Source organism: Akebia trifoliata, chromosome 14 (genome assembly GCF_017979445.1).
Source record: "Akebia trifoliata isolate Shusen 1 chromosome 14, ASM1797944v1, whole genome shotgun sequence".
Taxonomy (NCBI): domain Eukaryota; kingdom Viridiplantae; phylum Streptophyta; class Magnoliopsida; order Ranunculales; family Lardizabalaceae; genus Akebia; species Akebia trifoliata.
In genome coordinates, this window is record NC_141388.1 from 33,000,897 (window position 1) to 33,064,029 (window position 63,133).

General features: G+C 34.7%; 5 protein-coding genes, 1 long non-coding RNA gene and 1 pseudogene across 9 annotated transcripts; 6 read left to right on the top strand and 1 right to left on the bottom strand.

Annotated features, from left to right (window-relative positions):
* Nucleotides 1-4,401: 4,401 nt before the first annotated feature.
* Nucleotides 4,402-7,590, top strand: LOC147386837 (disease resistance protein At4g27190-like). Its single transcript, XM_086424324.1, has 2 exons — nt 4,402-5,781; nt 5,881-7,590. The coding sequence occupies exons 1-2, from the start codon at nt 4,659-4,661 to the stop codon at nt 7,581-7,583; spliced, it is 2,826 nt and encodes a 941-aa protein (XP_086280450.1). The 5' UTR covers nt 4,402-4,658; the 3' UTR covers nt 7,584-7,590.
* Nucleotides 7,591-10,898: 3,308 nt separating this feature from the next.
* On the top strand, nt 10,899-19,928 carry LOC147386838 (uncharacterized). Its single transcript, XR_015171925.1, has 4 exons — nt 10,899-11,121; nt 18,868-18,960; nt 19,143-19,333; nt 19,423-19,928. It is a non-coding gene; the product is annotated as an uncharacterized LOC147386838 (long non-coding RNA).
* Nucleotides 19,929-23,661: 3,733 nt separating this feature from the next.
* LOC147386839 (uncharacterized) lies at nt 23,662-34,448 on the top strand (annotated as a pseudogene). The gene is made up of 5 exons (XR_015172336.1): nt 23,662-24,013; nt 32,978-33,098; nt 33,203-33,289; nt 33,779-33,901; nt 34,084-34,448. The product of XR_015172336.1 is annotated as an uncharacterized LOC147386839 (transcript).
* Nucleotides 34,449-43,968: 9,520 nt separating this feature from the next.
* On the top strand, nt 43,969-48,417 carry LOC147386840 (putative disease resistance protein At4g27220). 2 transcript variants are annotated; one of them, XM_086423575.1, is made up of 3 exons: nt 43,969-45,253; nt 45,353-47,268; nt 48,202-48,417. In XM_086423575.1, exons 1-3 carry the CDS (start codon nt 44,125-44,127, stop codon nt 48,211-48,213), a joined length of 3,057 nt encoding a protein of 1,018 aa, XP_086279701.1. In that variant the 5' UTR covers nt 43,969-44,124; the 3' UTR covers nt 48,214-48,417. The 2 variants fall into 2 exon arrangements, with proteins under 2 accessions (XP_086279701.1, XP_086279700.1); XM_086423574.1 differs by having other exon boundaries at nt 43,971-47,268.
* Nucleotides 48,418-50,699: 2,282 nt separating this feature from the next.
* Nucleotides 50,700-53,302, top strand: LOC147386841 (putative disease resistance protein At1g61190). 2 transcript variants are annotated; one of them, XM_086423401.1, is made up of 2 exons: nt 50,700-51,886; nt 52,025-53,302. In XM_086423401.1, the coding sequence occupies exon 1, from the start codon at nt 50,931-50,933 to the stop codon at nt 51,726-51,728; it is 798 nt and encodes a 265-aa protein (XP_086279527.1). In that variant the 5' UTR covers nt 50,700-50,930; the 3' UTR covers nt 51,729-51,886; nt 52,025-53,302. The 2 variants fall into 2 exon arrangements, with proteins under 2 accessions (XP_086279527.1, XP_086279528.1); XM_086423402.1 differs by having other exon boundaries at nt 52,887-53,302.
* LOC147386842 (putative disease resistance protein At4g27220) lies at nt 51,889-52,512 on the top strand. The gene has a single exon (XM_086424630.1). The coding sequence runs from the start codon at nt 51,889-51,891 to the stop codon at nt 52,510-52,512; it is 624 nt and encodes a 207-aa protein (XP_086280756.1).
* A 167-nt stretch (nt 53,303-53,469) lies between the features above and the next one.
* Nucleotides 53,470-60,730, bottom strand: POLD2 (DNA polymerase delta small subunit). Its single transcript, XM_086423400.1, has 14 exons — nt 60,583-60,730; nt 60,376-60,505; nt 59,715-59,821; nt 59,489-59,615; nt 58,505-58,612; nt 56,866-56,981; nt 56,689-56,772; nt 56,035-56,103; nt 55,864-55,935; nt 55,685-55,776; nt 55,479-55,606; nt 54,585-54,686; nt 54,439-54,506; nt 53,470-53,837 (listed from the first exon to the last, which is right to left on the bottom strand). Exons 1-14 carry the CDS (start codon nt 60,637-60,639, stop codon nt 53,778-53,780), a joined length of 1,320 nt encoding a protein of 439 aa, XP_086279526.1. The 5' UTR covers nt 60,640-60,730; the 3' UTR covers nt 53,470-53,777.
* Between the last annotated feature and the right edge of the window lie 2,403 nt (nt 60,731-63,133).

Here is a 63,133-nt window from a genome sequence, read left to right on the forward strand (position 1 = left end):
TATTGTAGTTTGACAACTTATTAGTGTATTTTGGTGTCTGTTTTTATCATTTTCTGCTATATGTACAAGAAATTCCACAACATTACATTAAAGCCAAAATTCATCCCCCCAACTTGGTTGGGGTTTGCTCTATATCAGAATTGTCTACGGAGTAAAATTAATCTAGTTAAGTTTGCAAGTAGGATATTTGATTTGGAAAGTGCGGAGGTTAGAGCCTCCTATTAATTTAGAATGCTGTAAGGCATTCAAATATGTTTTATGATTTCAAAAGAGGGGTTGGTTTCAATGTAGGTAAAAGGAAACAAAATTCAGTTCTGATGGATTGTGGGTGTGGTGAAAACCTTACATCTTGGGATTTTGATTTTAGGAAGTATTTCAATGATTTGGCGTTATATCTTAAGAGGGACCAAGTTATTTAATTTCAAGTTTGGTGTCTATTTCATTTATTTCCTAAAAATGAAAGTATTTCGTAGTAATATTTTGGTAAGTGTTGAAAAGAACATTTTATAGAAATGATGGAAATATTATCAAAATGATGGAAGAATTGAGAAACTTTTCATTGAAATGGTAGAAACTGATAAAATAAATATGAAAGCACATTCTGAAGTCATCAAACTACAATAAACAATAACTTGGAGTGGGCTAATGAAAATTAGTAGCATTCCTCTACATGCTGGCAAGGATATCTAAGAGCGATGAAGAAAAACAACAATATTCTAAATGAAAATAAAAACAATAATGTCACATTAATTCAATACACCATCATATTAATAGGAAACAACTGATTCAATCACAAGCACGATCATAATTGTCGGGCATGCGTTATAGGTACCTATTTAAATGAATAGACTATTAAGTACTAAAATTTCTTACACTATTAAATTCCCTCTTTCTAGTGGTCAAAATGTTTTTAAATTTCAGTATAAATCCATCAATCTAGGGGTAGTTTTTCATATTTTAAAATTTGAGATTATTTAGGAAATTTCCAATTTGAACCTAATAAATGTTATTTTCTAATCTTGGAAAAGTATTTTAGGGTATGTTTGATTGCACATGGAAAATAGGATGGAAAATCAATTTTCATAGAAAATGACATTTTTCTAGTGTTTGATTACACATGGAAATGGAAATTCATTTTCCACCCCATTCAAAAAGTCCACTAAATCGATCTCCTCACCGTGGAGATCATCCTCACCAAAAATCAGCTCATTCAAAAACTTCTAACTCATGTTTTGAAAAATGTTTTGCCAAAAAGTTAGCCATTGAACGGGACCCTATATATATATATTTAATATTAATTATTTTTTGTTATATAAACTATCTAAACTCTTGTTCTTAACTCTTTATCTGTTCGTCTTCTTTTGCTTTTTCTTTCTCCTGTTCTTTTTAATTTTTAATATAATGGCCAACAAATTGCTTTTTATTTATTTATTATTATTATAAGAAAATGGTATGATTTTTTATGTGCATCATATCATTGGTCATCAAATCACTTTGTTGAAGAATATTTTTCTTTCACAATCTCACAAACCACAAACCTCCAAAACTCAACGTCTTTATTTTAGGAATAAATGATGAAAATTTGATTTTATTCAAATTTTGATTTATTAATTAAAGCTCTGAACTTTGAAGGGTATTTGGGAGAGAAAAAAAAATTCAAAGTTCACAGTAAATCATCAAGGAAATGCGATGCTGACTTTAGGTCAATGGATAAACCTATGATTTCTCTGGTGCTTTTACTAAATTACTCTTTCAATAATTTTTATAATATATATATATGGATTAGGATCCGTATACACATAAAGCTACTCATAAAGCTACAACGTGTTTTGTCTTATATGGGAAAAATGTTTGGAATAGGCTGATTTTTTGTGAGGATGATCTCTTTGGTGAGGAGATCATCCTTGCCGAAAATCAGCCCATTATGAAACTTCTAGCCCCATGTTTACACGATGAAAAATTATAAACCGTCTAATTTTTGTAAATCACTTTTGATGGGGTTAGAAGTTTTGGAATGGAATGATTTTTTGCAAGGATGATCCCCTCACCATAGAGATCATCCTCACAAAAAATCAGCCCATTCCGAACCTTTTTAATCATATAAGACAAACACATTGTAGCTTTATGTGTCTACGGAACCTCACCCTATATATATATATATGGGGGCGGTTCAAGGGACGTTTAAGAAAACTGCTAAGAAACTGATGGATGTAAGTCGTTCGATTTGGTAAAAAAAACGGTTTGGATCGCTTAAGACATCAATTCCAATATTTATATAATTCCAAACACCTCCCTCATTTTTTTAATTTTAAAAAAAAATGAAATAAACTCTCTCTCTCTCTCTCTCTCTCTCTCTCTCTCTCTCTCTCGTCACTGTCTCATATCTCTCTCTCTCTCATCAGTGTCTCTTCTCTCTCTCAATCTGAAATCAAATGAAACCCTCTCTCTCTCTCTCTCTCTCTCTCTCTCTACCTATTGTAGATCGATCTGCAAATAAGATATTAGGTTGGGCTTAATGTCAAGAACAACTCCAATGAAATGGATTCATGGGTTTCTTAATTCCAACCCTTCTTGTGATTTGTATGATAGAAGTTTTAATTCTTAAAATACATGTATGGTACTTGCAACGTGAAATCAGTTAACTTCATAACCCTTTGTAATTCAAATCAAATTGCAAACTGTGGCCCTCTAATTTAAAATTTGGGTCCTTTTTTTTTTTTTTTTTTTTTTTTTCTATTTTAGCTCCATCTTTGAACTCACTTAATATTGGGTTGGGTCTGATACAATGTTAATGACCCAGAACCGACATTCCACAGCTTTAATGGCAGCACATGAAACATGATAGTTTCATTTAAAATTTTGAGGTATGATGGGCTGTAAAGATTTTAAGCTTTTTTGATTGAATTGAAACCACAAGAACTTCAAGACTCTTTAATGGGTCTTTTTGGCTTCATAGCCTTTTAAGTTGGGGAAAAAAAAAAGAGGATACGAGAGAGAAATACCCATTTATCAATGATGGATGGGTTGCTGAAAATTCAGATGATGCTCTTCTCTACACATGTTCAGCCCAGTCAATCCATCATAATCTTAGCCCATATCGTCTGTTGGATCAAATTGGACGATTTAGATGTAAAGAGGGTTAAGGGGGTCAACATATTTTCAGTTCTCCCATCTTTAATGGCAGCTTTAACAGAGAGAGAGAGAGAGAGAGGGTTTCGTTTGATTTCAGATTGAGAGAGAGAAGAGACAGTGACGAGAGAGAGAGAGAGAGAGAGAGAGATTTTATTTCATTTTTTTTAAATTAAAAAAATGAGAGAGGTGTTTGGAATTATATAAATATTGGAATTGACGTCTTAAGCGATCCAAACCGTTGTTTTTACCAAATCGAACGACTTACATCCATCGGTTTCTCAGCAGCTTTCTTAAACGTCCCTTGAACCACCCCCTATATATATATATGGGAGTGGTTCGACAGCCCTAAAGTTTGCCAAGTTTGGTGCCAAACATTTTTCAAAATATGGGTTAGAAGTTTTGGAATGAGCTGATTTTTTGTGAGGATGATCTCTATGATGACGAGATCATCCTCACCAAAAATCAGCCTATTCCAAAACTTCTAACCCCATCGAAAGTGATTTACAAAAATTAGACGGTCCACGATTCTTCAACTTGTAAACTAGGGTTAGAAGTTTCAAAATGAGCTGATTTTTTGTGATGATGATCTCTTCACCGTAGAGATCATCCTCACAAAAAATCAGCATATTCCAAAACTTCTAACCCCATCAAAAGTGATTTAAAAAAAATGTTTGGCACCCAACTTGGCAAACTTTAGGGCTGCCGAACCGCTCCCTATATATATATTTAATATTAATTATTTTCTGTTATATAAACCATGCAAAGATTTAAATTCTTATAAGAGTCGTGCTGGGTGACACAACTTGACACAATAGTGTGGAGGTGCACATAACCGTATATGCTTTTCTGTGAGATACAAGTAAAAAGCATTTACGATTATTTGCACGCCGCCACGCCATTTGTGTCACCCTTGTGTCCCTGTTTGTGTCACTCCAGCAATGTTCTTAAAATTCAATTTATTTTAGATGAATAAAAGAATACAAAAATTAGTCAATCGACCGAGTTACAAAACCATGCTTGAATTGCTTGGCAATTAATCATTTATGTTATATAATCAATTTGACAGTGAACATCAAGGCATCTTTCATCTTCTTTCTTAAGAAGTTAGTATGGAGTTTACTTGAAAAGATGGATTTGTTGGAGCAATTTTGGATATTATTTTATAGAAAAGGAAGCCAGTTAATTTTTTTTTGGGGAAGGCCAATTGATTCTCTTGTTCTTAACTCTTTATCACTTAGTCTTCTTTTGCTTTTTCTTTCTCCTGTTCTTTTAATGTTCAAAATCATGGCCAACAAATTGCTTTTGTTGTTTTTTATAACCAAAAGGTATGATTTTTTTTTATGTTAAGTGCATCATTTCACTGGTCATCAAATCACTTTGTTGAAGAATATTTTTCTTTCACAATCCCACAAACCACACATTCTCTTGCAACTAAAACGTAAGTGTTTGGTTTAGCTGTGATGCTCTTGGTTGAGATATACTAGGCTGTGAGGTTCATTGCTGAAACAAAAAGTACTACAACTACAATGGAGGCCTTGGCTACTCCCATCACAGAAGCTGCTAAATTCTCAATTCCTCGTCTTGGGCATCAGATCAGTTATCTTCTTCACTGCAAAGGAAATCTTCGAAACCTTGTAAACAAAGAGAATGATTTGGTAACGATGACAAGCGGCGTTGATGGATTGGTCAAAACAGCTCGAGATAGAGGAGATTTGATCAAACCAGTAGTTGTTGCATGGCTAGCAAAGGTAGATACTGTTCGAGATGAGGTGATGCGATTGAATGCTGTGGCCGAAACGATCAATAGCTATTTCAAAGGGTGGTGTTGCACTCGCTACCATTTGGGAAAAGAAGCAAAAGAAAAGATTGGCATTGTAGAGACTCTCCTGAATGAAGGTAATGGCTTCAATAGCTCCAATACTGTATCAGATCCTGCACCTATTCCTAGCATAGAAGCCTTGCCCACTGGAGATTTTCAGGAGTTCGAATCCAGAGATTCTGCTACGAAGGAAATCATTGAGGCATTGGAGGATGATAAGATCATCGTGATTGGGGTGTATGGAATGGGCGGGGTAGGCAAAACTACCTTAATAAAAGAAGTAGGGAAGGGAGTCAAAGGAAATCAACTTTTCGATGAGGTTATAATGGTAGTTGTTTCCCAAAAACCAGGCTTGAAAAATATTCAAGACGACATCGCAGAGAACTTGGGGATGAAACTTGAAGAGCACACTGAAACTTTAAGAGCAGAACGCTTGTCTATGAGATTGAAGAACAAGAAGCGTGTCCTCGTAATCCTCGATGATTTATGGGAGAGGCTGGATTTAGCTGTTGTGGGAATCCCTTTGGGAGTTGATCACAAAGGTTGCAAAGTTGTATTCACGACGAGAAGCCGAGAAGTTTGTGGTAAAATGGAAGCCCAAAAGAAGATTGAAATTAAAGTACTGTGGGAACAAGATTCATGGAATTTGTTTCGACAAAAGGCAGGTGAAGTTGTGGATTCTCCTTCTTTGCAAACATTGGCTAGGGAGGTTGCTAATGAATGTGGAGGTTTGCCCTTAGCTCTTGCTACAATTGGCAGGGCATTGCGAGATAAGGACCAATACGTGTGGCAGGATGCAGCTCGACAACTAAAAAAGTCTATCTATGAAGGTATGTCTCCGGTCCTTGCCTCGATAAAGTTGAGTTATGATTACCTAGGAAATGAAGAAATCAAAAGATGCTTCTTATTCTGTTGCTTTTTCCCTGAAGACTATAATATTAAAGAGGAGGAATTGATGTGGTATGTGATGGGAGAAGAGATGATTAGACATGTTGACACTTTAGAGGAAGCGAGGGGTAGATTGCACACACTGATAGACAAGCTTTTAAGTGCATGTTTGTTGTTAGAAGGTGACAAGGCTGGATGTATAAAGATGCATGACATTGTTCGTGATGCAGCCTTGTCAATTGCATCTGAAGAAAGCAATGGTTTTATAGTAGAAGCTGGCTTGAGATTAACACGGTGGCCAGAAAATATAACTTTAGGGACATGCAAGCGAATATCACTAATGAGTAATAAAATCAGTAAGCTCCCTAGTCAACCTGAGTGCCCTCGAGTCTTGACCTTATCATTGTCTTTGAATAATTCTTTGAATGAATTACCTGATGGCTTTTTCGAGAGGATGACCTCCCTTGTGTCTCTAAATCTAGAACGTACTGCTATTTCCTCAATACCATCATCACTCTCACTCCTTGTGAACCTTCGAACGCTTCAACTAGATTTCACCTTAGTAAGTGATATATCAATAGTTGGAAATTTGAAGAAGTTGGAAATGCTTTCTCTAATTGGTACTCCCATAAAAATGTTGCCGAAAGAGTTGATTGGATTGACCAGTCTAAAGTTGTTAAACTTGTCAAAGTCCAGGTATCTTGAAACTATCGCAAAGAACGTGTTGTCGAGTTTTTCTCGCTTAGAGGAACTTTATATGCTGGAGCAAGAGAGCTTTCAAGGGTGGGAGACTGAAGGAATGGGAGATGGAAGTAAGGCTACATTAGCTGAGTTGACATCCTTAAACTTGACTAATTTATACTTAGAAGTTGGTGATGTCAAATATTTTCCCAATGAGATTTCCAAATGTTGGGAAAACCTAACAAAGTGTTGTATAAATGTGGGTGGAAGTCATTGGGTGTCTCCATACCCGAAGGCTATGAAACTCCTCGTTTATTTAACATTAGATCGACTTCCAAATTTGCTCAAGATGCTATTGGGAAAAATGGATCATCTTTATCTGGATAGCTGGCACCATTTCAAAATTTGTGTGAATCTTGATGCAGCAGGATTTGTCAACTTGAAATATCTTCAAGTAGACAATTGTCGTGGAATGGAATGTCTTGTAAGTGTGATGGAAAAGGAAAATATGGTAGAAGAGATCCACCAGACTACTACTATTACTTCTTCTTCACCTACCAGGCAGACGAACTCTTATGATGTTTCTAATCCAGCTTTTCGACCACCTCCTCTGTTTTTCACGAACCTAACACATCTAATAATCACCTCTTGTCCTAAGTTGAAGTACCTCTTCCCAATGAAAGTGGTTCTAGGTCTCCTGCAACTACAAGAACTTGAAGTTCGTGGTGCCTACGAGATGGAGAAAATAATTGTAGATGATGACGATAGTGCACAAACAGGAGGGGAATGTAATATGATTCTCCCTAAATTAAAGACACTGAAATTATCCAGGCTATCACAATTGAAAACTATATATCAACAGAATGTAGTTTTTAATTGGCCTTCATTGGAGTATCTATCGGTGAAGTGGTGTGATAATTTGATGAAGCTCCCTTTAGGTCATCAGAGTGCTCTCAGGCTAAGGAAGGTTGATATTAACTATATTTCTCCTGATGAATGGCTTGATCGTCTTGAATGGGAAGACCAACGTGTCAAGTTGCGCCTACGGCACCTTCTCCGGTAAATTTCGATCTCAACCCTTTTTAATTTGTTTGGTCTATGGCTCTTTTTAAGTTTCAATTTAAATTAACTTAATCTTTGGTAGCTCATATTTCATACACAATAAAACAACACTTGTGTTGTAGAATTCGAGGTGCAACTTGACCAGTTCAATTCTAAGAATTGAACGAAACTACAGCTTTGGGTGGCCTTGTTCATTTTAGAATAAGTTGCGGTTTGATTCTAGGTTAAGAAAATGGAGAATTGATCAATTCAATTCAATTCAACTCTTGGTTCAAGACTTGTATAGAACCGAACCAAACTAAAAATTGAATCCGTAATGACATATTATTTTAGAGGAGTAAGGATATAGATTAATGATTTTTATTTTTATGGATAAATTAATGACTTATTTTTTTTATGAATAGATTAATGACTTATTATTTGAAATTTCATGTTCATTAATATTTTTTCATTAAAAATATGTTTTGTCCAAGTAGTTATAGGCTATTGGTAACTCATAGAACCAAACCTACATTATATTTTCATTAAAAATATGTTCTATAAAAAATTCAGTTATACTCTGGTTCTTATTTAGTGGAACTGACCTACGTTGATATGATTTTGATTTGGCACCAAACAGAACCAAGTTACACCCCTAAGTAAAATTACAGTCTTATCAATAGTCATGATAGTGAGACAAATTGTGTGTGAAACTCAATGATTTGATTTCTAAATTTGAAAATGTTTAATTGTTCACCACAATTTCTTTTTAATATAAAAACTTCCCAGAGTAATTGGTATACAATTTTGCATTAAGAAACATTGTTTTACTACAAAAAAGTTTCTAAATTTGTTTGTAAAAGAGACACTAGTGAGTAGTCATAAATATTTCGTTTTAGTTTATTTATATCTCGTGGATCTAAGGACGTGTTTGATTGTAGAGAAAATATTAGTGGGCAAATCATTTGTCAGGCAAATGATTTGTCGAGCAAATCATTTTCTACTGTTTGGGCACAACGTGAAAAATTATTTTTGTAGCTTGAATTCCATAATAAAAAACTAAAAAAAATATTATTTTAATTTGACTTTTGTTATAATTATGCAAAAATAATAATAATAATAATGATAAAATCATTTTTTTTGGAAAGATTTGAATTATTGCACTCTAATTTCTTAAATTATTAGAGAACTACTATTGGCACCCCGAATTTTATTAGAAAGCTACTATTGGCACCTTATATTTTAATTATTCCACTCCAATTTCTTAAATTATTTACCACACCCTAATTAAAGATTAAAATGCATTCTTCAAACATTACAAAGGTTTAGCTCAAATTATAATCTCAACATTAGAACACTCCTTCAAATAATTTTAGTATTTGTTTACAATTATGATTAGGCTTATGTAAAATCCTAAACAAAAAAAATAGATCAAATCTAGCAAATAATGAGATAGTTTCTTTGGGCAACCCAACTTTTAATTATTATTTTCCTTTTTTATTTGGTGTGTAATCAATAAAATTTGGGGTGCCAATAGCAGCTCTCTAACTTTATTTATAAAACAAATATTGATATAATTTAAAATTAATTATTCAATCAGAAATTTACAAAAATAAAATAATATTGATTTAGATAAATTTAATTTTTTTGATAAAAATAATTAATTTTTAACAATTTAAATAAATAAAATTATGATTTTGTTTGATTTCATTTTTTGTATGCTTTTCTATTTTGTTTAACTTTATTCATAAAATAAATTTCTTTTTTTTTATTTGTCGTATGCTAGCAAATCGTTTTCAAGGAGGTCAGTTTGTGTGGACGAACTTCTATACGGATCGGCGGGCTTAAAATTACTGGGCTTTGTCAGCCCAAAAAAGTATTTTAAATTATATTGAAACTTAATTGGTTGAGTTGGGTTTCGAGGTTACTTGGCCCAACACTCAAGGAACACTCACCAAGTCAACTCATCAATTCACTTGAGTCAACTTGAAATTGTCTGAGTCAGCGAAAAAATGCATCAAGTTGAATTTGGTCGTCTTTCTTCCCTTTTGATCTTTTGGTTTGAATCAGAGATGGCAACCATTAGTGGTTGCATTATTTCTTGCAATATGGGTTTGGAATTTCTGTGTTTTCAACTTTGTTTCCTTAACCTGAGTTTTGAAATTTGAGTATTTCACTCTGTTTTCCTTAAACTAGATTTTAAATTTCTAGGATTTTCTGATTTTCTTAATATGGGCTCTTGTGGATTCTTCTTTTTGTTGATATTTAGATATTGTAAGGGTTTATCGTTATTGTGATTATTAGTATTTTGCAAATCTGTTCATATCTAATCAAACGCTACTAGATCAATTGACAAGAAACAAATATCTTTTCTCGGAGGAAATGAAACATTTGATTCTTGCAACAAGAGCAGGATTTATTTATTTAATTTGAAATGCTTATTTTAGACTCTAATGCATGTTTTCACTTTTAGCAAGCCCAAAAGAGTGCTGATTTTTTTTAATTTAACATGACAAACTAACTCAAAATAAACATGTGCAGTTGTGTATGCTGAGGGAAAAAAATCAAATGGTGAGGAGATCATCCTTACAAAAACGGTGAGGAGATCATCCTTACAAAAAATCAAACGGTGCCACGTCAATGAGTTTTTGAGTTATTTTATCAAACTAACACAAAAGAGTGCTGCTTTTTTTTTTTTTTTTTACTTACTTAAAAGTAGACTTGTGTTTGATCTCTACAGTGAGGAGATCATCCTTACAAAAAATCAGTCTTCCAACTCCATTAAAAGTGATCTAGAAAAAATAAATAGATGGTCCATAGTTCATTAACTTGTAAATTGGGATTAGAAATTTTGGAATAAACTGATATTTTGTTAGGATGATGTATATATTATATAGGGAGGCGTTCTGTGGCTTACAGTTTACCCTACACTTTAACAAACTGTTTCAAACCGTTGGATAAAACGAGGATGAACGGACGGGATTGAATCTCGCAGAGATCTGTGTTTAAGTTAAAAGAAAATCTTATTTTACACCGCCATCCTTCAACTTACGACTAATTAATACTACCTCCCTAACAAACAAGAGACAGAGTTCTGTTCGAACTCTCTCTCTATCATGGTTTTTAAACTCGGTATCGCGTCTCGTCTCGTTCAGCTCCGATACCGAGTCATCTCGGACGAGTTTTCCGATACGTTTGAGACGTCTCACGAGATAACTCGAAAATTTGTACATGAGTTGTAAAACTCGGTCAAAAAAATCACTTTGTGAGTTGGTCTCGTTCAGCTCTGATACCGAGTTAACTCGGGCGATACGTCTCGGTCTCGGACGAGTATCGTCGAAACCCTCACGGCCGTCTCTCTCGCTCTCTCCTTTTCTTTCGCTCTCGCTCTTGCTCTCGCTGCAACTACCTCCCTCTCGACCCTCTCTCTCTAATCGCAGAAACTCTCTCCCTATTCTTTCTCGCTCTCGCTGCAACGACCTCTCTAAAGACTTTCAACTCGGATCTCTTCTCTCTTCGTGACTTTTCTTTGTGAGATCCTAAGGAAAGCTCAACGGCAGGTAAACACTCTTCTCTCTCTCGCGATGGATTTTGATTTCTTGATGTGGTTCCAATGTAATCTTACCCAAATGAAAATACAGATTTTTCAAATTAATGTCAATTTTTCATGAGGTTAAGAATTTCATATGGTTTAAATTTTTAAGGATGATATCCAAGGTATGAACAATTATTCACTATACAATTGGATTGTCTAATATTAGATCTATATTGACCACGAATGAAGACACTAGATGTTGGGCATGGATCTGGAACATTTTATTCTTCTTTGTGCTCTTGTTGCGACTGTTTCTCGGCCTCCATCGTGTGGGATTCAAAAGTTCCTTCTAAAATTGTCTGTTTTTCTTGACCCATTGCAAATGAGAGTAAGATTAGGGGACAATCTTGTGTACTTGGTGTGTAGAAACTTTAATTAATACTTTCAAATCCTCACTAGAACAACAATGGTAACAATAGTAGCAAGGGCTTATACCCATAGGTTAGTTGGACCCTAGTTATCAGTGTTGAATAGTTGAAGCGGTAGATACCCGAGAATGAACAAAAAGAAAGTTTGACCGAGGCTTGTGTTGAACACAATGTCCTTAAGACAATTTTGTTCCCGCAACTTGGTGCACACGGATCAATGAACAATTGTCTCCCAGGATACAACGATCACACGTGTAGAGGCAGCACTACAATCTACACGTCTAGCGAACCGAACGCTACTGTTTATACTCTCAAAGAATGCAGAAGGAAAACAGAATGCTTGCACGTTTAAACAGCAAAGAAGAGAAAATTTTTGAGTGAATAAAACTGAGGTCGAGATGACCTATTTATAGAAATTTAAGAGACAAGGTGTCTCTTAGGAAAAGGAATGTGCAAGTGTCTCTTAGAAAAGGACAGGTGCATGTGTGTCTCTTAAGAGACACCCAAAGAAATCAAAGGAGGTGTCCTTACTGGCCGAACAGGCACCCATGGTGTTCTAATGGACGGAGAGGGGTGTGCCCCTTAAAATTAAATGGACGGTGAGGGGTGTGTGTGCCCCTTCATAAGAAAACGTGAAGCCAAATTGACGGGATTTGCACCCCCCCCTGCGCGCGCATCGTGTGCCCGCATACGCATTAAGGATATTTTGGACCAATGGATCAAATCCTTCTTGAGCCCATGGGCCCCTTGTGCGCGTGCGTGGGCTTATCCAAGTCTCTCTCTCATATACACTTAAGTGATATAAGAAGTTCTATATAAGAACTAGACAATTTTCTTATTCCTATCCGATGTGGGACTAAAGAGTTTCTCTTATAAACTCAATAATCTTATAAACCACATACAACAAACCATGGCTAATAGGGGTTCTTTGGAGCTGATTTGTCATTCACCCATAATGAATTTTTGACAACTTAAAACATGAAACTATTCTCTTCAATGAGATGAATAAGTTTCCAAGTGGTCCAACTACAAAAAAGTAATGGGACCCACTTGAATCGTAGCTCAAATATCCCTACTTGATCACAAAAATCTGGATAGAAATGCAGATTTTTCCAACAATCCCCCACATGAATGAAAAATGGCGACAAATAAAATCGATAAAATAAAATAAAGAGAGTATAAATAGGAAATAAACTACATCGGGGTAGGTAGCTTGTGGCTTTGAACCTTCCCTAGTAAAAAACTATAGGATTTACTAGCTAAACAGTGAACACCATGTTTTGAACTGTTCAAGCTTAAGTGTAAATCTAGACAATAGAATTCACATAGTTCCTTTCCTGACATAGTCGGTTCTCACGGTTGTGTTCATTTTGGCCCTGAACATTCCTGGATTCATGAGTGCTATAGAGAATTTTAGCCTTTATAAATTCTCATGGAAGCGGCCCAACTTCACACTCACATAGGTGATTCCTATTAAGAGTACCCTGTTGTACCCCACTTGAAAATCAAGTTATAAGAATCATTAAAAGCAAAGCTTACCCTAAAAAACTGTTACAGGCAGCACCGTTACATCATAGGAGTGGATAAGAGGTTTTTCCTCTTCAGTGCTTCTGGCGAATCACACACAACTAGTTGTCCCATTGAACCAAGATCTTGGGATCTCCAGTCAACTAGGTTGGGTTTCCATTGTGATGATTCTTTTGTGTAGGCTTTAATCCCATTCCTCTCGATGTGCAGTATATTTGCTCTCTTGTTAAACCTTTGGTAAGCGGATCCGCGAGATTTTCCTTAGATTTTATATAATCAATTGAAATAACTCCATTTGAGAGTAACTGCTTAACAGTATTGTGTCTACGACGAATATGTCGAGATTTACCATTATAAATATTATTTTGTGCCCTAGCTATCGCTGCTTGATTATCACAATGTACACAGATGGCGGGCACGGGTTTTGGCCATAAAGGAATATCTTCTAAAAAATGTCGAAGCCACTCAGCTTCTTCTCCTGCTTTATCTAACGCTATAAATTCCGATTCCATGGTAGATCGGGCTATACACGTCTGCTTAGAAGATTTCCAAGAAACGGCTGCACCTCCAAGTGTAAAAATATATCCACTTGTGGATTTTGATTCTTCAGAATATGATATCCAATTCGCATCACAATATCCTTCAAGTACCGCCGGATATCTTGTATAGTGCAACCCATAGTCTAGAGTATATTTTAAGTATCTTAAAACTCTGACTAATGCCTTCCAGTGATCTAATCCTGGATTACTTGTATATCTACTCAGTTTGCTAACTGAGTAAGCAATATCTGGCCTTGTGCAGTTCATGAGATACATTAAACTGCCAATTATACGAGAATATTCTAATTGAGAGATACTCTCACCAGTATTTTTCTTCAAATGAAAATTAACTTCTATTGGTGTTTTAACTGGACTACAATCAAATTGATTAAATTTCTTAAGTATTTTCTCAATATAATGTGATTGAGATAATACAAGTCCTTCTGATGTTCTACTAATTTTTATCCCTAGTATAACATCAGCAACACCTAAGTCTTTCATTTCAAACTTATTAGTCAACATTTTCTTTGTTGACTTGATGATATTTTTGTTAGTTCCTAAAATTAACATATCATCAACATATAAGCAAACAATGACATAAGCATCTTCAATGCTTTTAACGTATACACATTTGTCACATTCATTTATTTTGAAACCATTTGACATCATTACACTGTCAAATTTTTCATGCCATTGTTTAGGTGCTTGTTTTAATCCATAAAGAGATTTAACAAGTCTGCACACTTTTCTTTCCTGTCCTTTGACAGTAAAACCTTCTGGTTGTTCCATATAAATTTCTTCATTTAATTCACCATTTAAAAATGCTGTTTTAACATCCATTTGATGCATTTCTAGCTTATGCAATGCAGCAATAGCTATCAACATGCGAATGGAAGTTATTCTTGTAACTGGTGAATAGGTGTCAAAATAATCCAAACCTTCTTTTTGTTTGAACCCTTTGGCAACAAGTCTTGCCTTATACTTGTCTATGGAACCATCGGGTTTCATCTTCTTTTTGAAGATCCATTTACAACCTATAGGTTTGCTGCCTGGTGGAAGATCCACTAATTCCCAAGTATGATTCTGCATAATTGAATCAATTTCGTTATTTACAGCCTCTGTCCAATAAGGTGCTTCAGGTGTAGACATAGCTTCCTTAAAGGTTTGAGGTTCATTTTCTAACAAAAAAGTTAGAAAATCAGGACCAAAAGACTTAGTCACTTTACGTCTCTTACTGCGTCTAGGTTCATCCTTATTTTCTATAGACTTTTGGTCTATATTTCTTGTGAGCTAGTAATCGCAGTATCATAAGTTCTTTTATGAGAACTTATTCTTTGTATATTTTTGCAAGGAAAAATATTCTCAAAAAATGAAGCATTCCTTGACTCAATAATCGTATTTTCATGAACGTCAAGAATGTCAGATTTGTGCACAAGGAATCGATATGCACTACTATTATGTGCATAACCAATGAATATACAATCAATGGTTTTTGGTCCTATTTTAACCTTTTTCGGACTAGGAACCATTACCTTAGCTAAACACCCCCACACTTTTAAATATTTATATGATGGTTTTCGACCTTTCCATAACTCATATGGAGTTTGGTCTGATTTCTTGTGAGGTATTTTGTTAAGAATATGATTTGCTGAAAGTATTGCTTCCCCCCACAAATTCTGGGGTAAACCAGAACTTATTAACATAGCATTCATCATTTCTTTTAAGGTTCGATTTTTGCGTTCAGCAACACCATTAGATTGTGGTGAATAAGGAGCGGTAGTTTGGTGAATAATACCATGTTCTAAACAGAACTCACCGATGGGTGCTTCATATTCACCTCCTCTATCACTTCTTACTACCTTTATCTTTTGATTGAGTTGATTTTCAACTTCATCCTTGTAATATTTAAACATTTCTAAGGCTTCGTCTTTACTCCTTAGTAAATAAACATAACAATATCTTGTGCAATCATCGATAAAAGTAATGAAATACTTTTTCCCACCTCTTGTTTGCACAAATTTTAAATCACAGATATCACTATGAATTAATTCTAGAGGTTTTGAATTCCTTTCCACAGAATGAAAGGGTGTTTTGGTTAATTTGGCCTCCACACATGTTTCACATTTATGATTTTGATCAATATGAAATTTAGGCAATAAATCTAAATTCATTAACCTTCGCAAGGTATTAAAATTCACATGACCTAATCTATCATGCCACATATTGAAAGACTCAAGCATATAAACAGAAGAATTCTCTTTATTCATAATTGAATTTTTGGGTACAATTGTCATTACATTTAGTTTAAACAGACCATCGGTCAAATACCCCTTGCCCACGTACATCCCATTTTTAGTAAGTACAAACTTATCAGATTCAAATACTAATCTGAAACCCTTCTTACTTAGTAAAGATCCGGATACTAAATTTTTCCGGATGTCTGGTACGTGCAACACGTCATTTAATGTAAGACTCTTTCCCGAAGTAAATTTCAGCACTACTTTTCCTTGCCCTTCAATTCTTGAAGTTGAAGAGTTACCCATAAAGAGTTGTTCATCCTTTCCTGTTTTACTATATTCTGAAAATAAATTTTTGTCAGAACATATGTGTCGAGTAGCCCCTGTGTCTACCCACCATTCTTTAGTATTTCCGACTAAATTTACTTCAGAGACAACTGCTGAGAGGTTGATATCAGAAACAACAGCAACAAGATTCTCTACTTCGGACAACTGGGCTTGAACCAATTTATTCTTCGATGAATCCTGGTCCTTGCGTTTGCGACAGTCCTTGGCTCGATGTCCTGGTTTGTTGCAAACAAAACAGGTTCCCTTGAATTTCTTAAAGTCCTTACCTTTAGGACTCAGAGTAGAGATTTTCCTCTTTTTGTTGTGAGAGATCGACTTAGGCCGTTTAACTTCTATTACATTGGCCTTGGACTCGTAGTAGTTATACTTCGTCCCTTTCTCACTTATTCTGTTTTCTTCCTCAATTCTTAACCGCACAATCAAGTCCTCGAGCTTCATCTCCTTACGTTTGTGCTTCAAATAATTTTTGAAGTCTCTCCAAGATGGCGGTAATTTTTCAATTACCGATGCCACTTGAAATGATTCACTAATCGACATACCTTCTGCATGAATTTCATGCAGGATAATTTGAAGTTCTTGAACTTGATTGATAACAGTTTTAGAATCCACCATTTTATAATCCAAGAATCTGCCGACTACAAATTTCTTTTGTCCGGCATCTTCTGTCTTATATTTCTTGTCTAAGGATTCCCACAGTTCTTTTGCAGTGACGATTGGACTATATACGTTATACAGTGTATTATCCAATCCATTGAGGATATAGTTCCTGCATAGAAAATCAGAGTGTTTCCATGCTTCGATAGCAGCAACCGTTGTGCTATCTGATTCGTTTTCCTTCAGAACAGGTGCATCTTCTTGAAGGAATTTGGCTAAGTTTAATGTTGTTAAATAAAACAACATTTTCTGTTGCCAACGCTTAAAATCCGAGCCATTAAATTTCTCGGGTTTCTCTTGGTGATTCATTTTTCTAATCTGTAAGAACAGAAAAAAAATCCAACACACAAAATTGTCTTAAGATTGTTGAATAGTTGAAGCGGTAGATACCCGAGAATGAACAAAAAGAAAGTTTGACCGAGGCTTGTGTTGAACACAATGTCCTTAAGACAATTTTGTTCCCGCAACTTGGTGCACACGGATCAATGAACAATTGTCTCCCAGGATACAACGATCACACGTGTAGAGGCAGCACTACAATCTACACGTCTAGCGAACCGAACGCTACTGTTTATACTCTCAAAGAATGCAGAAGGAAAACAGAATGCTTGCACGTTTAAACAGCAAAGAAGAGAAAATTTTTGAGTGAATAAAACTGAGGTCGAGATGACCTATTTATAGAAATTTAAGAGACAAGGTGTCTCTTAGGAAAAGGAATGTGCAAGTGTCTCTTAGAAAAGGACAGGTGCATGTGTGTCTCTTAAGAGACACCCAAAGAAATCAAAGGAGGTGTCCTTACTGGCCGAACAGGCACCCATGGTGTTCTAATGGACGGAGAGGGGTGTGCCCCTTAAAATTAAATGGACGGTGAGGGGTGTGTGTGCCCCTTCATAAGAAAACGTGAAGCCAAATTGACGGGATTTGCACCCCCCCCTGCGCGCGCATCGTGTGCCCGCATACGCATTAAGGATATTTTGGACCAATGGATCAAATCCTTCTTGAGCCCATGGGCCCCTTGTGCGCGTGCGTGGGCTTATCCAAGTCTCTCTCTCATATACACTTAAGTGATATAAGAAGTTCTATATAAGAACTAGACAATTTTCTTATTCCTATCCGATGTGGGACTAAAGAGTTTCTCTTATAAACTCAATAATCTTATAAACCACATACAACAAACCATGGCTAATAGGGGTTCTTTGGAGCTGATTTGTCATTCACCCATAATGAATTTTTGACAACTTAAAACATGAAACTATTATCTTCAATGAGATGAATAAGTTTCCAAGTGGTCCAACTACAAAAAAGTAATGGGACCCACTTGAATCGTAGCTCAAATATCCCTACTTGATCACAAAAATCTGGATAGAAATGCAGATTTTTCCAACAATCAGAATTAGCAAGTCCCCTATCCTATTATCTCATTAAATTCCAAGTGAATTGGACTTTTTTTTTTACATAATTTTACCAAGTGAATTGGAACTTTTTTTACATGGCTTTACTGAGTGAATTATAGTGAGTGCTCATGAAATTTGTGAAGTGCAAATATTATTAGTATCCCCAGGTCCTGTATTATTTTCAAGTAATTGAATTTTTTATTGAATCTGATTTTTTTTTTCTTTTGGAATTATTAGACAAACTACACCACTACGGAATTCTCTGTTATTTTTTGTTCCACAGTCTATTAGATTTTAAACTTTATAACCATTGTTGCTTTATAGACTGTTGACTACTTGGTTTGTTGTACAACACACCATTGCATGGATGTCTCAGGACACACCTTTTTCTTTTGTTGTTGGTCAACTCGGTTGATTGTTCACTTTTTCAATAAAAATTATACTTCTAAAAAGAAAAGTAAACATAATAGTTTGTTATCATTATTATATATGCTATAAAGAGAACTTCATGAATTACAACTTTAGACTAAATCAAAGTGTGCATCAGCATCATATATAGTTCTTGATAGCTAATTGAATCTACGAATTGGGCATGGATCAAGCGATTGTTCTTTTTCCCACTATTTTTTTATTCCTATGATCAGAGATTGGTAGCTTTGTCCAGTAGCCCATAGAAAATGGCAGACTCTGAGGATATTCAGCCTCTTGTGTGCAACAATGGGACAGGAATGGTTAAGGTACCAAATCAAGATTCTTCTTCGTGTTTGATTTTTTTTATTTCTAATGGAATATTATTATGTTCTATTATTATTCACGACTTCTTTCTTATGTAGATATAGTCACTACCATTCTCTTCATTTTCCCCTAATTTATTCAGGGAACTTAATTTTGGTTCTTTTGATGACAACACTACTTTTAGGTTGGATTTGCTGGAGATGATGCTTCGAGGGCAGTGTTCCCTATCATTGTTGGCCGACCACGCCACAGGGGTGATGGTTGGCATGGGGCAGAAAGACAATGTCTGTTGGTGATGAGGCTCAGTCCAAGCGTGGTATTTTAACTCAGAATGTTGCAGCCACAGTAGAGCAAGACTGTAAATAATTGGCAAAGGTCCTCTTTCTGTCTTGTTCAGCTATCCATTTAGTATGTAATACTCCCGCTTGGGTCATTGTCATTCAGGGTGTGTTGGACTTTTGTAGGTTGAGAGAACGTAGAGGAAAGGAGGAATGGTGAAGTGTGCTACGGTGCTTGTTATTATGTGCTTCATAATGCTCATCCTACTTGTCCTCAAGGAGATATTATTGTGACTTGTGCATGCCGTGATCATGAATGAGATCTTAAGTATCTTTTCATGGACAATTTTCCTTACCACTTTTGATGACATGTTCTTGGGGCACTTCAGAAATGAGGGAACTTTTTGGTGACTCTCTCCAGTTAGAATTGTTAATAGAGGAGTTGAATGCTTCTATTGGGAAAGTTGTGGAAGGGGATATAGGGAAGGGTGTTGTTGGTAGTAGCAGGGGACAGGGTTTTGATTTTCTCAAATGAGCTATGTGAATAGATGGCTTCTCTTATATCAATTCTTTTATGCATATAAGTTTTTCCTAAAAAATGAAGTGTACCTTGTATCAGTATTGAAACTCATCACATCAACCAATGAAAGAATATTGTTTGAAAGTTGCATATATTGAACAAGTTTGTAGAATAGTAGTTTGGGTAAAAAAAGAATTGTGTCCTTCATGCTTGAGTAGTGAGTTACTTTTTTTCTGGTTATTGATAGTTGTTTGGGCCATTGTCAACCCATTGCACATTTATTTTCATATACATAATTATAAAGTTATCAATGTTTTTTAGAACTAATTGTAAAGGAGAAACCTCAATTTGCATGATATGCACGACAAAGTTAAATTCAGTTTTCATCTAGATTGAAGTGAAGTAATAATTGCCGATATAAGAGGAATGATTGATCTGATTCCAAAATTGATTGTACAAGTAACTGAAGTGGCATTGATTCTGCCACTCTCCAATTTCGATCTGGCTAGCAACTTCGATAAAGTGATGTCGATTCTTACCTTCCTTGCAGGATTACCCATGACTTCTTTACTCATCATTGTTTATTTACATTGGTGAATTCACCTCGAGAAGACTTTCCTAACCTCAATCAACTCCAAAATAAGACTACCAAGATCATCAAGAAAATCACAATCACAAAGGTGGCTCTTCTCAAGTAGAGCAATTCAAACACACCACTATCATACATACATTGAGAACATCAAAACCTTTCTGAATAAGGTGATCTATTAAGTGATTAAAATCACCATCAAATATTTTCCATATGATCCCATCATCGACAATGTAAATCAATCGCATAAACACTCAGTACATGGAATTTTAAAGAACGTGCAGTGGACAATTTTATTTACAATAAAAAAAAAATGATAAAAGGAACACACCTCATCATGAAGCAGGAAATATGGTGTATAAAGTTTCCTGATCAGGTTAGTATTGTACTAATCTTCAATAAATCCTTTGCAAATTACATGGTCAACATCATAAATAAACAATAAAGATACAAAAGAAAAATAATCAAACTTGAGGTGGCACTGTGGACTGTTAATAATCGTTATGCCACATTCAATGCAATATGCAAGGTTTGGAACTGTTGTCAAGGCCCACATATGAAGCTTTTGTGCAGGAAGTTCAACTTCCAAGTCAGAAATACTACAATCCCATATATTTAGAGCATTGCCCACTTCGGTGCATGATGTTATAGACGATAATGTTAAATGGCTTATATCTGGAAGATCTAATTTTGATTGGCACTTGGAAAACTTCCAAATTCTTGAACTCTGTGACATAATCCAACCATTTTCTTCATTAGTGACTCTAAGCACGCCTCAGTGATGCTAATGTCACTCTCGTTTGCCTCCATTGTTAGACTCTCAACAATCAAAAGAATGCCTTCAACTGGCTTCATGGCGTCCACTGAGAAAGCATGTCTTGCAGTCTCAAGAAGCAGACCAAGAGCACTGAGAAGTAACAAGGCCCTTATATTTTCTCTGATTTTGCAGCAATAGACATCAGCAGATTGAGCACCGAAACCAACTCTTCTTGGTTGGACTTCAATTCATCGTCCCACAAATGTTGTCAATTTGGATGTGAAGATCAGAGAGGTTAAAAAGAATATATGCTATAAACTTCTCCTGCCACATAGATGTGAACTCTTTGTATAAAATAAGGAAAAAATGGAAATGGAATAAGCTCAACGAGTAGTAAATAATCACTCAATAAGAAAATTTCATCATCATTTCGAATCATATTACAATATTATACCAACAAGAACCACATATCTGAAAAATTAAATACCTGAAGCTTGTAAGTCACTGTCATAGGAAGACAATCTCTGACGGGTGTAAATGCACTTGAAGATAGCAAAAAGGCAGAATTGGCAATGGTATTTGCAGATTGATTATTTGACTTCTTCCAAACTAGCTCATAAACTTGAGCAATGCTCAAATCAAGAAAGATTATATTTTCAGCGACTAGCAACTCCATGCCATAGTCATCTTCAAGAAGACCTAACAGATCCAATTGATGACAAATCTTAGTTTTAACATCTCGCATCAACGGACCAATCTCAGCACTAGAGTAAGGATTTTTACTTATAGATCCCCTGATAAACTCTTCTTGGGTGTGGGCTTTATTCAGAACCAAAAGATAAACGGACTCAGCTTTGATGGACAGATCATATTGCAGAGTTGTTCCAAAATAAACTGCAAAAGAGGTTGAAAATTTGGTTAGTACGGAACACTTGGTTCAACTCCAGAATCTTCCACTTTTATATGTGAATGTACAACAATGAAGGCTTCGCTACCAAAAAAGAAGTAATGATGAGTTAGCTAATAACAATTCAGTTTAACCTGTAAGCTAATAATGCTTGTTAGTTTACAGTTTAAACTAAACCTAATAACAAAGTATGAAAAAAGGACGCAATTAAAGCTTTATATTGGTGTGAATGGAAGTATTATTACATGGCCCTCTAGTAAAGATTCTTCCAGAAATGCAATGATGATAAGAATAGCTGCAAAGCCACCAGAAACGAGAGAGATGAACTTGGCAATAATAGAAACAATAGGAGAGGGGAATTGCTTTAGATAATCAGCAGCATGAACCACACTGCCATTGATCCGGTGTTTGAACAAATGATCAACCTGAAATGCACAGATGACAAGATGTGATAAGATGAGTAAAAACTCAATTGCAAAGAGGACACTCTTGAGGTCAACCATTGGGAAATAATCAATGTACACAAAGATTGTCAATTCGTTAATTTATTTGATATCAAATTATCAATTAGGACACTTCATAACTACTGTCTGGATTTCTTACAAAAAAGCACATAAAACTATAGGACATTCTTAGATAAAAGTAACTCATCACTATGTTCTTTTCTCTATCATAAAACCAACCTATTTATATACAGAACTAAGAAGAATTTACGTATGAACACCACGGAAAAAGTTAGGAAAAAATTATTACAAGATGACCAGTAGCTTCAATCTCTCACTCATAATTTAGAGGTGGTGAGATTCAAGCCATTGCGCATGAAATAGAGCAGGGTTTTAAGAAACTTAAGATTTCAAGCACATTAGCTCCAGGTTAGAATGGAAAGGGGGGAAGGGGAGGTAAAACTTTTGAGAAAGCAAGTTATTATTACCAACAACACAGATCTGAAAATTCTGAGCATATCTATTTTCAAGAGTTTTTTCAACTATTTTAAAGGTATATGTAAAAAACTAGGTTTCAATAATTTTTATCTCGATTTTGGATGAAAATCAATCAAAGATGGTTATTTTGATTTGAAATCATCTAGGGAAGTCGTTATGTCAAATTTTTAATCGATATTTCCATGTATTTTAATAAAATAAATCTCAAAACATGAAAACGGATGGATTTTACAGCATCGCGTTCAACAATAAAAAGGGGTGAGCTCTACACTAATAAGTAGTTAGTTTGATAATAAAAATATTGACCTCGGCAATAAATAAATATTGGTAAGCTTGACAATAATAAGATGGTCCATTAAGAAATAAAAAGTTTACTAAATGAACTATCAAACTATCGCCCAAAATTCAAGGTCTATTTTAGATAATATCCCTTCGTCAGGGTCCTCCAAGTAATTTGCCCGTTTCTAAAATATGTGGGATGGCATCTCTCTGGAGTTGACATCTTGACGAGAATCCTCATTGAGGATTTTTGCTGTAATTATTGGCGCTGAGCATATTTTTAAGGGAGGGGTCCCTTCAACCCCGGTTTATGTATCAAACAAATCTTATATAATTACAACATGAAGTGTTTTCTTCAGCTGTGGTGCCACTGATCTGCTAATTAGCTATATATCTCCCTTTTAGTACTTGTTTGCATCTTTAGAACAAACAATGTGTCGTGATCTTTTTGTTTGCCTATGTCTGTTATGGTGTTGTCTTTACCAGAGAAATAAGCGAAAGAAAGTTGAAGAATTGAAAAGAATGAGAGATGGAATCGACAGTTTGGTCAAAACAGCTGGGGAAAGAGGAGATTTGATCAAACCAGTAGTTCAAGCGTGGCTGGGAAAGGTGGATGACACTCTTCGAGCAAGGAATGATTCAATGAGGCTTTGTGGACTGTGTTTTCCTAGTTGTGGTGACTATGAGGGCAAAAAATCTGAGATTAGCACAGTAAACGACCTCTTGAATGAAGGACGAAGCTTCAATAGCCCTAGTAGTGTTGCAGATCCAGCACCTCTTCCTTGTGAAACTTAAACGAATTCAAATAATGATGTATCTTTCTTAAATTTTATTTTTGAACTTTTCTAGCATCAACCCAATAAGTGGATTAACACAGATTTCCTAGAGATCAGCAACGTCTTTCTAGTAGTCAATACAATTTCTATCCTAGGGATGCATTTTCTTGAGAATTCCTAACATCTCACCGTGTGTTTGATGGACAGCCTCTACCGTGGGTTGAGGTTAGTGTTTTCCTACTTTCTCTTTGAAAATTTTAAAATTTTGTGATTTATATCCTTGGGATCGATCCAACCATGTTTTTGAATGTCAAATGGAGACGTGATCATTGACTTTTTCTTGCTAAATTATTAAGAATAGAGTCGGGCTGGGGTGATACAGAGGGAGACACAAGGGTGACAAAAAGTTGTGGTGGCACACACGTAACCATAGTTGCTTTTCCACGAGATACGAGCAAAAAGCACCTACGGTTATATGCATGCCACCACATCATTTTTGTCACCTTTGTGTCTCCGTTTGTGTCATTCCAGCATTTTCCTTAAGAATAATGTTTTTTTCTAATTTCACAGACGATTAATTGCTTCTTTTTTTTTTTTTTCTTTAATATGAATATATTAGGTGACCAGTTTTAGAGGACTATCCAATCATTTGAAGAATTTTCTTATCAATTATTGCAATAATCTCAGATTCTCTTGTAGTTAAAAAGCTGAAATATTTGGTTTATTATGCCCTTGGTTTAGGCTGCAACTTCTATTGCTGAAACAAATTAAAGCTACACTATCTCCCTTGTACATTTCTTTTTTCTAAGCAAGCTAGGGATTAGTGACTAATGGAGCTTAAGATTGGTTCCATGGGATTTGAACCTAGGTCATGGGTTGGTGTTAATGCTTTAAAAATCAGACTAGACCGGCCGGTCCAACCAAGTTGGACTAGACCCGTTAGCTTCGGGTTGAATCAACCGAAAAAAGCACAATTTTATAAAAACTAATTGACCCATTTGAAATTTTATAAAAACTAATTGACCCATTTGGTTCTACCGTTCAACTGTTTTAACACTATAACCCATTGGAAAAATAACACTACAATCCATTAAAAACTCATGCTTAGATCATATTTAAATAATAAAAGATTATTTTAGGGTTGATCCATGCTTTGAAAATGGGCAATCAAATTCACATCCAAATCCAACAGTGAAATTTTGTATTTTTAAATTTTTTATTTATTTTAAGTTCTTAAAATCTTGTAGTCGATATCCTATGACATTGGATCATGTTTTTGAAATTGAAGGTTACCTGATCTTGGAAAGACATAAAAAATACTTAATATTTCATTTTTTGGTATGACCAATTTGACTTATTACAGCTTAGGCCACTTTGAATCGATCCAATCAATCATACGGTCAATACTGTTTCGGTTTTTAAAACATTGGTTGGAGCTGCTCTTAGAGAGACTCTACTTTCTTTATCTTTCTTTTTTAATATATAATATACAGTAAAAACAAGAAAGGGGAGTAGATCCTCTGCAGCCAGTCTCTCCTGTAGCTCTTGTTCTATAGTACAGAGAAAATCACATTGAAGAAATCTAACAACCAGTCCCCTTGGATTTATTTAAAATAAAATTATTAAAAAAAAACTCAAATCAAGTACCAGAAATGGATGATCATTGAACTCCTAAATTTTTAACGCTTAGATATAATTATCTCAATGACATGGCACACCCTCAATCCTCGATATGGGCTATGTAGAGCTATAGGAGAAAATCGCTATAGAAGATCAGCTCCCAAAAGTGAGGGGGGCAATGACTTCTTTATGAAACAGAGTTTTCTAGTCTCTGATAGCATTTGATGCACCACATCCGAGAAGGTTGGTATGGTATTATATTCCTTCGTTCAATGGACTCTATATATAGAAAATGGATCTTTTGATAAATACAATCCTAAGTGGTTGGCCTAGTGGCAAGCCGAGCCTTCATAAGCTCCTTAGGAAGGGTAGGTCAAGTGTTCAAAACCCCACAAAGCTATGAATTCCTTGAGGCCACTCTCCAAGTTTTGATTGACCCTCGACTCAACCAGCTGCACATGGGACTTTTCGAGGGGGCGGTGCGCATGATCGTGGGATTAGTTTCACCTGAAGGGTGGGGATACCCACCATAGCTGAAAAAAAAATATATTCTTTTGATAGATATATCTCTAGAGTTCTATACAAAAGCGGGTCTGTTGCTCAAGGAATTACAACCTTAAACTTTAGGGAAAATTACTTAAAGGACCTTGGTGGAGAGACTTTTTTTATAAATAGCCCCTAAGTTTTGGGCGGTCTCTTAATAGTACATTTAGTAAACTTTTCTTTTTAGTACAATCCATGGACGACTATATGGTATTTAAAAAAAAAAAAAAAAACAAACTAGCATTTTATTATCTTCTTCACATAGTTAGATTTTCCAACAGTGATTACGATCATTTTCGACGATCTTTGATCATGAATGACGAATGAAAAATGATATTCTCTTAATTTTGAACATCTAGACGTATTTTTTGGATGTATTTTTATGATTTATAAAAAAAAATGAAGAACGAAGTTGAGAATCAAAAATTTTTAATGATTACAATGTACCTTTTGATTTACAACTATAATTTATGCATTTTGGGTATTTCGAGGAGATTTACTAAGCATCAAAGTTTGAAAAATGAAAAAAAAGAAAATTAGAAATATTGTTCATATTACAACGTTGAGGTCACCATTAATTATTGTCGAGTTTGATAGTTTTTTTCTTATGAAAATATTGTTGAACTCGACAGTAGTTGAACTCGACAGTAGTTAAATAAAAAGTGCCTCTTTTTAACTTAGTGTCAAACTCACCACTTAGTGTCGAGTTCACCATTTTTTATTTAATTATTGTCGAGTTCAAAAATATTTTCATAAGAAAAAAAACCATCGAACTCGACAATAATTGAAGGATGAAAGAGACAATAAAAATTGTAAATTCGACGCTATAAATATGAATCGGATTTTTCATTTTTTTGGTTGATACTAGGTAAATCTCCTTGAAAAACCCAAAATGCATAAATCGTAATTGCAAATAAAAAATTACAGCTTAATCTTTAAAAAAAATTCAAATCGAAACTTCGTTCTTTTTATTATTATTTATAAATCATCAAAATAAATAAAAAATACGTCTAGATGTTCAAAATTAAAAGAATATCATTCTTTATTCGTCATTCAAGATCAAAGATCATCAGCAATTATCAATGATTGTTGGAAATGATCACAAACGCAGTTGGAAAAGCTAATTATGTGAAAAAGATGATAAAAGGGTAGTTTGGGTATTTCAAATAACTTATATAGGTGAGATGAGGTCCAGGAATTATTGAGGAAAGAAAAGTTTACTAAATGGACTATTAAGAGACAGTCCAAAATTTAGGGTCTATTTAGAAAAAAATCCCTCTATCTGGGTCCTTTAAGTAATTTTCCCTAAATTTTATTATTCCCATTCTCAAACTAATGGGACTAGAACTAGGATAGTCACAAATTTTCTATTTAAATGTTTCCAATTTGGGGTTTGTATTAGATTTTTTCGATTTTGTTTCCCAATTGGTTTGGTTCCAAGAGACCTGACTCTAATCGATTTCAATAAAAAGATATCAAGAGCTGGGATTTTCTATTTCGATCATCCATTAAATGGGTGTAAATTGACACCCCTAGAATTGAGTCTTATCTGAGCCATATACCATAGAAAACTATAATTTTCTTTGTCAACATTTGAATATGAGAAATACTTATCTCAAAAATGGTTTTAGAGAGCATCAAATCAACAATTGAGATGTGAACCCTTCCGTTATTTGTCAAAATCATCTAAGTTTGAGCATGCAATGGCCATTGGACATTAGTTTTGAGCCTCTGATCCAATATCGAGAAATTTGATTAGACTACAATCGAGATGGATGTAGATGTGTTGGATAGAGGGTTAAGGAGCTTAAACACCAATCTACTTGGATTTAGGAGTCGCCATCATTCAAGATTTAGGATGTGAATGGATACTATTGAAATATGTTTTGAAAAGCATTTTGGGATTTTTGATAAACCATTAGAGGTCATAGGTAAGGATGTTCAATTGTGAAATAAGGAAGATATGCATATTGACTCACCCACTATGTTGGTGGTTACCAAGAAAAGGCCAAAATTGAAGTGTAAAGAGGTTTTTTGAAGTTCTTTTAGAAGTTAGAGGAATAGGAGAAGATCAAGGGTCAAATCGACTATAATTTGGCCTACAAATACTCAAAAATGGGTTGGTGAGCAAGCCATATACAAAAGTATATGCTTGCTAGATTTTTTTTTAAGCTTCAGGATTTGGTGTGAATCACCATGGATTTCACTTTTTTTGCCTGTAAGCTATCCCGACAAACTAATGTACTCTTAAGAAAGTATGTTTTTCTTGATTTAGTCCTAGGAACATTTCCATAACTTCAAGACATCCTTGGTAGGACTAAAACCTTATGCATGGAGATGTACCCATATGGGACTGTTTTTATTGGTTTAAATGTTAGATGTAGATCTATAAAGACCTCCTCCATTAACTCTTAGCCGTTTTGAAATATAAAGAAGGGTGTTGTGTGCTCATTATGCATGCATGAATTACTCCCAAACAAACTTATTACAAGGATTTATAAAAGGGAAGATCACCTCATAAAGAAGGATTACTCTCTTCCTCCCTAACAATGAAAAAAAAACTAACTAAGAAACATAAGAGTATTTAGAATTTAAATGGAATTGAAACAACAACACTTGAAATTAAAATGCTCACTAGAAATTTATTATGAACTTATAAGGAGAGATTACCTCGCATAGAGGGATTACTCTCTACCACCCCAAACCACAGAGAAAAGAAATTAGAGATTACATTGCTAGAAATTTAAATGAACTAAAAATTAATAATGAGGAAGATAGACATGAGATAAAAATATAACAAAACAAAAAATTATACTTTTCCCCACCTTAATCTTCATCTCTTCTTTCTTTTCTTTTTTTCTTCTTTGTTCTTCGTGCTCAAGAGCTTCTAAAAAGGGTGAGTAGCACCTAGGACAAAAGTTTGGGTTAGAAAAGTTTTTGGAATGAAATTAGATAGAGTTTGGGTATGCTAGACCTACTTTCCATTTACCTTGGATGGGTCTCCTACTTATAGGCTCTAGGGAAACCCTTGGGAGATTCTTTTCCACTTTCCTTGAGTTTCAAATATTTCCAACAAAACCATAAAGAAAGACCTATAATACCCTCAAAAGAATAGTCTTCGATGATCTTTTACACCCCTACAAATCTTACCAATCATGATTATCAATAAGTAGGAGTGTAATTGTCCAAAAGGTTCTAAAGATTTCCATGCATGGGAGGGCAAAGGTATCAAAGTCCTTTGAATTTGGGTTAATATCTAGAGAACTAGTCACAATGGCATATAATTTGGAATTGTGATTTTGGATTTTTATGTCATTACTCTTACTAGGATTTTAACAAACTAAGGATAGAAGTATAAAAAGCCTAAGGATTGTAGAGAGTTCCAAGATGGGCAAAACGGTTATGGTCCCTTGAATGTGGTCAATTTATAAAGAATTGCACGAAAATCTTCTTGAATTGTGAGAAAGGTTAAAAGGTATTAGAGTAAATTACATTACTGCAAAAATGATTTTCAATAACATGTTATGCATGATGCTCACAAGGGATTATTAAATATTTAGAATTAATAATGTTTTGGTTTAAAAATAGTACAGTATCTACAATTGTAAATATTAGAGCGTTCATTGCAAAAAACCGACATTAATGTTCCTAAATTAATGACAAGCATTTATTTGACCATGGTTTTTAAACTTGTACGAGATCGAGACATATAGTCCGAGTTAACTCAGTATCGGAGTTGAATGAGACTAACTCACAAAGTCATTTTTGACTAAGATTTATGAGTCACGTTCAATTTTTTTATTTGTCTCACGAGACGTCTCAAATTTATCAAAAAATTCATCCTAAACGACTAGATATCAAAGTTGAACGAGACGAGACATGATACCGACTTTAAAAATCATGATTCGAACTCCATAAATGGAATAATGTTTAAGCCGTAAACGTCATAATACCTTAGACTAGAAAAAACGAGGGAAAATGTACGAGGGAGCCAAAAACTTTCGTGCGCGATTTTTCGAGGATCTCTATCAGACTCTTCAGCTGCAAACCAAAAGACTCTCTCTCTCTCTCTCTCTCTCCTCTGAACAATAACACTGTGTTTGGATTAAGGGAAGGGGAGGGAAGGGAAGAGAAAATATGATGTTTTCTCTCCTTTTCCCCTGTTTGGATTGTTAAGTGAGGAGGGAAGAGAAGAAAAATGGAGGGAAGAGAATGGAAAAAATGTAGAATTTTGTTCCCCCCAAAAATGGAGAGACGAGGAGGGAAGAGAGAAGACGAAAATTTTCATTCCAAATTTGTCCTCGTCATATTCAAAATTTCCAAAGAAACATGATATTGGTAGACCAACTATTACTAGTTACACCCCAAGTAATAAAATTCACATAAACCCTAGAGATGTTTACGAAGGAGACGAAGAAGAAACCGTAGAGAGAGGGAACGAAGGCGGCGACCTCAAGTGGGAGACGACTTCGACTAGGAGACAACCTGAGGTATTCTCTATCTCTCTCTCTTTCTCTGTCATTCTTCTGATTTTTTTTCAAAAAATAAATAGTATTATTAGCAAAATAATATGATTTTTTTCTCTCTCCCCATTTTGATGGTCTGGTTTTGCTGCATTTACTCTTGAAAATTTTGAAATTTAGTCATTTTTTTAGATTTGTTTATTAATTAGTTAATTTTATGTAATTCATCTGTATTTGAATTTGATTTTACCTGATGGATTCGTTATTTGAATTTAATCTGAATCATCTCTTCTAAATTGAACATTTCTGGTGCTATTTTTTGTGGATTGAATTGATCGATATTAATTTGGTCAGGATTAGTGATCAGCTTTCACTCCTCTTATATATAGACATGGTTCTTGCAGGGGATCGGCTATAACAATGATTGAACTATGACTTCTTGGTGTTTTCTGAAGGGGACTGAATTCATATTTATACTTGAAGAAGACGGATAGTGCACTTATTATATTTCTACTTGCATGCACTTGCTATATCCTTACTTGTTTGATCGCATTTGTTTCTAAGTGGTGATTGCCGAGTGCAGTGGTAGAGGGTTTATCTAGATTTTGTTCGTCTTTTCTGGTGCATAGTTGATAATTTCAGTTTCCATCATTACAATTGTAGTAACATTATGAGAGTGAAAGAGTCGTTTCTATGGGAACACGTCCTCGACTACTCAGTCGCTGAGCTTTAAGAGCTCTATTACTTCTTATTGTTTTTATGGTAGTTTGGTGTTTAGGCGTTACCCAACTAGCTTTAACTAACTAAATGTATGTTGTAGTCTATGGTATCTTCAACCTAATAAGTTCTCTAACAAAATTCTAGGGATGCATCACTAGACTCAAACTGGTTACATCATTTTTTGGGATGGTAAGCTTTAGGCTAGGCAGGACCCCAATCAGCTTTAATTAACAAATATAATGTTAGTGTATGGTATGTACGTTTTGAAGCATCGGCATACTGAATTCTTTCAAGTTCATCATAAAAAGGAGGATGCATTACTACAAAGGAATTCCTTTGCAACTTCCATTAAATTAACCATAATCCTCCAACACCTCTTAAAGAGTAAAAGAGATAGTTCTCTCCAACCAATCCTTTGATTTAGGATCAAGATTGCAAATTCAATATTGTCAAGAGTAAGTATTGACTATTTAATTGTGTGCACTTCAAAGATATTGGTCTTCAATTGAATCAATTTATTTAAGTTCATTTCTGTTCTTTTGATTCTGTTCTACATGGATACATCTTTCTAATAAGAAGCAGAATGTGGGTCCATTGGATGAATGTTGGACACCAGCTTTGACACTAACAATTGTGTCCAACCCATTTTAGCTCATTCTAGATGCAGTTACTACGTAGTATCTCTGTCTATACTTCATAGCTTGGATTCTTGGAATCGTATCAGAAGTTTGGATACCAGACCGCCCTCATAATCTCATTGTGCTGTTTTTTTTATAGGTAAAGATGATAATTGTGCTTTTTGGTTAATTCTTATCTCTAGATATTTTATGAGGAGGCTTGTCCTCTCAGGTATCTAGGTTCTTAATGGGCTTACCCATAATGATCTGGATCTTAGACATTTTATCCACCCAAAAAGTTCATATTTATAGTTACTCCCACTACTACACCGAATCACAAACCTGATGTGTGAAATTAGACGTTGCAAATTATTTATCAGAATACCACTTTGGTATGTTAAAGTCCGTTTCTTATCATCAATGCCCATGCAGGTTGTTGGCAAACGCATATCTTCGTGAGGAGGCTCCAAACAGCCATGTGGTTGATCAACGTGTTGAATGGCAAGTTGTGAAACTTTTACTTTGTTTCTACATCAGAAAATATAGTAGTTTCTACTTGGTTGAACCTAAGTTTCTAAGCAATGTTGATTTTCCATTGTGCATAATACTTGGACTGAATTCATAATTTCTATTGCAGATATTTTGGAGGATTATGGTGCATTAAAATTCTTATTCTTATAATTAGCTTAGTTAGAATTGAATAAAGAAACACATTTTGGAGATTTTGCGTATCATCGGTTTTATTTACTTTGTAGGGAAAGCGTGGTATCAAGAAACAACCTTTCCAACTCCCCGATTTTAGTGATGTAAAATACAAAGTTTAAGGGTTGTTTATGACTGTTATCACTTTTTCTTGTGCATGTAAAGCAATAAGAGCTATGAATATGTTGTTGCTTTGATGACTACCCTTCCACTATTTCTATTGTTTTATTGTTTCTTGAGATATCTCTAACTCAGTTTGATAATAATAAGCTTTAAAATACTATTTGATCTATATATTCTTATACAGGTGTTGCAGTTGGGGGTGGGTGGCAAGCGTTGGTGGCTTATATTAACTTAGCTTGTTACTATGTTTTTGGGCTCCCTTTTTTGGGTTCTTTCTGGGCTACAAATTGAACTGGGGAGTTGAGGTAAATCTCTCTTTCATTGCCACATTTGCTTTCGGATAATATAGCAATTGAAAGTTTTTGGAGCATATCAAGTTATATACTAATGTGTAGTGCTATGGTTGTAGGGAAACTGGGCTGGCATGCTTTGTGGAACTGCTCTACAGACCTTGATTCTCTTGATAGTCATTTGGAAAACTAATTGGAACCAGGAGGTAACCAACATTTCATTCTCTTCTAATGCCTATATAAATCAACCTAACAATTAAAAGCAAACCTCTAGATACATATTTACAAATTGGATGGTTGTACTACGTGATCATCTGTTTTGATTTCTTCAAGTTCTGACCTGAAAGATTTTAGTACTCAAACCATTGTATGGTAAGGTCTGAACCTTTCATTAATTATTACTCTCAGATTGAGCTTAGGAAAGAAAGGTCATTTCCTTCAACATAGGACCCTAGATTTCGATGATTGTTTGGATTATCTTTGGAACTTGATCAAGAGTAGAGGTGCAAGATCAAGGACTCGGTAATTGGTATGAGGACTTACTTGGATTGGTGATAAAGCTGTGATTGAGGATTCAGTGGTCATGGGTGCTGATATTTACCAATTAAGCCTACTATTTTATTTTTATTTTTTAATTTTTTTCCTTTTGCATATGTTGTCCTATCTTTGTTCTCATGTTTGTGTTTCTTCAACAGACAAATGATATACAAATAAGCAATGGGATGGAGGGGAATGTCATCCTTGTCCCCATTGGTATTGGAGAAGGGTCTCGCATAAGGAAAGCCATAGTAGATAAGAATGCAAGGATTAGCAAAAAGGTTAGGGTACCGAACGATACAAAATAATCTTTGAATTTCTTCGTATAATTCTGTCCATTTTCACTGTTATGTCAAATTCAGCAACTTCATTTTATTCTATATTAAATGAAGTGATCTACTTGATCCAAAATATTTGTTTCAGTGAATATCTAAATAATAACAAAGAGTTGTGATGAATGCAGGACCATATATATTTTTCTTCGGGATACACAAGGAAAAAAATCTGCGGTTATATGCCCTTGCTACATCAGTCGCGTATGATTTACTGCGTGCATTCATCATTATTCAATAACAAATACCCGTTTATGTTTTCCTGTTTTTCTGTAAATATGTTATAATGTTATTCTCCCTAAAAACAAATACCCAAATGGTATCATTCTTTTTGTAAATCTCATTGTCTGTATTTGCATTTTTAGATCAACATATTTTCTTAATTTGGCTTCCTGACTTTTCATTTTATTTTTTATTTTTGATAATAATGTTTACTCTTAGCTTCTCTTGTGTGTCTAACTAATATCTTGTGTAGCTGATATGGGGTTTCTTTATTTTTGTAGATTATTAATAAAGACAATGTCCAAGAAGGAAACAAGGAAGATTATGGGTACATTATTAGTGGGGGAATAATTATTGTTCAAAAAATTGCAGTGATCCCAGATGACAGCATCCTATGATGAAGATAATTTCATTCCTCGCAATTCACGTTATCCTTTGTATTTGTTACTTAAAATAAGCGAATGTGTAACTATCAGAAAATTAATTTTTTTGGTAGGATTTTAATTCTATATTTTGGGAGCAAGCCAATGTCATCATCCATATGTCATTAGTGAATAATATTATGTCAATAAAGGAAAGTTTTAGATTTCTTTGTATATTGTTTTAATTTCATATTTAACATATCAAATGTTATTTTTGTGCAGATAACAACCATACTATGGTTAGTTGGTTAGCTTTAGGAAATAGGCAACCCTCTTAAGAATTCCAAGAACCTGAAATTTTGTTAAAGAAAATGAAAAAAGAGATATAACAGTAAATATCCACTACAAAATCCCTTAAAAGTGTCGTTCAACAATATAAGCCATAATGATAAATATATCCGTTGTTGTAGTAATGAAGTTGACAATTTTGAAAAATTGTTGTATTTTATAATAAAAATGTTGAACTTGACACTGTAAAAATGATTCAGATTTATTTGTTTTTTTTTATTGTCTTTCGACTTCAATAGTGTATATATATATATTATAGTTGTGAAAATTAAGAGTATATCATTCTCCATTTCTAAGTTACAATAGAGTACTGTAGGAAATTATTGCAATCATTATTTAAAAACGTAGGTATGTGAGGAAGGGTAGAAAAATGTAGTTTGGATATTTCAAAAACATTATAACAAGATATATCGTTGTAGAAGAGTTAAATGACCAAGATCATATGTTCCCTCATGAGTCATTCGAAAGTGTAACTAGAAATCCATCTCTAATAAAGGGATTTCTACATGTTTCCTTAGGACACTTATTAACAAAATCCTCATATTAGAAAGATTTTATTGTCACACCAACTTTTGCTTAGGATGTTCTTAGTAAAAGTGGGTGTGGCAATAGAAACTCTCATTTATAAGCATTCAAATGAAAGGTACCTTTCAAATTGATCTTAAACGTTTGGTCGTTTATATTTTGTATCATTGTATAAGTAGAATTTTGTTTTAGATTATGAAGGGTATAATAGTCATTTGACAATAATAATTTCTCTTCTCTTCTCTTATGAATCCTAACCAAACAGGAGAAATTTGATTTTTTTCTCTTCTCTTCTCTTTTAATCCAAACAGGGTGAAGAGAAACTAGTCTTCTCTTCCCTTCCCTTCCCTTCCCTTAATGAGTTTCTCTTCCCTTCCCTTCCCTCAATCCAAACACAGCTAAAAGCCCTCGGTTTGCTCTCTTTTACTGTTTTGGGCATCGATGGAGACTAAGATCATCATCCCTCTTCTCTATCTTTGTTCCATCTGGACGAAGGTACTTTCTCTATCTCTGTTATCTTCTTTTTTTCTCATTCAAGAAATGAAATTGTGGTTCCTTATTCTAGGGTGTCTTTTAGATCAAAGAGTTGAACGAAACCCTAGAACAGATTTGGACCTAAATCTATGATCTCGATTCCACGGAATCGACCTAAATCATATTTATTAAGATTTGGACCTGGAACCCTGACTCAAATAACAGAGAGAAGAAGTTGACTCTTCTTCAATCTGAGTTCAATGGTTAGAGTTTTCAATCTGAGTTCAATGGTTAGAGTTCTATAGAATCAGATTTCAATGATTAGAATTCTATATAATCTGATTTCATATCTATTTGCCTAACTCCAATACGCTTTTGTAATCTATTATGATTCAACGTGATAAATCATTTCGAATTGAGATGAGCTTCTTGTTAACAATCCTAATTTTCACCGTAGTTGGAGTTGCCTCCATATTGGCCACAATTTGCTACAACAAAGGACCATCTGGCAATCTGCAATTTGGTTTTTTCTCTGAATCAGGTTTGATTTTAATTTTATCAATTAACAAAAAAAAAAAAAAAAACCTATTTGATTCTAGTTTCAAAGATTTCGACTTTTAATGGGTGTGAAGTTCCTTGAATGTTTGATTGGAAGGTCAGAACTATTTTCGCATGGCCTATGAACCATCTAACTGTTTGTCTAAAGGTGGAAGTAGCATATAAATCCTTAATAGGTTTTTAAAATTATTGAAGAATTTGACTTTTTCACTCTATCCATTTTCCATTACCATTTTTCTATGAATTTCTAAGTCTATAGATTTCCATGCAATCAAATAGAACCTTAGGAATCATCCTAAAAACGATCCTTTCTATTAATTAGGAACCCTATTTAGAATCCAAACTCACCAAAGTAGTAACCTAGAAGCTCATAGCATTTTAGAAAAGCTGCATCTAGGAAATCTATAGATTTGGATTAATTTTTAAGGAGTGTTTAATGCAAGGATTATGGAAGGGAATTTCCTGAATCTTATTGGCTCCAGTCTTCCCATCATAGTTTGGAAGCATATTTCCTTGAAAGCTATCAAAAGTTTATCTAATATTCCTTGGGCGTGATATTTGACTTGTGTGCCCCTAGTGTTATGAGGATGGTACTTGCAACCTCACTCTTATTTAGTTTTTATTTTTATTTTTTATTACTCGACCTTTTGATGTGTGTGGCAAGGGATTGTAGGCACCAAAATTTTGAGGAGGCTTTTACAAATTTTACAAATAAAAATGAACTCCCTAAAGTTATAAATGGGCCTCACATCCAAATTAAGTCCATTAAATGGGAGCGTGCCTCCTACAAGCCTGGGTTTTGGGTTTTCGCAGATCAAGCCCATGATCTATATAAAAATCAAGTGATCCACACATTAAGTATTGGGCCTTATATCTAAATAAATAAGTTTGGCCTAATAATAATCCATAAAATCCTTAAAATTGGATTTGGACAAATTAACATTTTAAACAAATCAATTAAACCTCTTTAAGTTGGGGTATAATTGGAAAGGTAAATTATCTTTAAGTCTATAAGTACAAGAGCCTCTCTCATTGAGAGGGGAGCTGGATCACTTTATCTCAGAAGATAGAAATTCTCCATCTAGAGAAGAAGAAGCTCTCAAGCCCTCCTCCAGAGATAAAGTAAGATTCTTCAGAGATCCGAACTCCGACTAAAGAGAAGATCAAGCATAAAGCCATTTTCCGGAAGCTAAGAAAACATTTTCAATCGATAAAGCGAGAAGTCCGGAGAGAAGAAGATCTATAGAAGCCTCTATAGAAGATCAAGCACAAAGCAAAGCCAACGTCAAAGCATCATTCTCAGCCGATAAAGCGCGAAGTCCGGAGAGAAAAAAAGCTACATACATCGTCACTATTTTGTATTTGACTGTTAATCAGAGGAAACACTGAGATCTGTATCTACTTTTCATCAAAAATCAATAAAATCATTTGCGATCATATTTCACGAATCTCGAGGTAGATTCGTAGAAATTTATTGTCGACAGGGATTTATCATGTAAGTACCTCTTATGTCATGAAAATGAGTTTTTCTTAGATCCCATCAAAGGTTTTTGTCATTCTATTTCTAAGTTATTGTGATTGTGAATTTGGGTCCAACATAAGCAATGTACATAAGTCCAACAATTAGGCCTAGCTGAGTGAAGGAAAAAAAAATGTAAGTTTTGTTTCATGGACTCTTCTAAAAGGGAAAAGTACCCATGTTGGACACATGTCACATTCAAAATCCAACGGACTACTACTAATGCCACAATAATGGACTTTTTCCCCGTACGAGAGATTGACTAGTATTTATCATATATTATGAGTTCTACTGTTTCCAATTAACATTTTATTTGTAGAAAATATAGAATTAAAAATGAATACTATCTCCTCAACAAATATATGATGCATGTCATAAGCACATAATCCATTATGATTCTTATTAAGCAAAAAATATAATTAATTTGTTACAAGTTATTTTAATATAATGTCGAGTTCACGAATCCTACTTTTTGTGGAAGAAAGGGTACCAAAACACAGCATTTGCTTGTTCCATTCACATAATTGACATGAGCCGGCTAAATAGTGGATGGGCCTTCATCAAATCGGAAAATGATCTTTCATTTGAGCAAAGCTTTTGAAGAGTTAAAAAGAAACTTTTTTCAAAGACTTTTGTCGTTACCAACAACATACCTTAATTAGGAATTTATGCATCATAAACGAATTCCAAATGGCCTTAGACAATGGGTCAATGGGTGACGGATTTAGTCTTTACTAGTTTGCACATGAAAGTATCTCATTACACAATTTCATCTTTTGAATCGCTGAAGAGGTTGTAGCTGCAGGCATGACACCTTTAATTTGAATATTTGAGACTTATACTTTTCTTCTTTTTGAAAATGCATATTTTTTAAAATCATAACAATGCTTTCGCTTCAACTTCATGGTGTTTAGTTTTAAGACTAGGTGGGAAGATTATTAGTGATTATAAGTTGAGAGTTGTCTATGGACTCTTCATTCCTATATAAGAAGAAAAGGAGGATATAACATTAATGAGATTTGTGGCATTTCTCTTTTTATAAATACCATTTATGGTTAAGCTAGATGCTTTGTCATCTTTCTTATTTCTTATGTCATGGTTTTATCAATTCATTTGTCTATGATTCCATTCATGAATTTAACACATTATTGTTATCATAGTCAGCAATCGCCCTTGATCTCATTTTGTGTAGTTATCTTTCCACTAACTATTCGTATCACCCAACTAATATATATCATTAGTGTATCTAAACAGCAAAACAGAAATATGGTCGGGACATTTAGGACATACATTTTTGTTGTTTATTATGAAATCAGAAATATACATATGGTTGGGGCAGCCTAACACACACATCTTTTTGTTTATTATGCCATTTCTTAGAGTCTTAATTCAGTCATCTTTATTTATATGGTCTTTCTATTATGCTTTTATTCCTTTATTAATGGATTTTTGTAATTTGTTATACATGCTCAATATAAAGAATAGATAGTGGGGATATCAAATCCTTTGGTCTGTCCCTCTCATCATGTCATCTCATTGTCTAAATAAATTAATCGGGAATGGATCTATAGGTGATTTAAGTTGCATCATTTCTATACTACCAAAAATGGTCAACTACATCATTTTGGATAAGGGCAGATCTTTGGTGCTAAACTAGCAATTTACGGGCATCATTTACATCATTTTGAACTCAACCATCATTTCTATGACTACCAAAATGTCCAACTAACGCCTTGAGAACTTATGTTTAATCTGTTTGTTTACGAGATGTCGTGTAACTCCTTTTTGGTGATGATGGTATTCAATGACATGAAATCCTTGAACATATTTGCCAACAAATAAAGTAGAAATCAAACATTGATTGTATCATCAATGACAATGAGGAAGTGATTCCACTAATGTTGTGATTACGAACTCAATGAAGAAGCTAACAAAGCAAAACTACCATTTCTCTAGTATTTGTGCTCGATTTTCACCAAGAATATTTTCCTTGGGCCTGTTAGGTTTGAAGTTAACCTCATGACCAATAAAGTTTGGGTACGTCTTAACAGGTATCAAAATGAACACTTAAAGAAAATATACAAATTGTATACTTTTCACATGGTAGATTTAATATTTATAGTTTTTTATTTGTAGAGTTACAATTGAGTATCTAATAAGTTTATAGAAATTGCCAAGGCGGATGCAGAGAAATCCGAAATTGGTTAGATGTTGCACAAAGTACACAAGGTTGTCAGCAGTGGTTGTTTTATACAAGCATAAGGCTATGAATAGTTTGTCAGATGAGAGCTTTATAATGGACTTTTGGAAAATATTACATAACATGAGACCACCAAATAACACAATTCCCAATTTTGCATACTGTGCCAAAAAGTTATTCAAATCATTTTATCTTGAGTACGAGAAGATACATGCTTGTGTCAATGACTGTTTGTCTTTATAGAAATGATTTAGAAAAGATGGACATGTCCAAACTTTGGTTCTTCTCAATGGAAGGTGGAAGGTAGATAATCGAACTTGAAGAATTCAAAAAGGAGTTCCTGAGAAGGTGTTGAGATATTTTCCAATAATACAAACGTTTAGGAGGATGTTTAGGTTGGCAGAAATGGCAAAAGAATTAAGATGGCATTTCAACACCTGGGTACAATTCTTTTTTTGATTCAATTAAGAATTCGGGTAAATTTATCAATGCATCCTATCCGATTCGATATAATATATGCATAACCCAAAAGTTAAGGTTTTCCATCATCTTCACAATGAGGTATATATATATATGTTTCGCATATCCGTTTGACATTTGGGTACAATTGGATACGAATATTCTTTTAAAAAAAAACAATATAGATAAACAGTTGGATATGGATATCCTTTACAAAAATGGGTTAAAAAAATGGATGCAGATAACTTGACATAGAGTATTTTTGTTATAAAAAAATGGATACAGATAACTTGACATGTAGAGTTGGACAAGGATACGGATATGGGCTTCATCCGACCCGTTGCCAGCCCTAAGATTTACATCTAAGCAACACGAGCTTGCCAGATGACGGACCAAATCTCAAATGAACTAATTTTTAATATCTAAACCCAGCCCACCAAACCGGACCCTATGATGCCCAAAGATATTAGATATTTGGGGGACTCCAGAAACAAGAAAAATATGAAGAAAATATAGATTTTCTATTGATATTGCTGGTTACAAGATATCATCTAAATTAAGATTCTTGTAAAACAAATATAAAAAGAACCAAAAAAAAAAAAATAGATGGACGGGATAATTCAACTTTGATTTAATGAGAATGCTAAATAATCCTTTCAATTAATAACCTAGACTTAATTTGATAAAATATATATATAACCCATGGATTAATGAATAAGACCGCATCCAATTTGATTATATATATATATATATATATATATATATATATATAACCAGATCAAAAGACATGAAAAAACATATGTAAAAATAATGTAACATTAATAAATTTTCAAAATATGGGTTAGAAGTTTTGGATTGAGCTGATTTTTTGTGAGGATGATCTCTATGATGGGAAGATCATCCGGAAAACAAATCAGTCCAATCTGAAAGTTCTAACCCCTATAAAAGTGATTTAGAATGTGGACAGTTGTTGTTTTGTCAATTTTTACTAATAATTTTTAATTCACTTTTAATGGATTTAGAAGTTTCAGATTGAGCTGATTTTTTGTAAGGCTGATCTTTCCATTATAATGGCCATCCTCGCAAAAAATCAGTTCAATCCAAAATCTCTAACCCATATTTTGAAAAACCATTGTTTTTACATATGTCCCATGTACCGCTCCCTCTCTCTCTCTCTCTCTCTCTCTCTCTCTCTATATATATATAGGGTCCCGTTCAGCAACAAATATTTTGACAAACATTTTGGCAAAACATTTTTCAAAACATGAGTTAGAGGTTTTGGAATGGGCTGATTTTTGGTGAGGATGATTTCTACGATGAGGAGATCATCTTCACCAAAAATCAGCCCATTCCAAAACTTCTAGCCCCAGTTTACAAGTTGAAAAATCGTGGACCGTCCATTTTTTATAAACCATTTTTGATGGGGTTAGAAGTTTTGGAATGGGCTGATTTTTGGTGATGATGATCTCCTCACCGTAGAGATCATCCTCACCAAAAATCAGCCTATTCCAAAACCTCTAACCCATGTTTTGAAAAATATTTTGCCAAAATGTTTGTTGCTGAACATTTCCCATATATATATAGACCATATAATTAAGTGACGGTTCAAGGGGCATATGTAAAAACAATGGTTTTTCAAATTATGGGTTAAAGGTTTTGATTGAGCTGATTTTTTGTGATGATGGTCACTATGATGAGAAGATCATTGTCACAAAAAATCAGTTCAATCTGAAACTTCTAAATCCATCAAAAGTTATTTACAAATTATTGACAAAAATTAGTAAAAAATTGACGATCCACATTCTAAATCACTTTTAATGGGTTAGAAGTTTCAGATTGGACTTTTTTTTTTTTTTTTTTTGATGATCTTTCCATCATAGAGATCATCCTCACAAAAAATCAGCTCAATCCGAAACTTCTAACTCATATTTTGAAAATTTATTAATGTTACATTGTTTTCACATATGTTTTTTCATGACCCTTGATCAAGACCCTATAATTAAATAAATTATATAATGTAAACAGTCCTTGGTTCATGCGGTCCTAAAATATTATCAATTATATGATAATGATTGTGAAATGAACTTTCCTTTTAATATTTAAAATGCAATAATGTATTATTTAATCATTTTGACATTAAAATTATTTTATATCAAGGAAGTATTATAAAGACTTCTTTATCTGATAAAGGACTTTTCTAAGTCTCTAACCGCGTTTGATGCACCACATACAATGCGGCTGATATGGGGTCATTATATTCCAATGGTGAAGAATAAAGAAAATTAATCTTCTAAAATATATATTTCTAAAGATCTGTAAACGGTAGATCCCTATGTTATTCTTCTTTATTAGGAGTATAAATGGCTCCCTTCCTAAAGATATCAAACCTTTAATTTTACGCTAATGATTTTTTTACTCGAAAATCTTCACACGGTTTGTACTTGAATGATGTGGCAAGGGCACAAAACCATTGATCTATTCCTTGTGTATCTGGAAAATAAAAAAAAAAATCAGATCTATGATTTTGTACCCTTGCCACATCATCCGAATACAAATCGAGTGAAAATTTTCATGTTAGAAAATCACGACTCTTAATTTTATTGATTTTGGTTTCTATTGATTCTAATTCTGATTCTCAAATTAATGGAACCAGAACCGGAACAGTCATGAATTTCCTCAAATGGTTCTAATTTTCAGTTTTTATTGATTTTTTTTTTATTGTAAGAGATCCGACTCTGATTGGTTTTAATATAAAGAGATCCAGAATTGGGGTTTTTGATTTCGAATCTAATTAGGTTCGGATTAAATGGTACCCATTGATCCGCATTCTCCTAAGTATGAAATGAGCAACACAATTTAGAAAACTTGAATTTTCTTTGTCAACATTTTGAAATGAAAGACACCAATGGTTTGAGAGAGAGCATCAAATCCATAGCTGAGATGTAAACCCTTGATTTATTTGTAAAAATCATCTATGTTTGAAAGAAAAAAAAAAAAAAAATCCATATTGACTAGAGAAGATTGAGTAAGTGATCAAGGGGTAGGTCACCAATTTGGAAAAAAACGACTTTTCTCCATGAAACGGATGGTTGAGATTAGAGGAAAAACACAGATTTCCTAAAGATCAGTATTGGATTTCTAGGGATTAGTTTAAATTCTTCTTGAGATACATTTTGTTGAGAATCTCAAGGATCTCAACTCTCTGTTTGAAACTATGTTGAAGAAGAAATTCTCCAAGCTTCAATAATGTCTCCTTAATTTTAACATCAACCAATTTATCTACTGTTGGATTTACATTGGTGGGAATGGGACCCCTCATTCACTTTCTTTGTCATCTTCCAGGCAAAGAAGTAAAAGAGAAAAAAAATAAAAAATCAAACAAGAAATCTTGTTTGCATCTCAACCATACAACCAAGTGTTGAATCTCTTCTTTCTTCTTCTTCATCATCATCATCATCTCCTTAGAATTGTTTCTTAAAATTTGTTTGCATCTCAAGTAACAACAATGGAAGTTTTAAGCCTCTTGGCTACACCAGTTACTGAATTTGTTAAGTGTACAATTCCTTTTCTAGGGAGTCAGATCGATTATCTTTTTAATTACAAGAAAAATCTTCAAAACCTTGTGAACAAAGTTGAAGAATTGACAACGATGAAAGACGGTGTTGATCGATCAGTCCAAACGGCTTGTAGGAGAGGAGACTTGATCAAACCAGTAGTTGAAACATGGCTAGCAAAGGCGGAAACCGTTCGAGACGAGTTGATGGGATTGAATGTTGAAGCCCAAGAGATCAATAGCTGTTTCAAAGGGTGGTGTTGCGGGCGTTATCATCTGGGCAAAGAAGCAAAGAAGAAGATTGTCGACGTAACTGAGCTCTTGAATCAAGGACTTGGCATCAGTATCTCCAATAGTGTGTCAGATCCTGCACCTCTTCCCACCATAGAATCAATTGGAGATTTTCAGGATTTTGCTTCCAGAGAATCTGCTATGAATCAAATCATTGAGGCATTGAAGGATGAGGAGATCAATGTGGTTGCAGTGTATGGGATGGGAGGGGTGGGTAAGACTACCTTGATGAAAGAAGTGATGAGGCGAACGAAAAGAGATCAGCTCTTTGATGAGTTTGTGATGGCAACTGTGTCTCAAAACCCCGACTTGAATAAAATTCAAGGTGAAATTGCGGAGAAATTGGGGATGAGAAGACTTGAAGAGGAGAGCGAATCTGGAAGAGCAAGACGGTTATTCACGAGATTGAAGGAAAAGGGAATCCTTATTATCTTGGATGATCTATGGGAGAGACTGGATTTAGCTAATGTTGGGATCTATTTCGGAAATTATAACAAGGTTTGCAAAGTTGTACTCACAACAAGAAGCCTAAATGTTTGTAATAGTATGGAAGCCCAGGTGAAGATCGAACTTAAGGTACTATCGGAACAAGATTCGTGGAAACTATTTCAACAGAAGGCGGGTGATGTCGTAAACTCCTCTGCTTTGCAAACATTGGCTAGGGAGGTTGCTAATGAATGTCAAGGCTTGCCCTTAGCAATTGTTACACTTGGTAGGGCATTGCGAGATAAGGACCAAACTGTGTGGGAAGATGCAGCTCGACAACTAAAAAGGTCAATCTTCTTCCCTGGTAAGTCGCCAGTCTTCTCCTCCATAAAGTTGAGCTTCGATTACTTGGAAAGTGAAGAAATCAAAAGATGCTTCCTATTTTGTTGTTTTTACCCTGAAGATTGGAATTTTTCATCGGATATGTTGATGTGGTATGTGATGGGAGAGGAGCTGCTTCGAAATGTCGATAGCTTGGAAGAAGCGAGGGGTAGACTGCACACAATGTTTGACGTGCTTCTAGCTTCGTGTCTATTGTTAAAAGGTGATGTGGATGGACGCATAGTGATGCATGACGTCGTTCGCGATGCAACCTTATCAATTGCATCTGAATTAAGCAATGGTTTTATCGTAAAATCTGGCTTGGAATTGACTCGGTGGCCTGATAGGGAAAATTTAATAGCATGCATGCGAATGTCACTAATGAAAAATAATATCAATGAGCTCCCTAATCAACCTGAATGCCCGCAACTCCTGACTTTAGCATTGTCGACGAATCTTTCTTTGAAGGAATTTCCTGATAGGTTTTTTGAAAGTATGACATCCCTTGTGACATTGGATCTAAGTTACACTAGTATTTCATTATTACCACCATCACTGGCGTGCCTTGTGAACCTTCGGACACTTCGTCTAGATGGTACTTTATTAAGTGATGTGTCTATAGTTGGAAGTTTGAAGAAACTTGAATTACTGTCTATAAGTGAGACTCCGCTACAGAGGCTGCCAGAAGAAATAGGGGGATTGACCAATCTAAAGTTGTTAGATTTGTCATATACCAGAGATCTTAAAACCATCCCACAGAACTTGTTTTCGGGCTTGACTCGCCTAGAAGAATTGTACATGTTGAGTAGCTTTAGAAGGTGGGAGATTGAAGGAATGGCAGATGGAAGAATGGCTAGATTGGCCGAGTTGGCATCTTTGAAGTGCTTAACGATTCTACACATACGTGTTGATGATGTTAGATGCTTGTGCAAAGAGATGTCCACGTGTTGGAAAAATTTGACAAAGTTTATCTTTAATGTCAATGGAACCATCTGGAGTTCTAAATACCCAAAGGCTATGGCTATTGCACCTACAACGGATCCACTTTCGAGCTGGGTTAAGGTGTTGCTGAGAAGAACAGATGAGCTTCGTTTATACCAGTGCAAAGGTCTCAAGAATGTTGTAGATCTTGATGAAGGAGAATTTAATAACTTGCAGTCTCTTCACATAGAAGATTGTGCTGAAATGGAATATGTTATGAATGTGATGGCAGAGACACTAAAAACTGCTTTTAGTGATTTGGAAGAATTGTACTTCTGGAATATGAAGAAGTTGAAGGCAATCTATCATGGACCACTTCCAAATGGATCCCTCGGAAAATTAAAATTCCTCAAAGTTTTTAAGTGCTACAAAATGACCAATGTTGTACCTTGTGATTTGTTGGTGAGGCTAGAAAATCTGGAAGAATTGGAGTTATACAAATGTATTGCGTTGAAGGAGGTATTTCTATCAGACGGACTTGAGGAAGGGCATGTTATTGTCCCTAGACTAAGAAAGATGTACTTGGGCCATCTACCAGAACTGACGACCATATGGAAGGGAGTTATCCATCGTGCAAGCTTCGAGAGCCTAAAATCATTGAAAGTGAGCACTTGCGACAAATTAAGATATCTATTTTCACGAACCATGGTGGAAAGACTTCAACAGTTAGAGTTTCTTGAAATTCGATCGTGCAGGGGAATGCAAAAGATAATAAATTTAGAGGATGAAAGGGTGGTAGAAGGACAAGAAGACAAGAAATTTCTCCCTCAATTAACAACTATAAAATTAGATAAATTGCCGATGCTCTCAAGTTTCTATCAACAGGCGGTACTTTTTGATTGGCCTTCTTTGGAAGTTTTAAGTGTTTTAAAGTGTCCGAGGTTGAACAAGCTCCCTTTAGGTCCCCAAAGTGCGCCCAGTCTGAGGAACCTTAATGGAGATAATATCGAATGGTTTGAAAGGATGGCATGGGAAGACCAAAGTGTGAAGTTGCGCCTACAACCACTCTTTCAACAAGTAAGTCCCCAAGTCCTAAACTTTTTTATTTAGCATTCCTCTTTAGATATGTCATTATGGTATAGTTATGTAAGTGGAACAATTGTGTGAATTCAGAACTAAAATTACATCTCTTTTTTTTTTTTTAAGTTTTTATGAGCAATTTGCATCCACTTTTTGAGAAAGAAATATCATTTTAGTTCAAAAACTATTATTATTATGTGTGACAAAAAAGAAGGGAGGGAATGAACCACTTGTTTTGTTTCACCTTTCATACTAGTATTTAGTCCATTTTCAAATGTTTTGTTGCACACTATCATGCTGATTTGCATCTAGGTCTACTCATAAGCCCTGTTTGGTACACTACAAATCGTTTACATTTGCAAATGATTTGCACTCGTCTAGTCAACTTGAAACTTGGCCGAGATGACCTGAATCAATCAGATTTTTTAAGTGACTTGACCCAAAACTAAAAGGAACTAATGTGTAGAGACAACTTGGCAAATCATTGAGTCAATTTGTCCGAATTAACTTGAAACTACACTGGATCAGATCAGAAACTCAACTAAATCATTCAGTTGTAGATAAATATTTTGTGGAGAACAAAAATAAATATTTTTAACTTTAATTTAATTTTATATGATTCATTCAAGTCAACTAATGAGTAATCACCTTGACTCGACTTGTTAGTCATTCGAGTTGAGCTTTTAAAATTATGCTCAAAGGTTGGCCAAGCATAAAAGGGCTAACATGCCCCGTTGAATTTTAGGGGTGGAGATCGAATTTTGCACACGTACAGAAATGTTAAAACTAGCACTGCACATTTCCAATAGAATATTAGGCATATTTTAGTTTTATTTAATATTTTATAAAAGCAATTTTTTTTATAGGTTTATAAAAGCATGTTGAAGAGTATTTATAATAATGTTGAAGTTGGTAACTTTTCATGTGCAGGTTGTGGAATGACTGCCCGAAACAAAGCAAATTGATGAGGTGAAGCTTAAAAGTTTATTTTGGAGTTGGTTGTGGTGTTCTTCTTGTGTGTTGTATGGCAATGGTTGAAAGTGTGTGTATGTGTGTAGTTCTTTTTCTTTTTTTTTTGAATTCTCCAATCACAATGGTTCTAATCATTTAAACTTTTAATCGGTCGTTGAGATCCTCCATTGTTTATTGTCATTTTCAATTAAAGATTTTGATATTTCTCAGCCAATTATATTACAGGCACTTGGATATGTGGAATGTATCTTTGGTCATGGAAAGATTGAGATCTTGACGAAGCATTGTAGACCTCTTAATCCAAATCTCTTGTCTAAGAATAGAGAGTTTAATACTTCTATTTCTTTGCATTGGAGACTTCTCCGTGCCAACCAATTCAAATTTCGAACAATGGTAGAGTGACTGTGCAGAACAATGTGTTCCACATTGAGCTGACGACGAGGTTTGCTCAGAACCATAGATGCTTTTCACTCACATCCAAAGGAAAAGCATCTATGGTTTTGAGCACACATCCACGTCAGTGCAGTGTTGAACGCAGTGTCATAATAAGTCAGTTTAGCATTTTTCATTTTGAAAATGATCAAAGATCCAAATCCTTTTACTTGTTTTTCCAGGTCACATATATAGGATTTGCTAGGTATGCCATTCATTAGTTAGAGATTCATGATAATCAATTTTCTAAACTCTCACCATTGCGTACACTCCAAGATTACTTTCTAACCCATCTAATTTAGAAAGGTAATTCTACTAGACAAGCTCAACAAGTGAACTAAGGTACCACTACCCCTATTCTTAATCCGGAACGGGTATGATCCTACTCCAGATTTTAGGAATCGTGAGGTGATACGTGTATGGTTCAAGTTAGTTGTATATTTAAACCTAATACAACTACCCCTCTTGTGGTAACAGAGTCTTTTGTTGAACAAAATCTGCGTACTAATGAACTTTTTCTACTCGTAAGGTGGGTCTAACCCTTTGGTTTTTAACTTGTAGAAAACTTAAAATTTCATCATTTATTTGAAAAATCTTATCTTGTTCTTGAGGTTTGAATGAACTATATATTATCTCAAGGCCAAAAATCTTTACCCAAGAGGCTGAAAATGATTGGTTTTGTGAAGAAAAAAATAAGGAATTCAGTTTTAAGATTTAAAGGGTTTTTGGGTCATTTTCATATATATATATATATATATTATCTCAAGGCCAAAAATCTTTACCCAAGAGGCTGAAAATGATTGGTTTTGTGAAGAAAAAAATAAGGAATTCAGTTTTAAGATTTAAAGGGTTTTTGGGTCATTTTCATATATATATATATAGTCCCATTCGACAGCCAACTTCTTTGTCCTATATGGGTTAGAAGTTTTACAATTAGCTGATTTTTTTTTTTTTTTTTTTTGAGAATGATCTCTATGGTGAGGAGATCATTCTCATAAAAAATCAGACCAATCTGAGACGTATAACTCCTTCAAAAGTGATTTCAAATTGTGAATCGTCGATCGATTTTTTACCGTTAATTTTATAAAATAATTTTGATGGACTTAAAATTTTCAAATTAGACTCATTTATTGTGACATATCTTACTAGTGATCATCCTTGCAAAAAAATCAATTCAATCCGAAACTTTTAAGTCATATAGGATAAATTTTGACTCTTTAAGATTTGACCGCCAACGTTAGGGAGCCAAAATGGAATCAACACCTTTGCCCAACATGAGTTAAAAGTTTCAGAATGAGCTGAATTTATTATTATTATTATTATTTTATTAAGAGGATGAACTTTATGGCAAGGTCAAGAGGGGAACCAACAGTAATATCACGAGTGGACATTGAAACACCTACAATAATTGAGGACAGATTAGTATGGAACCACCAATAATAATATCATGTGGGGCCACTGCAGCACCAACTATAGACTTAATGAAAAGAAATTATTAACTGAGAGAAGGAATCTGAATCTGCAACTAAAACAAAGTGGAAGAGGTGAGATGTACTTCAACATTAACTGAGGACAAATTAGTAATTTAGTATATAATATCATGGGTCAGGTTCAAAGGACAACCATTTCTACACACATATAGACAACGTGTTTTGTCTTATATGGGCAAAAATGTTTGGAATGGACTGATTTTTGTGAGGATGATCTCTGTGATGAGGGGATCATCCTGGCAAAAATCATCCCATTCCAAAACTTGTAACCCCATCAAAATTGATTTACAAAAATTGGACGGTCTATAATTTTTCAACAAAAATTGGACGGTCTAGAAGTTTCATAATGAGCTGATTTTGGCAAGGATGATCTCCTCATCAGAGATCATCCTCACAAAAAATCAGTCCATTCCAAACATTTTTGCCCATATAAAACAAAACACGTTGTCTATATGTGTGTAGAAATGGTTGTCCTTTGAACCTGACCCTAATATCATATAGGGTCACTGGAGCACCAACGGAAGACTTCATGATAAGAAATTTTTTTACTTTTTGAGAGCTAAAACAAAGTGTGGTGGGTGAGGTGTGCTTCAACTTGTGAAGGTCTTTTGTTTGCATCTCAAGTAGCAACAACAATGGAAGTCTTGGCTACACCAATCACAGAAGCTACTAAGCTCAATTTCTCTTCTTGAGCGTCAGATCGGTTACCTTGTTCATTACAAAAGAAATCTTCAAAACCTAACAAAAAAAGTGAACTATTTGGGAATGATGAGAAATGGTGTTGGCCAGTTGATCCAAACGACTCAGGGAAGAGGAGATTCGATCAAACCAGTAGTTGATGCTTGGCGATATGAGGCAATGGGATTGAATGGTGAAGCCGAACAGATCAATCGGTGGTATTGCGCTCGTTACCGTTTGGGCAAAGAAGTAAGAGAAAAGGTTGGCACCGTAAACGAGCTCCTAGAGGAAGGACGAGGCTTTAGTAGCTTTAGTACTGTATCAGATCCTGCATCTCTTCCTAGCATAGAAGCCTTGCCCACTGGAGATTTCCAAGAGTTCGCTTCAAGAGAATCTGCTACAAAGAAAATCGTTAAGGCATTGAAGGATGAGAAGATTAACATGGTCGGGGTATATGGGATGGGAGGCCTAGGCAAGACAACCTTACTAGAAGAAATAAGAAAAAATGTTAAAAGAGATCAGCTTTTCGATGAGGTTATAGTGGTGACCGTGTCCCAAAAGGCAGACCTGAAAAAAGTTAAAGATGACATCGCAGCCAACTTGGGAGTGAAACTTAAAGAGGGGATCGAAACTGTAAGAGCTAGATGGTTATCGATGAGATTGAAGGACAAGAATTGGGTCCTTGTAATCTTGGATGATCTGTGGGAGAGGCTAAATTTAGCTCATCTGGTAATCCCTTTGGGAGATGACCACAAGGGTTGCAAAGTTGTAATCACAACAAGAAGCCCAGATGTTTGTAATCAAATGGAAACCCAAATGAAGATCGAACTTAAAGTACTATCCGAATCAGATTCATGGAATCTGTTTTGGGCAGAAGGCGTGTGATGTTGTTGGTTCTCCTTTACAAACATTGGCTAGGGAGGTTGCTAAAGAATGTGGAAGCTTGCCCTTGGCACTTGTTACACTTGGAAGGGCATTGCGAGATAAGGACCAAAATGTGTGGGAGGATGTAGCTCGACAACTAAAAAATTCGATCTTCGAAGGTATGTCTCCATTCATAGCCTCGATAAAGTTGAGCTATGATTACTTAGAAAATGAAGAAATGAAAAGATGCTTCTTAGTCTGTTGTATTTTCCCTGAAGATTGGAATTGTAAGGAGGATTTGATGTGGGATGTGATAGGAGAGGAGCTGCTTCGGAATGTCAACACCTTGGAGGAAGCAAGGGGAAGATTGCACACACCGCGAGAAAAAGTTATAGCCTCATGTTTGTTGTTAGAAGGTGATAAGGATGGATGTATAAAGATGCATGATGTTGTTCGTGATACAGCATTATCAATTGCATCTGAGAAAAGCAATGGTTTTATTGTAAAAGCCGGGTTGGGTTTGATATGGTGGCCTAGTGAGGAAAATTTAAGAACATGCATGCGAATGTCACTAATGACAAATAAAATCATTTGTCTCCCTAATCAACCTGAATGCCCGCAACTTTTGACCTTATCATTGTTCTTGAATTCTTCTTTAGAGAAATTCCTTGATAGTTTTTTTTGGAAGTATGGCGTCCCTTGTGTCTCTAAATTCAGAACACACGGGCATTTCATCACCACCACCATCACTCTCATGCCTCATGAACCTTCGAATGCTCCATCTAGGGCGCACTTCAACAAGTGACACATCTGAAGTCTGGGAATTTTAAGAAAATGGAAATGCTTTCTGTGTGGGACTCACATACAAAGGTAGCCAAAAGAAATGAGGGAATTGGCCAATCTAAAGTTATTAGACTTGTCGAACACCTCATATCTTGAAGCAATACCACCGAATGTTATCTAACTTTTCTCGCAGAAGAATTGTATATGCAGGATAGCTTTAATGGGTGGGAGATTGAAGGAATAGGAGATGAAAACGAGGCTAGCTTAGTTAAGTTGGCATCCTTGAACTGCTTGACTAATTTATACTTGGACGTAAATCATGTTAAAATATTTTTCCCAAGAGATTTTCACATGTTGGGAATATCTGACAAAATGTTATATAAATTTGGGTGGAAGATGGACGTCTCACTTTCCGTACCAGAGGGCTATGAACCATGCTACTACATCAGATCCACTTCCAAACTTGCTCAAGGAATCGTTGAAAAAAATAGCTGAGCTTTTTCTGCATCGTTGCAAAGGTCTCAACAATATTAGAGAACTTGATGTAGGGGGCTTTGTCAACTTGAAGCATCTTCACATGGAAGACTGCAAAGAAATGCAATATATCATCAGTGTGATGAAAGAGGGAACAATGGTAGAGGTCCTTCTGACTACTACATCTACTTCACCTTCCAGATTATGGCGGTCGAATTCTTATGATGTTTCTGGTTCTTTTCCCCCTCATTTTTCAATTAGATGGTTTGATATTTTTTAGCCAATTGAATTGTACACTTCCTTGTGTTGAATTTAAGGTTACTGTCATGAATGAGAAACGAAGTCTTTTCTAGTCTATGAAATTAATCCCAACTCAGAAATTTATAGTAAGAATAAATTCATCACCTAGTCTTACAATCTAAATTGAGTGGTTCGTTACAAAAAAGTCGGTATGGCAAAATGAGCTCTCAAAAAAAATGCAGGGATGCAGGGATGAGTGATTCAATCACAAAAAAGAGACGTAGATTAAAGGATAGAGTCCATCAATTCTGAAAAACTGGACTTCAGATAATAATACACATCACAATGGTTGACAAATCAGGTTTCTATTGCTGTCTGGGAATGGTTTCAAGTAAAAAAATAAAATAAAAAGGTTCAAGGGAAGAATGGAGATAGATCGATCCATAGATGGACATAGAGAGACATGAAACCTGTTTATACAAATACAGAAATTCTCCAATTTCTAGACCTCAATTGGTAGGTTACTAGCATGCCTACAGCACCAAATAGAAAGCACTTCTTCATATCTTACCATCATGAATCCAAGTGTGCAGAGAAACTGAGAGTATGGCATTCAAGATTCCTTAAGTTTAGCTGCACAAAGTATAAACCAGGATTTAAACATGGAAGCAAGAAAGATACTATCGAAAGGCAGAATTTTAGAACTTTGCAATGTGTTCAACTCATGTACTCTTTGAAAAATAATAAATTGGAATAAGAATGCATCACATGTGTTTTCATGATCCTATTTTACTAATATAGGACAATCTGTACAGGTGAAAGAGTAGATTTATGAAGACAGCTGCTATTGGCATCCCAACTTTTACTTATTACACCCCAATTAAAAATAAAGAAAATAATGAATGGTTGAGAATAAGTAAAAATTGGGGTGCCAATAGAAACTCTCTTGTTTTTTTTTGAAAGATTTATAACTTTTCTGGGTTTAGAATTTTATATGAGCCTAATAATAATTGTAAACAGCTACTGAATTGTGTGAACTAGTGTTGCAATGTTTTGTAATGTTGAGATAATAATTTGAGCTAAACCTTTGTAATGTTTGAGTAGTGTGCTTTAATCTCTATTTGGTGTGGTAAATAATTTAAGAAATTGGGGTATAATAAGTAAAAGTTGGGGTGCCAATAGCAGCACAATTTATCAATGTTAATTCAAGTAGACAATAAATATAAGTGATTACCATAATGGCGACTCCCGACTCACAAAATTTAGGAATGCAGATCAGTCTTACCAACTGACCCTCCAATCCTGCACAGAAGGAATAGCTAAATTATGTTTAAGTCACAAATTTACCAGCCAAGAATAATATATTATGAAAAAGAGTACCTTTTAACAAACGAGTCTCGTATTTATTTTGATTACCAACAAAGTAAACATGAGGGCAACTCTCGATGAGAAAAGGATCCCTATCAGTGAATGGATAACAACCTGAAAAAAAAAATATAGCAAGAATATTAAGTTCTGAAACATAGTAAAAGGGTCCAACCCAAGATCGTGAAGAGAATGTAACATTGTTTTACAAAAATGACAATTTCAGCACCTCAGATATATTTTTGCTAAGCAAGCAAGTGAAATAACCCCAGTTCTCACTCAAATAAGAAGCTTAAATAGGGCATAAAATGGGTCGGATGTTGTCCGAAATCCGAGTGATCCGAAATCCGAATTTGGCAGGTTTGGGTCGTTGGAGTAGACCAAATCAAAAAATGGGTCTAATATGCTTGATGTCACATGATTAGAGTCGAATCCGGGTCAGATACAGATCTATCCATATATCTGCCTAGATCAGAATTATATATTGCTTTGAAAATTGTACTTTTAGGTTTTTCAAAATTCAAAATATCCTTTTCTACTAATTTAATTTAACATAAATGCTTATCAAATAAAACGATTATAATGGTAAAATAGAATATTATAGCAATTAACAAACAAGTACAGAAGAAAATACGTTGAACTATCTGGAATTATCAAACCTGAATAAAGCAAATCGACCAGGTCAGATCCGGAACCAAATTAAGTGAAATCAAAATGATTCAGAAATGGTTTATCTAGTAGTAGGATCCGAGTCAGATTCAGATCCAAATAAAGAAATTCGGATCTGAATACGGATATACTCAGATCCGAGCCAAATCCGACACATTTTAAGCCCTGAGCATAAAAACAAGAAATGAAAGAAACAGATAACAAGAGAAAAGATAGAAGGCAGTATCAGTTGATCTTTACCTAGGGTATTAGGTGCAGTTGGTGCTAGATGCCTCCACCTTAATGTCCTCTCCATAAAATCAATTTTATCTTTTGCATCTGAGTACTTCTCAAGATCATCTATGTTCTGACCAGATGTTCCAAGAAACCTTAACAACAAAGGAGTACAACGTTAATAAATATCAACCTCTTGTAAGAATTCAAAGTCAATCAATGCCCTAACTTACCTAACATTGTCAAGCTCGAATGAATGGGGATTTGAACATGACATGAAAGTGTTATAAGCTGATGCACCAGGGAAAAGGCATCGATGTAAAGGCTGAAAGACAGAAGACCAGATCAAAATGAGACAAATGTCGCAATATAACATTGTTATTTACGGATTAGATCCAAAGATAGGGAAGACCTGCTGAGGCAAAGCAAAGTTTGCCGGGTCACTCAACCCCGGCATGATATCTAAAGGTACAGCTGTGGAAAGCTGACATAATGGAGTCAATAAGTTAAATACGACAGGCAATCAACTAAAAATGGAAAAAGAAGCCAAATCAGTTTAGGGCTTAAGATGGCAAAACAGAACCTGACTCAGCAATATATCAAGCTCTTTGATTGGCTCGGACAGTCGGGACTGATCATGAGAAGCCAAGGCCTAAATAAATTCAGAAAACTCACTCAGGGTTGGAAATTGTGAATATATGCAGAAAATTAACGGGTGAATCTTCCAAGGAAAGGAACATTCTTTGTAGGAAATTATTTTTACCACTGGTAGGTTTGTTGTTTTATTGGTGTAAGCAATTTCAAGAGTTCAGGGGGTTTCGTTTGAAGACTTCTTGTTTAGGTGAGATCTTGTGTGCAAAGGGTGATCGTTCTTTTGGGTGTTGTGGCCTTTTTTTCCTGTTTTTTGGCCTTTGCTTCTTGTATCTCTCCTTGAGGACTCCTTGTCCTCTCTTCAATAAATCTTTTGGTTATAAAAAAAAATATCCCTGAAATAATCATGATGTCGTTGAGAGTTTTTTCCCATAAAAACTAGTGGAAATTATCTAATTTTGGGCCATTGATCGCAACATGTATTGCTTCTGAAATCTAGGAAAGATACATCACATCATTATGAAAAATGCCTGAGATATCCATGGCGGAGAGAACTAGAAAGGTTATTGTGGGAATGTATCATCTAAACAAAGACTGAAAAACCATCAAGAAAGACACCAAAATATTTGTAATACTTCAACATTACCTGTCCATTAAGAAGTCCAAGCGGAATTTTGACAGAATTGCCAGCAATAACCACACGTACTATTTGTGAAGCAATGATTTGCTCCTGTTCAATTGAAAATTTCAATATTAATTTAGTAGAAAGGTAACAAGTGCATATGGAGTTAAAAAGAGAAGAAAGCAGGATCGATGCACACACCTTCTCGTCCCCTAAATGTCCTGTAATATGATCGACAAGAAGCTGCAACTGAAGAGGATTAGCGGTGCCACTCCCAACATTCAATCCCGATACAAAGACCACATATTTATCTTCTCCTAAAATGCAATAAAAATTGTATCTTCAGAATACAGCTAGGCATGCAGGGTAATACTTCTAAATAACTTCGAAACAGAACCCAATAACCTGGTCCAACATAAATAATCCAGAAAGTCAGGGTCCACTAAATAAGCCGAATAGGAAAGATGAAGACACAGAGAGCTTACCCATCCCAAAAATAAAAAGGTAAGAAAAATATTCCAATAACGTGTCAAAATACATGGGAAATATTGAATTGTTCTAAGTTGTTCAAAAAAAAAAAAAAAAAAAAAATTCAGTTCTAAAGAGAGTCATGACAACCGGATTGGTAGTGGCAATGGTGGAACCCAGATCCTTATTAAAAATCAGACAGATAAATAATAATATGTTATCACGGTGATGGTGATGGTTGTGATTTAGGGTGATAAGCAGTGGTAATGGGCAACAGTGATGAAGATGAACAATAATCATTGTCACTACAAAATTGGATTTGTGATGGTAATTCAGATCGAACTGCTTAAATGATAATAGAAGGATATAGTTTGCTATCGGACAAACCCAATGTCCTAATATCCATTTGAGGCTTACACATAAAGACTCACGTTGTAGCAGGGCTTCCTCAAAATGCTTTGCTCCTAATTGAAAAAGGGTAGAAAGGCTCAATTCTTAATATTCATGAGCCAAATGACTCATCCACTGTGGCTTTGAAAAAGGTGTTTGCCTCAAGCCTTCTGCAACTTTTTATAATTCGCCGTATCCAAGGCATGCACCTTACATTCATAGAATCATAAAATGTATAATTTTAAACTTTTCTAAATTAAGTAATATCAATGAAAACTATTCTGAACAACTCAATATACCGAGCGATTGAGATGGTTTGATCACGTACAACTGAGAACAACAATAGTAAGAAGAAGCATGCAGGTTAAAGGTTCCAAAACAGACGATGCAAGCAAAAGGAATGTTGGCTGCATTGTTGGAAGATGTGATGATATTTGCATTAATGGAAGATATGGATTTAGATAAAAAGAAAAAAAATGGAAGAACAAGAGGCACGGTTGCAATTTTTTGAAAATCAGAGGACAATGGTTGAAATTGGTGACAGATTCCTTCAGATTAAAAGTGTAGGCAACTGAGGTTCAATCTTAGCAATATACATAATATGGATGCAAAACAGATGAAGGGCAATGCTCCAACAAAATCTTATATAGGGGCCACCTCTGCCTATTCCCTTTTTTAGTTTAATAAAATCTTATACTTAACAAAAAAATTAAAAAAATGCCCCAACAAAAATTCATAAACAGCCAAAGTATTGTGCATAACGTGCAAGTTGAACAGCACAAACACCCATAAATATCAGTAGATCATATGTAGAACATTCTATAAAGAAGAAAATCATAATCAAAGCGATTGTGCCAGCTCAGCGAGGTGTTAAAGTCTGTGTTTGGTATTACCACTGACCTGGGTTCAACCTTCACACACAAAACTATCCAAAAAAACATGATAAAGTCGAAATAAGGGATCTTTAAGTAGATTCCATTACTTGAATCAAGTGGCAGAACAGATTGAGGGGGCAGACCAGCTTCTAGAATATCTTGAACCAAGAAATCACCAGCACTGGTTTCCTTCCCGTGAAGAGCAACTACCATTCCTGTCAAATAACATACTGTTACATAAATCAAAATATTGCAGGAAAAATATATTCTCTTTCACTAAATTGTATTTTTTCCATGTAAATGTAAATCTCTCGTATGGAGAATGATCACTTTAGAATAATGATATGTGGAAGCTCTACTTTACACAAGGCACCTATAATAAGAAATTGGGTTCCACGGGAGAATTCTTGGGTCAAATAGTAATCTTATGATCCTAACCTTCCATGCTATTGTATTCCTCACATCAGTGCACAAAAAGTAAGAAGAGTGGCTCAAAAGAGTCTTTCAATCAACAGTTTCCTTTTTCTGCTAAATGTTTAGACCAACATCGAATGGTATTTTCCAAGCCCCTTGATGTTACGAAATCACTTGTAGCAATCCTACCATCATAGTGTTAGCCAACCAACTATTGAAAAAAACCCATCTGTTGGAGAGGTGAAGAATTATGAATATAAAAGGGTCGCAGGGCTTAACTGGGGTATGACACAGCCAAGAGTGGAGAAAGATATACACTCAACACTTCCCCTCACCCATAAGAGTGGAAAGAATCGAATCCGTGACCTATACAAACATGGTACTCTAATACCAAAACAGGGTCACGGGGCTTAACGGGGAATGACACAGCCGATAGTGATGGAAAATATACACTCAACAGTCAACACTTCCCATCACCTATAAGATTGGAAAGAATAGAACCCGTGACCTGTATGAACATGGTACTCTAATACCATGTTAACCAACCAACTACTCCAAAAGACCAATCTGTGGATAGGGGGAGAGCCATGAATATAAGAGGGTCATGGGGCTTAACTGGGGTACGACACACCTACGAGTGGAAGAAAATATACACTCAACACATAGACCATACTAACCTGTCACAAATGAAGCTGGGGAAAGCACACTTCCACCAAGTTTAACTCTTCCGCTCTCGTCTTCCAAAACAAGGTGATCATCAGGATGCATGAAATTATGAGGTTTCACAATAGGAACAACAGATCTCTACAAGAACAGAAAAAATAAATAAATAAATAAATAGTTTACTTAACTATGTCGAATTTTAATTTTGGCAAAGAACTCTTGGTTTAATGACCTAATTACCTCCTTAGAGTACTCATCAAGAATACAAGGCTTGAGCTTCATGTGTTTGTATAGTGTTCCAACAATTATGCATTCTTTGCCTTCTTCAAGCTCCAAAACAGTACAAACTGCAAGAAGAATAAAAATCATGAATCATTCAATAAGACAAAAAACGCTAACAAAATTACAACTTTTCATAATCACACCCCAAAAAAAAAAAAACCTGAAACCATAATAACTAAAATTCTTTCTCAAATCTATTACTTGAACCAGGAACTAACTTGTTACAGACGCATATTAATAAATAAAAATTACTCAAATCTATATGTCGGAAAGGTGAATTCTTTCTCAAGCAAGCACAATCGACAAAAACTACTCGAAACCCAGATGCCAAAAACTTGAGTCCAGTAAACTATTTGAAATCCCAGATACCAATAATAAAAAATAAAAATAAAAAACTCGCCCAATCAAGCACATCAACAAGAAATATTCAAAATTCAGATACTAAAAGCTTAAAATCTAGATAAATCTGGCATCCAAAACCCCACAAATATTTACAAATTCTATAAAAACGGAAAATCTGAAACACAGATTAAACCCTAAAAATTAACAATGAAACTTAATAATAATAATAATATCTGAATTAAAGTGAAATGACAAGAGATCAAATTGAGTTTTTTACCAGGAAGATGGGGTTTCCATCTCTTGGCGAGGGAGTAAAGCAGTTTCCTCATATTATGGAGCCGAGCGAAGTATATCTGACTGTACTGTTGACCTGTGTACTTCTCCTTTTGAATCTCGAACCTCTCATCCTTCACAATTAAAAATAAATAAAATAAAATAAAATCGAAAGAAAGAAAGATGTAGCGATGATGGAGAGAGAGAGTACCAGAGATTGATAGAGAGACTGTTTTCTTTGAAGATAGTTGGTTGCGTCGATTTCCATGTCTGCCTTGGCGGGAAAAACCAAAATCTACTACTTCTCCTTCATAGTTTCAGACTTTAGAGAATGGCAATGGGTCGAATGAAACTATATCCGTATCCTTATCCAAATTATCCATGTCCGATTTTTTACCCTGCTAAGAATATCCATATCCGACTATTCACCGATTTTTTAAAAGTATATTAATTATTTAAAATTAATTACCATTGTAAATACGATTTTTCAAATCTACCATATCAAGACATAATGGACTCTTGACTTGAAATATATAATTAGAGGTTGAATTGGCATAAACAACCTCAATGCATCTTTTGTTTTAAGATATGGCGTTCTCCCCATGGGTTAACCTAGTCTTCAATTTATCTCTTTGGTCTTTATACTTGTCAAAATGGTTCAAGCAATTACCATGAATTTCCTCAACAAGAGAAGTAACTGATAGTTATTTTCCGACTAGTATCATCTTATTTTAACTTTTCACATGATTTAAACTCTAAATCTTCTACTCAGTATGAACGTATTTGTCGAATGCTATTTTTCAATGGTGGTTATGTAATACATTTGTTGTTTACAGTGAGAGCATATGCCGTTTCTTGAAACTTCCATTTAGTATCTTTATCACCACCTGAAATGTTATTAATTATGTGGTAAGCATAACAAGTGAATTGCACAAGAAACCACGTGTAGAATACCAACATTTATATGTGATTGAAAGATTAATGAAACTCATACCCTACAACATTATCTTCAAAATTCTTTAAAGACCAACTTCAATCATCATTATTTTTAGATTCCACAATTGCAAATATTAGGAAAATTTTGAATTATCATCATCTATACCTATGACAGACAAGCGTTTTTCACAATATCTATCATTTTAAAATGTACCATCAATTTGCACCATAGGATGAAGAATACTCCTGTAATTTCTAACAGAATGTCCAAATGTCTAATAAAATCTTTTAAAATATTATTGCCTTTCGACAGTCACAATATTGGTGAATGCATAAAGATCGTAACGCAGCTCGATATAATAACTCGTCAGCAATTGGTATAATTGATTGTAATTACCCTTGATATGTCAATGTTACATATGTTGAGTAAACAATTTATGCATATATTGTCAACATAATAAATACAATATGTCAACATTTAAGTTTTACGAATGTTCTATCGATGATTTAAGAAATATATGTTTGCAAATTGTTAATGTTATACAAATTATAAATATAAATTATCAACATAATAAAAATAATGTGTCAATGTATAAGGTCAACTATATTATTAATTTTATATAAATTTAAAGAGTTAAAAGACATTTGTCTAAAATTGTCAACATTATATAGATTGGAATATATATACAGGAAAGGATCAACAGCCAAAATCTCAAATCAACATCCATACAACTTATCATGATCGTTAGATCAGCATAGATCTAATAGCGTAGATCGAATTAATATGTTAATAACCCACGTGTGATTTTTCACACTTAATAATTTTAGAAATTGTAAACACCTCCCCGAAGAAATACTAAACTCATATCAGATTTCTCTTTTTTTTCTTCTATCTTCTCCTTCATTTTGCTTTATCTCAAACAGTCAAACTCTAACTCTAAATGAAGATCAAATTTCTCTCATCTCTTCTCTCTTCTCTTCGTTTTACCTCAAATCCTAACCTTCTTCCTCTCTATTGCAACGACAACTCACTATCGTTCTAGCCATTGCGACGAAAAAGACGGAGACATGCAGGCAAACATTACCACTCCATTTCTGCGACACTCTGACCTCAACGACAACGACAGACAAAAAACCCATCTTAATTTCGTTTTATTCATTTCTGCCATATGTGATTGTTCATCTCAGGTCGACTTTGATGAAGTTGAGGTATATTTTTGTTTCATTCCTGCCGTATGAGTGTTGTGTAGGTAAGAAAATAAAAAATGAGATTGTTCATGGCTTTACTTATTATATATTTGTTTTATGACATTGTCCTCTATTTCAGAGTGTGGTATGAATTGTTCTATGGGATTGTTATTTTTTTTTCCTTTTCTAAATAATTTTTGGATTACTGTTTATTTGTCAACTTTGCAACTGAATGAAATACAAAAGGAGATTGGGGAATGATACTCTCGAATCAGAAAGGCGTGGGTCTGTCAATCTTCAACCTTACTTCAAGAGAGATTGAGAAATGATATGATGCTGGATTATGAATATTTAACTTGATTACATAGGTAAAATGCTCCTCCCTCAAGTTGCCAATCAGGAATTATGACTTATAAAAAAAGGGAGGAATTATGTCTATTTTTCTTTGGATAGAAAATCAAATTAATTTTCTTTAGGCTTGTTATTGCCTTCTCTGCTAGTAGTTGATCATTTTCTATCCATTTTTGTTTATTTTTATTTGTTTTGACATTTTTCCTATGCACTAGTTTATTTATATGTGCCTAAGCTTACTTTTTTAGATTGTTAATTTTTAATGTTCACTACCATCAAATCTTTGT

What these genes read in the sequence shown, in the direction of transcription:
- LOC147386837 (XM_086424324.1), top strand. Translation starts at nt 4,659, where the DNA reads ATGGAGGCCTTGGCTACTCCCATCACAGAAGCTGCTAAATTCTCAATT. An exon ending in AAAAAAGTCTATCTATGAAG is followed by an intron (nt 5,782 to 5,880) that starts GTATGTCTCCGG and finishes TTTTCCCTGAAG; the next exon opens with ACTATAATATTAAAGAGGAG.
- LOC147386840 (XM_086423574.1), top strand. Translation starts at nt 44,125, where the DNA reads ATGGAAGTTTTAAGCCTCTTGGCTACACCAGTTACTGAATTTGTTAAG.
- LOC147386841 (XM_086423401.1), top strand. Translation starts at nt 50,931, where the DNA reads ATGATGAGAAATGGTGTTGGCCAGTTGATCCAAACGACTCAGGGAAGA.
- LOC147386842 (XM_086424630.1), top strand. Translation starts at nt 51,889, where the DNA reads ATGTCTCCATTCATAGCCTCGATAAAGTTGAGCTATGATTACTTAGAA.
- POLD2 (XM_086423400.1), bottom strand. Translation starts at nt 60,639, where the DNA reads ATGGAAATCGACGCAACCAACTATCTTCAAAGAAAACAGTCTCTCTAT. An exon ending in TTGATGAGTACTCTAAGGAG is followed by an intron (nt 59,616 to 59,714) that starts GTAATTAGGTCA and finishes CTGTTCTTGTAG; the next exon opens with AGATCTGTTGTTCCTATTGT. An exon ending in CCCAGCTTCATTTGTGACAG is followed by an intron (nt 58,613 to 59,488) that starts GTTAGTATGGTC and finishes GTTATTTGACAG; the next exon opens with GAATGGTAGTTGCTCTTCAC.